The sequence below is a fragment of the Gigantopelta aegis genome, chromosome 3, assembly GCF_016097555.1.
Source record: "Gigantopelta aegis isolate Gae_Host chromosome 3, Gae_host_genome, whole genome shotgun sequence".
NCBI lineage: Eukaryota > Metazoa > Mollusca > Gastropoda > Neomphalida > Peltospiridae > Gigantopelta > Gigantopelta aegis.
This window is the reverse complement of record NC_054701.1, coordinates 80212153-80273948: the sequence shown is the minus strand read 5'-3', so window position 1 is coordinate 80273948 and position 61796 is coordinate 80212153. Positions and strand designations below refer to the sequence as shown.

The 61796-nt window shown below is 39.3% G+C and overlaps 1 protein-coding gene and 1 long non-coding RNA gene across 2 annotated transcripts; both read right to left on the bottom strand.

Moving 5' to 3' along the window:
- Positions 1–3529: 3529 nt before the first annotated feature.
- Positions 3530–44276, bottom strand: LOC121366156 (degenerin-like protein asic-1). Its single transcript, XM_041490717.1, has 12 exons — positions 44047–44276; positions 27076–27256; positions 26252–26300; positions 23860–24001; positions 19471–19577; positions 14090–14253; positions 12329–12397; positions 10973–11108; positions 8297–8372; positions 6672–6797; positions 4892–4967; positions 3530–3747 (listed from the first exon to the last, which is right to left on the bottom strand). Exons 1-12 carry the CDS (start codon positions 44220–44222, stop codon positions 3589–3591), a joined length of 1461 nt encoding a protein of 486 aa, XP_041346651.1. The 5' UTR covers positions 44223–44276; the 3' UTR covers positions 3530–3588.
- A 13236-nt stretch (positions 44277–57512) lies between these two features.
- On the bottom strand, positions 57513–61352 carry LOC121367328. Its single transcript, XR_005957365.1, has 3 exons — positions 61220–61352; positions 59682–59757; positions 57513–57627 (listed from the first exon to the last, which is right to left on the bottom strand). It is a non-coding gene; the product is annotated as an uncharacterized LOC121367328 (long non-coding RNA).
- Positions 61353–61796: the final 444 nt, after the last annotated feature.

Genomic DNA, 61796 nt, shown 5'->3' with positions numbered 1-61796 from the left:
GCTATGCCAGTTTGAAGGCACTGGGGTTCTTAATTAGTATTTTAATACATTTAAATATCAATTAGCCATAATTAAATAAAGAAAAGTTGCCGTTAAACGAATACGTATGTGTTTATTTGGATTACCGATCATTGCACAGCGTGTTCCACACATAAATACATTACAACTTGCATAATATTATATATATATACTACTCAAAAGAATTTAAGGGTCAGACGATATTTTCGACATTATTTTCTGAATGTCAGTTATATTAGCTAGACCATAATGTCACGCATGGTATTGTTCCATTTTGACGAAAGTGGGTCTAAGCAACCCATAAATGAATTAAAATCCACTGTCATTGACACTGTCGACTAATTCTAATGGCGAAAACATGCTTACATTTGCACATAAATTAGGGCGAAAGTGAAAGGTCTGCTAAGTGCCCATAACTTGCTTTTTCACAAAGCGCTTCATTTGCACGCTTTGCACGTGTATTCCATGTTCCCAATGCTGAATTTCCGTATAATTGGAGCTTGCGTTCGTGTACGGTGCACACTCCAAATTCGACAATGGTACGACTTCAACTGACTATCGAAGATCGAGGAAGGGCCATTGCTTGGCTTCAGGATGGCAATACGCAAAGAAATGTTGCTCTGAGACTTGGTGTCAGTCAGAGTGTCGTTGGCCGACTGCGGCAACGGTACCAAGCAACGAATTCTGTTCGAAATCGTCCACGTTCGGGAAGACCCCGAAGCACTACAAATAGAGAGGACCGCTACATCACCAATATGGCTCTACGTCAAGCACAACCACTGCACGCCGATTACGTGGCAATCTGCGGACTGCGACTGGAACTCGAGTGTCTGATCAAACCATACGCAATCGTCTGAGAGCCAATAATCTACGCTGCCGTCGCCAGGCTGTTCGACCACCACTCCTACCACGTCACAGAACGGCCAGACGTCACTGGTGCACGCTTCATCTGCGGTGGTAACGTGTTCAGTGGGGTCGAGTGATGTTCACTGATGAGTCCAGGTTTAGTTTCCAGTTCAACGACGGTCGGGTTCGTGTCTACAGACGTCCTGGGGAGCGCTTCGCTGACGTTAACGTTAGACAATGTCACCGGTTCGGTGGTGGCAGCGTCATGGTGTGGGGCGGCATCTCTATCCACCACAGGACCCCCCTCTATGTGGTGGATGGCAATCTGAATGGAATCCGCTATCTGAATGAGATTATCCGGCCGTTGGTTCTCCCAGGCCTTCAGCAGATTGACGGCGGGGCAGTTCTGCAGGATGACAATGCCAGACCCCACCGCGCCAGGGTGGTAACGGACTTTCTCAGACAACAAGGTATCGCCAGGATGGATTGGCCAGCATATTCGCCTGACTTGGCCCCAATAGAGCACGCCTGGGACGAATTAGGCAGGAGAGTTCGGGATAACCATGCCCCTCCGGCCAACCTTCATGATCTGGGTCAACTTCTTATGGCAGAGTGGCAGGCCATTCCCCAAGAGTTCTTCAGACGTCTGATCAACAGCATGAGGCAACGATATATCGAGTGTATTCGCGCCAGGGGTGGATTCACACACTATTAAACGAATGTTCTAATGTGTAAAATCCATGTTTGACAACCTTCAACTTTGACAGCATGTCATGTGACTTTCTTGTATACAGTGACGTTTATTTGTGTGTTTTTTGTAAATATGGAACAATAAATAAAAATGTTGATGTAGTTTACATCATCAATCTAATACACTCTGAAACTTATTTGGTTATAAATTTTTGACCCTTAAATTCTTTTGAGTATATATATATATATATATATATATATATATATATATATATAGTGAAACCCCTCTAAACCGGACACCCTCGGTACCAAGTGAAATGTCCGGTACTAAGAGGTATCCTGTGATAGGTTAAGTTCTGTCACAATTTTTTAAAAAGGACCGTGAAAAATGTCCGGTTTGGGGGAATTCCGGTTTATACAGGGTCCGGTTTTGATAGGTTTCACTATATATATATATATATATATATATATATATATATATATATATATATATATATACACACACACATTTAATTAATCAACAGTAATGATAAACGTGAATGTAAAATTAAATGATATAAAATAAATAAATAAGTTTTTACAAATTAAGTATGCATACTGTTTTGCATCACTATTTGAGTCTTGATTCCTTCTTATCACCGGAGATTAGACTGCTTGCAATTAGGCTTGACTATTGCACCCCACCACACCACATCCACGGACGCCCTGTGCTACTTCTGTGAGGAACTGGCACGAATTTGACTATTGCACCCCACCACACCACACCACACCCACGGACGCCCTGTGCTACTTCTGTGAGGAAATGGCACGGACTTGACTATTGCACCCCACCACACCACACCACATCCACGGACGCCCTGTGCTACTTATGTGAGGAAATGGCACGGACGTGACCACCCACCACATCACACCCCACCCACGGACGCCCTGTGTTACGTCTGTGAGGAAATGGCACGGACTTGACTACCTACCCACCCAAGCACACCACACCCCACCCCACCTACGGACGCCCTGTGCTACTTATGTGAGAAAATGGCACGAACTTGACTACCCACCCAACCACACCACAACCCACCCCACCCACGGACGCTCTGTGCTACTTATGTGAGGAAATGGCACGAACTTAACTACCCATCCAACCCCACCCCACCGCACCCCTCCCGGGACGCCCTGTGCTACTTATGTGAGGAAATGGCACGAACTTGACTACCCACCCCACCCCACCACACCCCACCACACCCCACCCACGGATGCCCTGTGCTACTTATGTGAGGAAATGGCACGGACTTGACTATTGCACCCCACCACACCACACCACACCCACGGACGCCCTGTGCTACGTCTGTGAGGAAATGACACGGACTTGACTACCCACCCACCCAACCACACCATACCCCACCCCACCCACGGACGCCCTGTGCTACTTATGTGAGAAAATGGCACGAACTTGACTACCCACCCAACCACACCACACCCCATCCCACCCACGGACGCTCTGTGCTACTTATGTGAGGAAATGGCACGGACTTGACTACCCACCCCACCCCACCCCACTCCACCCCGGGACGCCCTGTGCTACTTATGTGAGGAAATGGCACGAACTTGACTACCCACCCCACCCCACCACAAACCCCACCCCACCCCACCCACAGATGCCCTGTGCTATTTATGTGAGGAAATGGCACGGACTTGACTATTGCACCCCACCACACCACACCACACCCACGGACGCCCTGTGCTACTTATTTGAGGAAATGGCACGGACGTGACCACCCACCACATCACACCCCACCCCACCCACGGACGCTCTGTGCTACTTATGTGAGGAAATGGCACGAACTTGACTACCCACCCACCCACCCAATTACACCACACCCCACTCCACCCACGGACGCCCTGTGCTCCTTATGTGAGAAAATGGCACGAACTTGACTACCCACCCACCCCACCCAACCCACGGACACCGTTTCCTACGTCTGTGAGGAAATGCCACGAACTTGACTACCCAACCCACCCAACCCACACATGCCTTTGTTACTCGGGTGAGGAAAACGCAAGGACTTGCGTTTTCTTTCCTCTCAAACTGTTGTGAATGATTAGATAGAGAAGTTCAACAACTTCACAGACGGAGAAAACTGAAATCCCCAGCCAGAGTCCCAGCTGTCCTCCAATATCACTCAGCAGGTTTTCAAACTGAAACACACAAAATACTTGTAAATATCTTACCGAATGTTACTCGATTGACTAGTACATACATATACAGATAAAATCCTCTCTGGTCTCACAAATTGTCTCTTATGCCGTTGTAGGGACTCCAAGCTATGACACCAAATGACACCAAGTTCCTAGACCATCGCGATAACCATCCGGACAGCGAGACATTCTTGATGACGAATGCTTAGTTAACCGGCGATATACTTGGGGGCCAATAATCCACTCGGTCCAACCCACAATGTCCATGTACATGGTTTTGTGGCTAAACCTGGCACTGGTAAGTATGAATATCTATATAATGCATGCAGGGCTTGAACTTAACGACGGCACCGACGACAATTGCTGTCACTGAGATATAGATTGCTGTAGGTCGCGAGCATCACCGACGGTACAAAGAGTGATGTCGGTAAAGCTCCTCATTGATAGCAAAATGTTTACACCTGGTATACATTAGCTGTCAGTATATAACATTAGTACATCTAAAATATTTCTACATATACAAAAATAACCTTTTAGTCTTATTTATTTGCTGCAATGCCGTGGCAAGGCAATAAATTGCCGTCGGTGGGCCGTTTCACTCACGACAATTTTGTTTGTAACTTGCTGTGGGAGACAAATTCTTAAGTTCAAGCCCTGAGCATGTATGTCTGGTTTGACTAGTACGATTCCTTTTGGCCTAACAAATTGTCTCACATGAATCCTGAAATCGAACCTGTGTGAGTGAGTGAGTGAGTGAGTGAGTGTGTGTGTGCGCGCGCGTGTGTGTGTGTGTGTGTGTGTGTGTGTGTGTGTGATAGTGACAGTGTGTGTGTGTGTGTGTGTGCGTGTATGTATGTATGCATGCATGTATGTATGTATGCATACGCAGACGGTTATTGATATTTATTATATACGAACAATATTCACGACACGTAATATGTACACGCACGCACGCACACACGGACACACACACAGACACACACACACAGACACACACACACACATAGACACACACAGACACACACACAGACACACACACACAGACACACACACATACACACATACACACACAGACACACACAGACACACGCATACATGCACACACAGACACACAGACACACACGGACACACAAGCGCAACTTACTGGGTACGCCTCCTCTTCCTCGATCGTTTTTTCTTCAAGGTCAGAGAAATAGACTTTTAGGGAAAGAATATTCTTCCTGCAATCCAAGATGAAAATAGTGTTACCCTTTATATGAAAATCGAACTTTTAAAGACACAAAATAATATATACACCAACTGGTCACGTGTGTATATGCATATCATGCCCATAGGAACGATATTTGGCACAATCTCTATTGGGGGGTTCACAGCCTCTAGTGGGTGTGTGAGGGGGGAGGGGCACAAGTCATATGTTTACCTTTATTTATATAGAGGACAAAACAACGTACATTTTCGTCCTCAAGTGGGCAGGGGGGCCTGTTCCACACACACACATACACACACACACACACAGCTCAACGTCCGGACATAAACCTCAAACAGCTACTAAACCTTGCTTCTTTTCACCGTCAAATCGTCAACATCTCTTTAAGTTATTATGATTGTATTGAATTACGTGTGGGAGGGGTGTGCATAGGTGTGGGTGTGTCTGTCTGTGTGTGTGTGTGTGTGTGTGTGTGTGTGTGTGTGTGTGTGTATGTGTGTGTGTGTTAGTGTGTATGTATGTGTGTGTGTGTGTGTGTGAAACATTGTGTGTGTGAAAAAGTGGGTGTGTGTATGTGTGTGTGTTTGTGTGTGTTAGTTTATGAAATTGTCTTTATAGGCGTGTGTGTATGTGTGTGTGTGAAAAATTGTGTGTGAAAGAGAGAGAGTGTCTGTGTGTGTGTGTGTGTGTGTGTGTGTGTGTGTGTGTGTGTGTGTGTGTGAGAGTGTGTGTGTGTGTCTGTGTGTGAGAGAGAGAGAGAGAGAGAGAGAGAGAGAGAGAGAGAGAGAGAGAGAGAGAGTGTGTATGTGTGTGTGTGAGAGAGGGAGAGAGAGAGAGTGTGTGTGTGTGTGTGTGAAAGAGAGAGAGAGAGAGAGAGAGTGTGTGTATGTGTGTGAAAGAGAGAGAGATAGAGAGAGAGGGTGTGTGTGTGTGTGTGTGTGTGCGTGAAAGAGAGAGTGTGTGTGTGTGTGTGTGTGTGTGTGTGTGTGTGTGTGTGTGTGTGTGTGTGTGTGAAAGAGAGTATATATATGTGTGTGTGTATGTTATACTTTTTTATCTTTTGTTATTATGTTTTGGCAGTTTCATTTGTTTTCATCAATCAGTTGTTCATATTTCTTTTAGTGATATGTATGGTACGTGGGTACATTGTGTCACCTGAATTATAATAAACAGTATATTCAAAGCATGCTTTCAACTGACATCTGATAAACCCGACAAAACCGTTATCTAAAATCAAGACCTTATCTCTGCACATGGCAGAGTCCAATGGGCAATTGGCGAACTAGGGATTGATTCCATGAATCTCTATCTAGTGCCTCATCTATAGGAGGACAGCCACTCATGAGGAGATTCTATTCTGGGCAATATATCCTTCTTGCACCACCAAAAAGAGGACTGCCACTCCCAGACTAATTTACTAAACCAAAACCATGACAGGACAGAGCTCATAGGAATAAATGAAACTGTAATGGCATGCACTCATGAATCACTGTCAAAACAGTGACGGTATCAAGTGTTCACCAAGGTCGGCGCATTCACAGATATATGTTGAGGAAGATGCATACTTTGAATTTTAGTTTTAAATATGAAAGGTTGCATAGGTCCAACGATGTTTTAAGGTCATTACAGATCGCTACATCTACAAGCATTATATATTGCATAATGTTAATTAATGTGTTTTTAAGAAAATGTGATAAAAACAAAACGTCCACTTTACCTTGATTCCTCGACCGAGTATATCTTTCCCTGGTCGATCCACTGACTAAGTGTGTATCTAAGAGCTGGGTCGTAGTGGGTGGACGGGTACCGCGTCATCGATGTCTTCATTTCGTACGTGTGTTTCCTTAAAAACGAAACAATATCAACAACTATTTCTTACGCACCCATTAGCGAGAACAGTGTACAGTGGTATGCTTTGTATCATACGGCGATATCGCACATGTGTGATGATCAGTTTAAAAGCACCTGACTCCCTGCCTCACGTGGAAAACCCAGACACCAAAGCCATATTTTCGGACTAGAGAAATGAAAGAAAATACCAAAACTGATTGCTTTGAGACATATTGTTATAAGATGGTAAGGGACGCCTGAATTCGCGGTAAATTAAAAACTAACTATTGTCGTATACATACAGTTATACATGATGCAGCTTCCTAAACACAGTTTACGCTAATATGTTTGGAAAGGCATTAATATAGGCCAACGGCCTGTTTGCCAGTGCAGTTTATATGATAATAAATATTGTTTAACCCAAACGTCGTTGGTTAAAAGTGTTTATGCAACTCGCTATCGCTTGTTAAATAGGACAGTTTAGAAATAACTCATAATATAATGGTATCTAGCGAGCACTCATTTAGTATTCGTTATGTCACTGTTATGAGATCCATATGTTTTATGCTCTCAATGAGTCTATTTTCACGGGGGGGGGGGGAATATTCTTCTTGAACATTAAGAAATTTAACTGCACGTATATCAGTTAATATGTCCGAAAGATAACCAATATATTACCATAATTAGGGGTCGAAATTGGATTACATTTCTGCTGGATATTTGATTCGGTAAGCTACAAATTCTGCCAACTCGAATCAAAGCCTTCCGAACGAAACATTGTTGACTCAAACTACCGTGTCAGTATAGATGAAAAATAATAGTGGAACAACAGGCAAAAAAACCAAATACCAGCCCGTTGTGATGTTGATGACCAAAAACCAGTCGGGATGGCAATATTTCGACCCCTGAATAATATAGCCATAGTAAAAATAATAATCAGTGCACAGTCCGATAGTGTTTTCTCAGCGTGGATTGCCCCTCGCTCCAGGTAGCACTAAACCAATTAATTTCCGGCTGGGTCGAAGTTCGAGGTGCACCGAACTTTTGATAGAGAAGTTAACACCACAAGTCCTGTGATTGGCTATAAATGTGAGTGTGTTGGTTGTAAAAAAAATTAGTTTCATCTGGACTAAAAATTTATACAATTTTAATTCATCTAGTACTACTGTGTCAAGTAGCCTTGTGCTTGGAACATGTATGGGGTACATGTAAAAAACAAAAAGTACTCAAATTTTGTCCGAAACTAGGGGTGTTGTAAAAACATCTGGTTATACCGAAAATGAGCCATGAAAGGTACCATTTTCTGCAGTCATTACTTTGAGGTAAGGGTTGTAGTACTGATATTTATGGGTCATAGTTTGGTTGATATATTGCATATAGTGTTTTTAAACATAAACGTTAACATGGTCGCCTATGGGATTTTAATTGGTATAGTCCAACCTCCAACCCACTCACCGCCCCCGCTGTATACGTTCCGGATAATAAATACAAAAAGGTAAAACGATTTTGTACCTGCATGGATGTATGCAACCGCAAACAATAATTCCTTCTTGGTTTCGCTTGATAACCTCCTTTATGCAGCCAATATCTAAATGCGAATAAAGAAATGTAATTATGAACAAAGCTAGGAAAGAAAGAAGAAGAAAACTTAAAGTATAATAATGGTCTTTTACATATTTAGAAAATAACGGAATGGTCGTTTGATGACAACTCAGCCATGAGCACACGTTATTTTGTCAGTGTTTTAGACATTATAATTTCTCCTGCGATTTCTATTTCTTTAGACCATGTTATGTTAGGTTCCTTCGATTCAAACTTCAGAGTTGTCCATCATTAACCTGCCTTAATTTCAACAACGTGTACGGTTCACACCATCAATAATCTGACTCAACTTCATCAACACGTGCGGACCACACCATAAATAAAGTGTCTCAACTTCATCTACGGGTACAGTCCACACCATCTCTAACCTGTCTCAACATCATCAACTTGTGCAGTCTATACCATCACTAACCTACCTGTTTCAACGTTATTAACGTGTGCAGTCAACACCATGACTAACCTGTCTCATCTTCACCAATGTGTGCAGTCCATACCATCACTAATCCGTCTCAATGGCATCAACGTGTGTAGTCAACACCATCACTAACCTGTCTCAACTTCATCAACGTGTACAGCAGTCTTAACCATCACTAACCTGTCTCAACTTCATCAACGTGTGCAGACAACACCATCACTAACTTATCTCAACTTCATCAACGTGTACAGTCTTAACCATCACCAACCTGTCTCAACTTCATCAACGTGTGCAGTCAACACCATCACTAACTTGTCTCAACGCTATCAACGTGTGCAGTCAACACCATCACTAACTTGTCTCAACTTCATCAACTTGTCTCAACGCCATCAACGTGTACAGTCAACACCATCACTAACCTGTCTCAACTTCATCAACGTGTGCAGTCAACACCATCACTAACTTGTCTCAACGCCATCAACGTGTGCAGTCAACACCATCACTAACCTGTCTCAACTTCATCAACGTGTGCAATCAACACCCTCACTAACCTTCATCAACGGGTGCAATCAACACCCTCACTAACCTTCAGCAACGAGTGCAATCTGGGCTATCCACACCATCTAGCCAGAATTGTGCGTCGCTAAATAAAACATTCCTTCCTTCCTTTCTTCCTTCCTTCCTTCATGGCAGGATCATGCCGCGGTCGGCTCATTGATTCCAGCCATTCTTTCTCAGAGTCTACATGCATACGCGTTTAAATTATTAAAAAGAGAATATTCGGTCGTATTTGTATGTAAATTATAGTTACTGCTTGTCATTGTTAAAGGCATTTGGCCTAGGACAGCATTATTACCTGGAAATAAATCAATTTGCTTTCTTTCGAAAATATTATTTAAAAAATGTTTTATTTAACGACGCACTCAACACATTTTATTTACGGTTATATAGCATCAGACATAATTTATGGTTAAGGACCACATAGATATTGAGAGAGGAAACCCGCTGTCGCCACTTCATGGGCTACTCTTTTCGATTAGCAGCAAGGGATCTTTTATATGCACCATCCCACAGACAGAGTGGTGCATACCACGGCATTTGATATACCAGTCGTGGTGCACTGGCTGGAAGGAGAAATATTCCAATGGGCCCACCGACGGGGATCGATCACAACCCGACCGTGCATCGAGCGAGTCGAAAATATTATGTTCATCATAATTAATTTCTACTTGTTATCGATATTTTGATATACATGTATAATTAAATTACGGTTAAGATCGCCAGCGTATACTAAGCAGTTTTTCTACTAACTTTGCTTTGTATAACGACACCACTAGAGCACATTGGTGTATTAATCATCGGCTACTGCATGTCAAACATTTAGTAATTTTGACATATTGTCTTAAACATTTTTCCATTAGTAGCAAGGGACTTTTTGAATGCACCATCTCATAGACGGAATAGCACATGCTACGGCCTTTGACATGCCAGTCATGGTGCACTGACTGGAACGAGAAATAGCCCAATGGGCCCACCGACGGGGATCGATCCTAGACTGACAGCGCGTCAAGCGAGAGCTTTACCACAGGGTTACGTCTCGCCCCTTTCATTCTGAAAAAAGCTTGGCGAAACGGCTTTTCATAGTTAATGTTAGCTTGCGGGTCTTCTAACCTATTCTGTTCATATGTGGGAATAGGGATAGAGTGAGCTTCGTGCTAAAATTGACAAAAGGGTTGTTAAAAAAAGTTTAGAGCAGACTGATTAATTAATCATCGGCTATTGGATGTCAAACATTTGGTAATTCTGACTCATAGTCAACAGAGAGAGAGAGAGAAAGAAAGAGAGAGAGAGAGAGAGAGAGAGAGAGAGAGAGAGAGAGAGAGAGAGAGAGAGAGAGAGAGAGAGAGAGTGTGTGTGTGTGTGTGTGTGTTGTTTTTGGTTAACGACACCACTGGAGCACACTGATTTATTAATCACTATTATTGACTATTGGATGTCAAACATTTGGTATTTTGACATATAATCCGAGATAGGAAACCCAAACACACACACACACACACACACACGGGGGGGGGGTAGGGAGAGAGAGAGGGGGGAGACAAAGAGAGAGACAGACAGAGGGACAGAGAGAGGGGGAGTTACGTAAGTAATTTGAAAATAATTCGTCCTACGTTGTTTTTCGCATGGTTGGTTTGATTGACTTCCGCTATCTTCACCATTTGCCTCAAACGCCAGTTCCCAGCTGATCAGTCGGGAGCACTGGCACTTCCGCGTTATGGCCGATTCTAAACAATCTCTTTGGCAACCCTACGAGCAGAGGACGAGAAGAGAAAACCCGTCAACAAGAATCTACACAACCTGAACTACTGTAATCCGTGAAATAGGGGTCGGAAGGGGTTGGGGAGCGTCGGAAATTTCCCCTCTATCCAGGTATGAAAATTATGCATTGATCCCCCCCCCCTCCCCCGTCGTTGAATGGTAAATTAATATGTAAATGGCTCCTCTAGTTGCTGACATCTTCCGACGCCCATGCGTTAGTAAAAAATATAGTCGAACCTGTTTGAAAACAAATATCAAGTTTGTTTTGTTTAACGACTCTACGAGCGCACATTGATTTATACATCATCAATCATTTGGTAATTTTGACATATAGTCTTATAGAGGAAACCTGCTACATGTTTCCATGCAAGGGATATTTTATATGCACCATTTCACAGAGAAGATAGCACATACCACGGATGCACTAGTTGGAACGAGAAATAGCCCAATTGGCCCACCAACGTGGATCGATCCCAAACCGCCCGCGAACCAGGCGGGTGCTTTAACATTGGGCTACGTCTCGCTCCATTCTGTTTGAAAAAAAATTGTTTTGTTTAACGACACCACTAGAGCACATTGATTCATTAATCATCCATGGCTATTGGATGTCAAACATTTGGCAAATTTTACATATAGTCTTACAGAGGAAACCCGCTACATTTGTTTATTAGTAGCAATGGATCTTTTATATGCACTTCCCCACAGACAGGATAGCACACACCACGGCCTTTGTTATACAAGTCGTGGTGAACCTGCTTTTAATGCATTGTATATATCACCTTCACATAAATTCCCTAGCCTCAAAAGCAACAAGGACTCTTTTAGATTATTACTCCGTTGATCGCCAAGCAATGCCACCAGCTGTCAAAAACCATGATAATGGATGCAGTAGATTCGATTCCTGTCAATAGATATTCGTTTTTGTTTTGTTTTTTTAAACAGGACAGCACATACCACGGTATTTGACATACCAGTTGTTGGAACTGTTTGGGTCCCGAAAGACCTAATACAGGTTCGATTCTACGACCCAAGCTCTTCAGTCGAACGCTCTACCGACTGGGCTACATCCCGATCCGATTCGTGTTTTTATTTACATGAACGTCTGCTTCAGAAAGGGTAGTGTATATATACTACGGCCTTTGATATAGCAGTCTAAAATATTTCAAGTTCTGACGTGTAGATAAACCTAGATATAAACGATGCCTTACCAAAATATCGCTGAATGCATTTGTTTCATCGCATGTCCCGAATGGAGCTGGAAGATTCACTGTAACAACCTAAAAGGAAAAACAGAGAAATTGTTTACAAGGACTCTCTTGGGTGTATTATCATTCTTAAGAATCTGGGGGCGGGATGTAGCTCAGGGGTACAGCGCTCGGCTGATGCACGGTCGATCTAGGATTGATTCCTGTCGGTGGGCTATTTCTCGTTCCACCAGTGCTCCACAACTGGCGTAAACAAACGACGCGATGTTAAAATATAATAATAATAATAATAATAATAATAATAATAATTTTTAAAAAAAGATATTTAGAATATTACAATATATTATTTGGGTATGAACTATTTTGTTTTGGTTTATAAGTATTCCAGGCAACAAGGCAATTAATACGTGTGGACCTACTAAATCTATAGCCCGAATGACGAATGCCGCTCGGCAGAGTCTCTCGGCATTCTCCAGTCTAACCACATAAAGCCGACATCTTAAGACAGTAACCAGTTATTCTCTATGCATTTAATATGCAATTCTAAAAGTGACTATTAGTCTGGAAAATGGTACAATAGCAGGAAACTCATGACAGTCTCTTAAATGTTTTGTATATTATCAATAGCTACAGTTTGTTTTGTTTAACGACACCACTAGAGCACATCGATTTATTAATCATCGGCTGTTGGGTGTCAAACATTTTGACATTATTTTCTTAGAGAAGACATCCGCTACATTTTTCCATTAGTAACATTGCATGTTATATATGCATCAACCCACAGAGAGGATAACACATAACAAGGCCTTATTTATTTATTTATTTATTTATTTTATTTATTTATTTATTTATGTATGTTTTTTTTTTTTTTTCTTGTTTCTTTTCTTAAAAAAAAACATTTGCATCAAGTTAACTTTATTCAAAGTGGTTCTGCTTGAAGTTTTCATTAACAAAGTTATGAGATTGAGAGACGAAGCTGTAGCTTTAATGTTTCTAGCTTCAGACTATACAATGTCGGTGAAATATAATTTTATATCACTGTCGCTGGTTAGAAACATTTACAATCAGCTTGTTACAAAACAAATTTAATGGTATCATACTGCCATTTCTATAATAGTATAATAATGTATCATGTTTTCAGTTAAGTAAACATCACGAGAGTGACTGGTTGACTGACTGGCTGTCTGGCTGACTAACTGTCTGACCGACCGACCGACTGACTGGCTGGCTGGCTGGCTGACTGACTGTCTGACTGCCTTACTGTCTTACTGACGGACTGACTGATTGATTCTTATTATTGTTATGGCATGGGAAGTTCTATTCATGTACGCCTTTAACATTGTATTTCGTGCTGGGGTGTAGGGTCTCTACGAGTACTCGAGTACTCGGGCAAGGGTCGAGTCTAGCAAGACTAGAGTCCGTTCACAGGACTCGAGTACCCGTACAAGGTGGAATACAATGAGCAACTATAATACAATGGACAATGTAGGACAATAATTTCAGCAATAAATAATCAACGATGTAATTCACAAAATAACTATATGATCATGCGCAATCACTGAACATATCAACCGGTTTCTAAATGCAATACAACGGCATGATTTGGCATCAATGTTCAGCGCTGGAATTAACATACATAATGTTGTTTTAGTTTATTCCTTAATCTCATCATCATCTAGTGTAAGTGTTGGGTACTACTGGGGTGTCGTCATTCATTCTTTCATTCATCATCATTCATTCATTCCCTATCATGCAGTATCATACCGGTCGAACGCCAATAGAAGTTTCAAAGCCAGCAGGAATCGAATGGCCTTGTTCTAGCAAGTTGGCTGATGAATTTATCTCATGGATCCGAACTCGGATACCTGCTCCGGGCGTCAGGAAAGGGATGTACTCGTTTTGGTCGATGTTCAGTACTAAGCGGAAACCTGCAATGGCAATGTATATTCAGCATCAGGTGGAAAGTCAGTGATAATGCTATATTAAGTACCATGTATAGGTCAGGCGTAAACAAATGTATAATAAGTACTAGATGCTATATATATATATATATATATATATATATATATATATATATATATATATATATATTTATTTCGCCTTCATGTAAAATTCTTTAATCTCATTGGTTCTTTGCCGTTGGACAAATGCCTTATACCCCTGTGGGCGGAGCCAAGTTCTCTTATACCCCGTCTGTAATTTCCAACAGTTTCCAGCCACCCCAGTTAATGCTAAAGCAATAATTAGATTATAAATAGCATTGATAATCAATCAAGTATTAATATCTCTTTTAGACAATTTCGTATTACAAACATTTGAAGTTAAAAACTCGTTTATCGATGGAACTATTTTTCGTCACTGGCAAGTGGTTTCGTTCGCGTCCGCGTGGTACGGCTCCGTTAATAAATTGTTACCGGCCTCGGTGGCGCAGTGGTTAAGCCATCGGACTACAGGCTGGTAGATACAGGGTTCGCAGCCTGGTACCGGCTCCAACCCAGAGCGAGTTCTTATGGGTTCAATGGGTAGGTGTAAAGCCACTACACCCTCTTCTCTCTCACTAACGACTAACCAACTAACCCACTGTCCTGGACAGACAGCCCAGATAGCTGAGGTGTGTGCCCAGGACAGCGTGCTTGAACCTTAATTGGATATAAGCACGAAAATAAGTTGAAATGAAATGAAATGAAATAAATTGTTAACAATTATTGTCTGGCGTTATTTTGATTATTTGGCTATATGGTTTAACATGTCGGCAAGATATATTCCTTGTACAAGCATCTCTCGGGGGTGTATGGCTTTTTATGTACCCTCTGTGTGCTCTTGTAAACTTATAATATATATAAACTAGTGTCCAAAAGAAAGTATACACTGTGTTTGGGAAACCATGGAATGAAAACAAAAGCATGTAGAAAATCAATGTGTATATATTTCATTAGATGAGACTCTTGCCATCTAGTGTGAAAAATGTCAGATCATTCAAACATGGAAACAGCGCCTGACTGAGACCCACAAACTCGGGGGGGGGGGGGGGGGGGGCAGGTTGTGAAAATGCACAGTACGATAATTGTTCAACAAGTCTTCATAATCTGTAAAATGTCATTAAATTTTCAGCAAAATGTCATCAAATGTCGAATTAATAGTGTGTATGCCCACCATGCGCATTAATACACGCCATAACACGTCGACGCACTGATGACGTAAGACAACGAATGACGTTAGGTGTGATGCGTTGCCATTCCTGAAGGAGACATTGTTCCAGTTGTTGAGTGGTGATTGGTGCCACTGGCCGTCCTCTAACTTGCCGATCCAGGTAGTCCCATAAGTGCTCAATGGGATTCATGTCTGGAGAACATGCTGGCCACGGTAAAACATTGATGTTGGCGTTATTAAGAAAGTCGATGGTGAGCCTTGCCGTATGAGGTCTCGCATTGTCGTGCTGGTAGAAAATGTCATGTGGTTGTTGCTGCATAAATGGCTGCACAACGGGTCGCAAAATTTCATCCAGATATCTTTGAGCATTCAGGTTGCCGTGAATAATAACGAGCCTTGTTTTCAGATCACCGCAGATCCCTCCCCAAACCATGACGCTACCGCTTCCAAATGGGTGGACTTGTTTAACACAATTTGGCGCCACACGTTCACCTAATCGTCTGTATACTCGTGCCCTACCATTATTCCTGAACAGGCAGAACCTACTCTCATCCGTGAACATCACGCGTCGCCAGTTACGCACTTGTCAACGTCGATATCGCCTGGCCCATATCAGTCGGTTACGTCGGTGTTGAGGTGTCATGTGAACTCCGCAGTAGGGTCGACGTGCTCGAATACCGAAGTTTCTTAATCGGCGATACACTGTCTGTCGACAGATCCGATGTCCCAGTGCCGTCGCTGCCGTTGACGTCGCTGTCATGAAGCGGTCCCTCAGATGAATTGTCCGGATGTGATGATCCTCACCTGGCGTAGTGACTCGTGGTCTACCGCTCCTAGGCCTGTCTGCTGTGTGGCCGGTTTTTCGAAGACGTTGCATCAGTCTGCTGACCGTGACGCGGGTGCAGCCGAGCGTTCTTGCAATGGCGGTGTTTGTGGCTCCTTGCTGGGCCATTGCAATAGCTCTCTCCCTTTCAATACTGCTTAATCGTGGCAAAACTTTGGTGTGCTTTTGATTGCTGTGCTCGTGACCTGTCGGACAAGCTGTTTTATACCAGTAGTCTGCACGTGGATTTCGTGCTACATCACCCAAAGTCGTTTTTCCATTTAATGCGGTATTTGCGTACAGTGTCAATTTGTTTCGCGTTTTGTTCCCGGAAATAATGTGTTTGTACATGAGACATGTTTAAGTATTGTTTTATCAAATTTTTCTCATTTCGATGAAACTTATTAATATTTTTAGTGTGTATACTTTCTTTAGGACACTAGTTTATATATATATATATATATATATATGATTCGTCACAAGGATTTTGTTAATATGGGAAATATCAACCGAGTCTACGTTAATCGGTATTGGTCGAGGCTCTGCCGAGACTAATACCGATTAACTAGGTAAGCTAAAACAGAGTGAAAATATGACTTTTCACCGGATATCACTTTTATGGTTTCTGTAGATCTATATATTTCATTGCTATGTATATAATAAAAACCTGATGTTGCCCGAAATGACTGTCAGTAATTGATAAGTAGCGATGATGATGCTATCTTGAGTATCTGGTGTACAAAAAGTAAGACAATGCCACCTGTTTTGAATCAGGTATGAGAATACTGTACTCTGATTCAGTATTAGATCTGGGCCCGTGCTTAATAATCTCAATCTATAATGACGTCACACGCATATACTTTCTATGGCGTTGTCATGACATTTGTCTCTTATTAGAGTCTCAGTCCAGACACTAAATGTTTTATAAGCGCCATGCCAGGTGTGAAAATGTAATAATAAGTACTAGCTGTTATATAGAGGATTCGTCACGGGTGTTTTTAATAATAAGTACTAGCTGTTATATAGAGGATTCGTCACGAGTGTTTTTTAATATGGAAAATATCAACCGAGTGTTAGTTAATCGGTATTTGTCGAGACTCTGCCGAGACAAATACCGATTAACGACACGAGGTTCATATTTTACATATTAAAAATCACGTGTAGCGAATTCTATTTATCCTATAAAAGCTCTATTAAAATAGTTTTTGAGTTGATATTTACCGAACAATGGATCGTTAATCGCGAATTAATACGCTTCAATGAAAGACGTTCGATCAGTTGATTGGGCGACTCTCATAAGAAGTAGATTATGCTACAATATCGTTCTCTAATAATCAGAAATCAGTTCCGTCAATAAGTACCTTGTATTCAGAATTGTCCAGCACAGCTGGAATCGTTCCATAACCCTTTTTGTCAATAATGACAGTTTCTCCGATTACATAATCCATGTTTTTCGTAAAGAAATTACGAAGTAGTTCCGGTCTGATTACCTACAGACCGTGCAAATTTGCATATAACTTGCAAATTTGCATACCATTATTAACTAAATTATCACATGGGTTTATGACATGAATATCATGGGTAAGTTATAGGATAAATATAGATATGCATCGATGATGATGCCAAATTGAGATCAGGTATGGGACATATGTATTCTGATTCAGTACCAGGCCTGGTTCTTATAATCTTTTAGAGTCTAGACTCGAGACTCTAATAGAGTCTGAGACAGTAACGTAATGATAACGCCATACAGATCGTATGCATGTGACGTCATTAAAGATTGAATCTGGACTCTAAAAGTTTTATAAGCACGGGCCCAGGTATGAAAATGTTATATTAAATAACAGAAGGATACTTGTAATGGAAATACTATATTTAGACCAGGACATTTGTTTTTAATGTCAAGTACTAAACTTCTAATGCTGAAGCTATATTGATAGCCTTTGACCAGGAAAGAAATGTTAATGTCAAGTACTAAACTTCTAATGCTGAAGCCATATTGATAGCCTTTGACCAGGAAAGAAATGTTAATGTCAAGTACTAAACTTCTAATGCTGAAGCCATATTGATAGCGTTTGACCAGAAAAGAAATGTTAATGTCAAGTACTAAACTTCTAATGCTGAAGCTATATTGATAGCGTTTGACCAGAAAAGAAATGTTAATGTCAAGTACTAAACTTCTAATGCTGAAGCTATATTGATAGCCTTTGACCAGGAAAGAAATGTTAATGTCAAGTACTAAACTTCTAATGCTGAAGCTATATTGATAGCCTTTGACCAGAAAAGAAATGTTAATGTCAAGTACTAAACTTCTAATGCTGAAGCTATATTGACAGCCTTTGGCCAGAAAAGAAATGTTAATGTCAAGTACTAAACTTCTAATGCTGAAGCCATATTGATAGCCTTTGACCAGGAAAGAAATGTTAATGTCAAGTACTAAACTTCTAATGCTGAAGCTATATTGACAGCCTTTGGCCAGAAAAGAAATGTTAATGTCAAGTACTAAACTTCTAATGCTGAAGCTATATTGATAGCCTTTGACCAGGAAAGAAATGTTAATGTCAAGTACTAAACTTCTAATGCTGAAGCCATATTGATAGCCTTTGACCAGGAAAGAAATGTTAATGTCAAGTACTAAACTTCTAATGCTGAAGCCATATTGATAGCGTTTGACCAGAAAAGAAATGTTAATGTCAAGTACTAAACTTCTAATGCTGAAGCCATATTGATAGCCTTTGACCAGGAAAGAAATGTTAATGTCAAGTACTAAACTTCTAATGCTGAAGCTATATTGACAGCCTTTGGCCAGAAAAGAAATGTTAATGTCAAGTACTAAACTTCTAATGCTGAAGCCATATTGATAGCCTTTGACCAGGAAAGAAATGTTAATGTCAAGTACTAAACTTCTAATGCTGAAGCTATATTGACAGCCTTTGGCCAGAAAAGAAATGTTAATGTCAAGTACTAAACTTCTAATGCTGAAGCTATATTGATAGCCTTTGACCAGGAAAGAAATGTTAATGTCAAGTACTAAACTTCTAATTCTGAAGCTATATTGACAGCCTTTGACCAGGAAAGAAAATACCAAACAGTATCCAGTACCTGCTTTAGACTAAAGCTTAGTGTTACTTATTGGTACTTAATGGCAGTTAATGTTATTTAAAATACTTACCAAATAGGGGGCCAGCATTGTGAAACAAAACACCGTTTGGGAAGTTTGTAGCATTCGGGAACTGATAACATATCCCATAATCGAAGTTGGAAATCGTGGTGAAGTCACTATAAAATAAACACGTTATTTGAGTTGAAATGGGTTTAAAACGTAATCATATTATTTATATAAAGTTTATCTTTATTCATTGTGGAGTTACCTGTCATTTCACCGGTTCCCTTTTGACGAAAACAGACTATATCCCCGGGTCAGCGTTTCTAAGTACAGTAAAGTACTGATATAACGAACCGCAAGGAACCTTGATAGTTAGTTAGTTTGTTATAGCAGTAGTTCGTGTACACATTTGCATAAGTTGGTTATTAATGTATAGGGAGATAAAATGGGACTTTACGATCAGCTCGTTCAATGCAGTAGTTCGTTCTAAGCATGTTCGTTATAAGTGTACTTTAGTGGAATAATAACAATATAAATGAATGATTTCGTTTGCTTAATCATGACTCACTACTATTTTTTAATTCATGGACAACACTACTCTGTAAGGTTAAACACAATACTATTTATCACCCCGCAACATACAAGCATGGACAACCTTTCAAGGAATTTATTAAATTTCTAAGAATTTTGAAAATGAAATCACCGAGTGAAACAGTGATTGAGCGAAATTACTTGTTTTCTTACACACCCGTTGGTGAGACCACCATGCGCTATTTTTATAACACATGGATGTTTACACATGAACGTGTGTTAACAATTTCAAGACATATGTCTGCCTGCTCATAGGTGATGATCAGGTCACTACTGCCATACATCCAATGAAAAACTACACGATGGAAATCGATTATATTGTGACGTATAGTTAACCTAACAATCATGGGTCTGTAACGCGTAAGTTAGCTACAACTGCAACGGCTGTCTATAACGTTTAGTCGAAAAAGATGTTAAAATTTGCTTAAAACCTGGTTTTTGAGAATATGTAAGAAACAGAATAATGCATTCGTGTCCGTTAGATACTATTTATCTCCAATCTAATTAAAATTAGCTCCACTATTACATGTGGATCTAACAGCAGCCTGTTGGAGCTCATGTTCAGTTGACCTTTCATTCGACTAATCAAAACCTTACTTGCAGAATCATGCTAGTGACGTGAAAAGAATTTGAAAACATTCGGAATTATGCCGAGGGTATACGAAATAATTCGGGAGAATTACGAAGTATGCCGGGAATTAATTTCAATATAAAATTTTATATAAAATTCGTTTCAAGACGAAAAAAGAAATCGTGATGGTATAGCCATAAAATCTGTTTCTACTAGTATACAATCCAGAGTTTATTACTGCACTTTTCCCCCTGTTTTTTCAATGTTGAAATAGACCAACAAGTTTGCCTATTGCATAAATAGTCTCACCCGATATTTTTAGAATTTGTATGCTCCCGAATAACGCTATAAAAGGCGAAGTGTAATTGGTCGATATTTAAATTGTTATTTATAGATGAAATGTCACCTGCACATGGGAGTCTACGCAATGCTGTTAGATCTACTGGTAGACCAGTAGATCTAATTCTAATCAGATTGCATTTATCTCATAACTCGAATTCACTCGTTAGATACATTTTAAAACAACTCGTTGTGAAATAAATGGTATCTAATCATGTTTTATTCTCTATGTAACATATTATATATTTATTTTATTTTGCATCTTCATTCTATCTGCATCGTGAAATGCCAATGGGTATTAAACTGTTCGATACTAATAATTGTTGGCGTCTATTGTCCGCCCGTGACGTCACACACATAATCAATACTAATTATGGCATTCGTCTTCACCGAGTTGCAAAGCTATTTCATTATACTTGTTCTGTTTTGCATGCATGTTATGTTGTTGTATATGTCAGTTATTTTAAAATTCCCTAAGGCCATTGGTTGTCGTACAAATAATGTATGTCTTTACTGATCGGCATACAAAATACTAGCAATGAGTCAGATCATCATAGTGTTTAGCTCTCAAAGACAAGAGGACAACGACGAAGACACTGGGTTCACAGAGATGAATATTTTAAAAGTCGCAGACGCTAGTTTCAACCCGTGACAATGGACACTAAGACGTCTGGTAATCTACAAAGCTTTAACACATTTGCATAAAGTTACAATTAAGTGGAACAAAAGTCTGTGAAGCTGAAATGGGGCAATGCACTTAAATAAAACTATCTGCGTTTCTAAAACTATGGAAAATGCACTTTGTTGTATTACAAACACCAGAATGATAAGAAAGACTTCGCATGTACGAAAATGGATAATCTAAACAATAAAGTCATGTCTGATTTCAATTATCAAAAACGATTCATATAGTTTTTAAAATACGTCGTAGTGTTTAAGAGCTATAGTCTGTCACTAAAAGCAATACACCGTAAGTTTCAACCAGATATACCGGACAATCGTTTGAACCAGATATACCGGACAATCGTTTGAACCAGATATACCGGACAATCGTTTAAACCAGATATACCGGACAATCGTTTAACCAGATATACCGAACAATCGTTTCAACCAGATATACCGTACAATCGTTTCAATCAGATACACCGGACAATCGTTTCAACCAGATATACCGTACAATCGTTTCAATCAGATACACCGGACAATCGTTTCAACCAGATATACCGGACAATCGTTTCAACCAGATACACCGGACAATCGTTTAAACCAGATATACCGTACAATCGTTTCAATCAGATACACCGGACAATCGTTTCAATCAGATATACCGTACAATCGTTTCTATCAGATACACCGGACAATCGTTTCAATCAGATACACCGGACAATCGTTTCAACCAGATATACCGTACAATCGTTTCAATCAGATACACCGGACAATCGTTTCAACCAGATACACCGGACAATTGTTTAAACCAGATATACCGGACAATCGTTTAAACCAGATATACCGGACAGTCGTTTCAGAGGTGTATGAAACGTCAAGGCTTGGACAGTATTTGTCAGAATGTGCGTACTGTGAAGCCCATACTACGAATATTATCTGATCTAACGCAGATTCATTCGAGTCCCTTGCAGTACATCTGAATGACAAAACTATATTTCCATATCAAAATCGTATCTTTGCACAAGGCAGAGTCGAAAGGACGGTAGAAAAAGTATGGATTACTTCCATGATCCACTATCAGGTGTTTCTGCTTAGATGAACCGCTACCCTCCTAGGATATATGTGATAGGGTGTTTCATCCCTCTCGCAAAGCCCGTAAGAGGACTGCCACTCCCAAGAAAACCTAAATTTGTACAGGATAGAGTTCAGTGGACTATATACAGCTGTGATGGCATGCATTAATACAGACAAAAGTCTCCTTAGCAACTCCATCGCGTTAGACAATGCCTTGTTAGCTTAATTAATATGAAACTAAGATCAATCCCAATGGGTGGCCTAATAGGCTATTTCTCGTTCTAACCAGTGCACCACGACTGCTATATTATAGGCCGTGGCATGTGCTATCATGTCTGTCGGATGGTGCATGTAAAATATCCCTTACTACTAATGGAAAAATGTAGCGGGTTTCCCTTCTGAGACTACATGTCAAAAATACCAAATGTTTCACATCTAATAGCAGATAGTTAAAAATCAACGTGCTCTAGTGGTGTCGTTAAACAAAACAAACTTTAACTTTAATTAATATGAGTATAACAAGCATAGGCAGGGATGCACGAAAATAAAATTAACGACACCATTAGAGCACACTGATTAATTAATCACCGACTATTGGATGTCAGACATTTGGTAATTATGACTCATAGTCATCGGAGGAAACCCGCTACATGATTTCTAATGCAGCAAGGGATATTTTACATGCACTTTCCCCACAGACTGGAAAGCACATACCACGGCCTTTGACCAGTTGTTGTGCACTGGTTGGAACGAGAAAAAAACCTATCAGTTGAATGGATCCACCGAGGTGGTTCGATCCTGCGACGCAAGTACCTCAAGCGAGCACCCAAACGACTGCCCCTGATGCACGAGATACGCTAGAATGATGTTTGAAACACTGTTAAAACTAGGGGCGGGACGTAGCCCAGTGGTAAAGCGCTCGCTTGATGCGCGGTCGGTCTAGGATCGATCCCCGTCGGTGGGCCCATTAGGCTATTTCTCGTCACAGACAGTGCACCATGACTGGTATATCAAAGGCCGTGGTATATGTTATCCTGTCTGTGGGATGGTGCATATAAAAGATCCCTTTCTACTAATGGAAAAATATAGCGGGTTTCCTCTCTATGGCTGTGTCAAAATGACCATATGTTTGACATCCAATACCAGATGATTTAATAAATCAATGTGCTCTAGTGGTGTCGTTAAACAAAACAAAAACTGTTAAAACTACGTACTCGGCACTGCATGGCTTTCCAGCAAACGAGCAGCTGACGAGGAGGCTTTCTAGTTTTTGAGAGTAAGACTTGACGATTTTTTCTCCCGCAGCGTTCAGTTGCATCAGGAAATCAGCCGAGTATTCTTCAAGAATTTGTTCCACTTATGAAAAACAAAATGTATACACATGTATAACGGTTTTAAACATGTTCGTTAATTTCCTTACAACAATAACTCCCTGTCTTCGAGGGCGGGACGTAGCCCAGTGGTAAAGAGCTCGCTTGCTGCGCGGTCGGTTTGGGATCGATCCCCATCGGTGGTGGACTCTTTTGGGCTATTTCTCGTTCCAACCAGTGCACCACGACTGGTATATCAAAGGCCGTGGTATGTGCTATCCTGTCTGTTGGATAGTACATATAAAAGATTCCTTGCTACTAATGGAAAAATTGAGCGGGTTTCCTTTCTAAGACTATATGTCATAATTACCAAATGTTTGACATCCAGCAGCCGATGATTAATAAGTAAATATGCTCTAGTGGTGTCGTTAAACAAAACAAACTTTAACTTTTCCGGCCTGGGGAACGTGATTTTCTAACAATCTAAGTCGTATCCAAGTTTTGTTAAGAACAACGGAGTTTTGTATGGCATATAATATAAAGATGTTGTTATGTACAGTAAATATATGTACAAATAATGACGAAACATATATGTTTATATCAATTAAAGTTCAATCGTGATGTCCTGAGAAAGCAAATGTCACTTACAATATTCAGTGAGAGGTGCAACGTTTAAATACCATGTATTATGTATATATAACAATCTTCCCCAGATACATCCAGTCGATAATGCGTTTTTTTACACTCCCGTTGGTGAGGACACTATGTGTTATTTATGATTACACATACTTGGTAACACACGTACGTGTGTTAACAATTTCAAGACATTCGACTAGCTGCCCCTAGGTGATGACCAGATCACCAATGTCATACGTCCAATAAATAAAAACAGTGCGATGGAAATCGATTACATTTTGACGTATATTTACCTGACAATTATGTGTCTGTGACGCGTAAGTCAGCTACAAATGCAACGGCTGTAAATAACTTTTAATCAAAAAAGATGTTAAAACTTGCTTAAATTTTTCTTTGCGGATATGTGAGAAATAGAATAATGCATTCGTGTCCATTAGATACCATTTATCTCACAACTCGTTTAAAAACGTATCAAACTCGCTTTCGCTCGTTAGATACCTTTTAAAACAACTCGTTGTGAGCTAAATAGAGGATTCGTTACGAGTATTTTTTTAATATGGGAAAATATCAACCGAGTCTATGCTAATCGGTATTTGTCCAGGCTCTGCATATTAAAAACACGAGTAGCGAATTCTATTTATCCTATAACACTTCTAAAATAACATTTTAATAAAGTCGCCGCCATCGGTAATATGACGTCATCACGATTTGCACAAATTAGTTTAACGCCACGCATTTTAACTAAATCTTTGAAAACGTTGCGCTCGGGTACACAGGTCTTGTTGGCTTCTAAGCAAATGACCCATCCACAGCAACACATCACTTAGAGACCTTGCAAATTTGCATACCATTATTAACCGGGTTAATACACTAAACATTATCACATGGGTTTATGACATGGATATCATGGGTAAGTTATAGGATAAATGGTATCTAACGGTCACTCATGTATTATTCTCTGTGTATTAATTTTCTATTCACAGCATTTTTCGAACTCTTCGAAATAGAGTGGGGGAGAGTGCGCACCCCCTAGATCTGAGTCTGCATTTAAATGTATATAAATGCGTACTTTAATTTGTGTTTACATAATATATGTATATTAAATTAGTATGTTTATGTAATATGCCATTTGTATAATATTTCAAAAATCTCATAAATAAATGCAAATTTTGCGAATATATATTCATCCATGTTTTCGCTTAAGGTGCTTGCGTCGAAAAATCAAACCACCTCGGTGAATCAATTCAGCTGATTGGGCTTTTCTCGTTCCAATCAGTGCACCACAACTGGACAAAGGACGTTATATGTGCTTTCCTGTTTGTGAGAAAGTGCATATAAAAGATCCCTTGCTGCATAAAATAAAAATGTAGCGGGTTTCTTCTGATGATTACGAGTCAGAATTGCCAAATGTTTGACATCTAATAGCCGATGATTAATTAATCAATGTGCTCCAGTTGTATCGTTAAACAAAACAAACTTTTTTCATCCAGGTTTAGACTTGAATGGTGGTGCTGTAGGGACACTAACCCAGTACGTACCAACCTTAACGTCGATGGCTCAACCAATACGCCACCGATGCTGTCAGAAGATAGTATTCGGGTCACGTCTTTGGGTTACGGAAAACAATGTAATGTTTAAGTTCGGCGTACACATCACTAACCTGTGGTGTTTGCCGGCTCTGGGTACGTCGGATCAGGCGGTTCGTTCGTCTGTAAAACAAAAACAAAAATTAAAAGTTGCTAACATGTTCACAGTCGTATCCCTGTTGTCATGTTTCTTTGAGGAGAATTTTGTGTTTGTGTCCATTTCAGGTTAAAAGCATGCTGTCTTGGGCACACACATCAACTATTTTTTATTTTTTTATTTTTTATTTTTTAATTATTATTATTATTATTATTATTATTATTATTATTGTTCTATTCTTCTTATTATTATATCCGCAATTGGTGAAATATAATAATTATACAAATCGCCTAATATGCCGTTCATGAAAGGTGTATATGTCTGTCCCTGAAAAGGTGTGTATGAATGTGTGAAAATGTAAGTGATAGATACATATTATTATGCGTTATAATATTACAAGTAATGATTTCAGTGGCCCAGCCCCGACAATACTAAATTGTTCTTGGGCAGTACTTTATAAAAACACCCCAAAATAAAATAAATCAAACAAACTTTAAGACGCCACTTGTATGTGACACATGTCACTGCCTGACGCAGATCGGACTTACCCCATCTTAACTGAATGACTTTAAAGACATACTTACCTCGTCATAACTGAATGACTTTAAAGAAATACTTACCCAGTCATAACTGAATGACTTTAAAGACATACGTACCCCATCATAACTGAATGAGTTTAAAGACATACTTACCCCGTCATAACTGAATCACTTTAAACAAAAACTTACCCAGTCATAACTGAATGAGTGTAAAGACATACTTACCCCGTCATAAGGGAATGTGTTTAAAAGACATACTTACCCCGTCATACGGGAATGCGTCTAAAGACATGTTCATCTTTTTTGCAAGGTTCCCCACCAGTTCGATTAGGGCAGGGTCTGTCTTCACCTTGGAGTATCGGACAGGGTTGAGGTTACATATGGTGACGGAGGGGAACAGCAGAGGTTTGTTCACAACGGTTGTCTTCGCGGTTGCAGGTCTCCTGGAAATACAAAAAAGTGACTGTCACAAACTAGAACAGGTGTATGTGTGTGTGTGTGTGTGTGTATGTGGTTTCGTGTTCGTGTGTGTATGTGTGTGTGTAGGTGTGTGGGTATGTGTGTGTGTGTGTCTGTGTGTGTGTGTTTGTGTGTGTGTGAGTGTGTAAGTGTGTAAGTGCGTGTGTGTTTGTGTATTTGTTTGTGTAAGTGTGTATGTGTGACTTTGTGTGTGGCTGTACGTTTCTCTCTCTCTCTCTCTCTCTCTCTCTCTCTCTCTCTCTCTCTCTCTCTCTCTCTCTCTCTCTCTCTCTCTCTCTCTCTCTCTCTCTCTCCCCCTATGTGTGTGTGTTGTATGTTTGTGTGTGTGTATGTTTGTATATGTGTGTATGTGTGTGTCTGTATATAATGTCTGTGTGCGTCTGTTAGTCCAGTCAATTTAAGCATTGACCCAGGACAAAATTGCAAAAGAATTTATTTTGGTTTTAACAATTAACGACGTTCTCCCTTAAACTCATATCAAAAATGTAAGTAGGGGTACATTGTTTATTCTTTAAATAAAAGTTGGGATAAACAGCTTTCTGGAACAAGTCTAGAACAGTGCGCCATATAAGAAAAAGGAGCAAACTCGTGATATTGACCGTCACCTGCCACGTCATGTTTTGACAGAACGATGATCGTCACTAATTAAATATGCAGAATATGGTGAGTATATACAAAACAAACTCAGTTATAACAGTGATATATAATTAAAATATACATGTAACAAATATATGTACATGTACGTATATAAATGAAAATAAATCAATATCCAGCTTACGTTGTCTGATGTTTTCTGCCATTGCTTACGTCAATGTGTATACGGTACTTTCTACGTGTTGTTTTTCGTGTTTATTTACTTTATAGGACAAGTATTTTTCAACAACATATGTTCATACCATGGCAGAGTAAGGTTAAGCCATCAACATATAGTTCACACATTGTAAAAGAAACATAATGTCAGTCCCGAGACCGCTAGGTATTTTACGTTAAAAAAAGTGCCAAAATGGTTCAGATATTAAATTAGTTGTTTCAGTTTTTTGTTATGTGTTCTGTTCTTCAAGAATACGGTACCCCATATTCATGGCTAGTAATATATAATTAAAAGTAATTTTTAATGGTGAACGTCATCAACTTGACTGCTGTCTGAAAATCTGTGTCAAACACGATCTTTATGATATTAGGCGATCCACGAAAACACCAAACACCAATTATTTTAATAATAGCTCAAATCCACAACTAAATATTTGATTAAAACGACTTTGACCTTGCATAGGTATTCGATTTAAAGTGACAAAAACGTGTTGGGGTTTTTTTGTTGGGTTTTTTAATTATCAATGTTAACTTAATATTATTCACATTGTCTAAAGTATCAAATTGTTAAAGGGACATTCCTGAGTTTCCTGCAATTTTTAAGATGCTATTGACTAACAGAGACTTTGTAACGATTGTAATTACATATCAAATATATTTGTTTCTGCATAATATATTAGTGGATGTATATTAAACGTGTTTCTGATCGTTCTAATATTTGTACTAGGTTAAATTTCGTTTTATTTCCTAAAATAATTTTACAAATATTAATAATACAAATATTAAGACGACCAGAAAAACATTGAATATACAGACACTGATATTCTAAACAAGAAAATGTATTTAATCGTAGAAATATTTTATTAGTCTGAAACATCTTACAATGTAGCAAACTCAGGAATGTCCCTTTAAAATGCTACCAATATATATATATATATATATATATATATATATATATATATATATATATATATATACAGTCAAACCTGCCTTCGCGGCCACCTCCATATGGCGGCCACCTGTCCATGGCGGCCACCCTGAGGTCCCCCAATGAATTTTACTATATATTTTACCTCTATATGGCAACCACCTGCTCAACGCGGCCAGCGGCCACACTTTTGTCATAAAAAAGCGAAAATGAACCTGCTATCGCGGCCACAATTGTTTTTAGTGCAAGTTATAAAGAAATGTCGGCAATCGTAAAAAAAAAAAAAAAATGTTTTTGTTGATATAACCAATTGGCTTGATAAACAGCGGTCCTTTAAAGGTCGTCGGTCGCTTAGCTGTGTTCGTTAATTAACAAGTGTTTTTAATCTGGATTAACGGTGCGATGTACTAGTCATCGGCGGTGGTCATTAAACGCAGTTGATAAGAGGGTATCTAGCCTATAACAACTGGAGTTAAACGTGTCAACTCTAGAAGGAATTAAATACTGCTGCAGTTTATTTCTGATATTTATTTTCAAAATGACACCTAAACCCAGTAAGCCGATCGCGTTAGCGTTTTTGCACATGTATATGGCTCCTTAATAGTTCTATTGCAACATACGTGTAATTGTTTTTAAAAATTCGGACTTATATATGACCTGCATACGGCGGCCACCTCTCTATGGCGGCCACTTTTGTCATGTCCCACGAGTGGCCGCCATAGACAGGTTCGACTGTATATATATATATATGTTACAGTCAATGTGTAAAACCAGGCAATCTGTAGAATGCCTGAAAATTTCAGGCAATCTGTAAAGTAACTGATTCACTCAGGCAATCTGTATATTGCCTAAATATTTCAGGCAATATACACATTGCCTGACTTTTCAAGGTAATTTCTAGACGCATTGCCTGAAATGAAAGATCCACCATTCATTGACAGCAATTGTTGTAAAGGTAAGCACACCTAGTGACAAAATGCAAGATTAGTCAAAATTATGTAATTTATTTCAAATAAAAGTCTCCACAAAGACATTCTCCAAAAACAAAACACTGACATCAAAGAAATTAAGATTTAAAATATTACTTTTAATCTCACACTGTCTTAATCTGTTAATTCTATACTTTGAAAGAATAATAGTTTTTTCAATGGATTAGAAGCCCGGTGAACATACGTTCATGATAACTTTTGATGTTAACCTGTCTTAATCTATTAATTCTATAGTTTGAACGAATAATAGTAACGGTTAATTACCTTAAAATGGATTGTTTTTTTTAATGGATTAGAAGCCCGTTGAACATGCATTCATGGTCACTTTTGATGTTAACCTGCAGATCAACCAGGATACGTTTCCGCACCTTCGGCCGGCCAGACGCAAACTTTCTTGAACCTTGCCTCCTTTCTATTAAGTAAAGCATACTGCCATGCCACTCTCCTGAGGAGCACCATGAGTGGATGGCACAGCGGTTTGACCGACTGGGGGCGTGTTGGGTGGAGATGGGGGGGGGGGGGGAGGGGTTATACCACCGGAAGCTAGGGGTTAGGACGCTTAAGCGTAGGCGGTTTCGGCCGTAGGGTGAGTTAGGTATGTCCGGGGAGCTGCCAGGGTAAAGGTGTTTCTCCATAAATACAGTATGGATAAGTTATATACTATAAGTGACATGTGTACCGACATTGAGATGGGACTCAGACATGCATTGAAAGACGAGTCATTGGGTGGAGGTCAGGGTTACGCCAAATATAATTGTGCTATTAGTGGCAAACGATGCTCATGAAACCGCTGCAAGTGCTACAAGGCAGGTGTAAAGTGCAATAGCAGAGGCCACTCCAGTCTGACCTGTCTAAATAAATAAATGTGTAGAAGTGCTAGTTTGTAAATGTTTTAATGATGTATGTGATGTATGTTTTAATGCATTTATTTAAAAATCCGTAGCAAGGATATTCAAATTGTTTTAATGATGTGCATCTATGTATGTTTTAACGTATTTATCTCAAATCCATAGCAAAAATATTCAAATTGTTTTAATGATGTATGTGATGTATGTTTTAATGTATTTATCTTAAATCTGTAGCAAAAATATTCAAATTGTTTTAATGATTTGCATCTATGTATGTTTTAATGTATTTATCTCAAATCTGTAGCAAAAATATTCAAATTGTTTTAATGATGTGCATCTATGTATGTTTTAATGATGTGTAGCATCTAATGTTTTAATGTTTTAATGTATGTTTTAATGTATTTATCTCAAATCTGTAGCAAAAATATTCAAATTGTTTTAATGATGTGCATCTATGTATGTTTTAATGTATTTATCTCAAATCTGTAGCAAAAATATTCTAATTGTTTTAATGATGTATGTGATTTATGTTTTAATGTATTTATCTCAAATCTGTAGCAAAAATATTCAAATTGTTTTAATGATGTGCATCTTGAAATTAATTATCAATTATGTGTTTGGTTTAGATTTTTACTTGTTTTAATGTCTTTATCTCAAATCCGTAGCGAATTAAATAATATTGCATTTTGTCACTAGCTGTGTTTACCTTTATAACAATTGCTGTCATTGAATGGTGGATCTTTCATTTCAGGCAATGTGTCTAGAAATTACCTTGAAAAGTCAGGCAATGTGTATATTGCCTGAAATATTTAGGCAATATACAGATTGCCTGAGTGAATCAGTTACTTTACAGATTGCCTGAAATTTTCAGGCATTCTACAGATTGCCTGGTTTTACACATTGACTGTAATATATATATATATATATATATATATATATATATATATATATATATATAATGCAGATAATAAAGGTAAAACAATTATAATACATATTAGGTGAGCCAAAAGGTTTTTAAAAATATTATTCATTGTTTTTATTTAGTACATTGAAAAAATGTATGTACTATTACATGTTATATTAAAAATATTATCTTGCCAATTATATACATTTAAGAGTCTTAAATGTAAATGTACAGTTTATTTCAATATGAACCAACTAGCCAATGGTAAGATCTGGCACTTAAGTGCATTTATTGTGCAATATGAATCTTGTAAGGGTTGTTTCTCTTAAATCTCTCCCTCCCTGTCACAGATATGGGTTAACAGGTCTGATTATTAGTATTGTTGGATGTAAGTAGGGTCGGTGGATTTTTAATCATGGCTATTGAATTTTGAAAATGACTGATCCCATGGCTAGTGGATTTGTTGAAATTTCTACAAGTGCTGAGTTTTGTGTAAAAATATACTGAATGAGATGACTCCATATTGATAAATAAACAGATTCCATAGAGTTGTCTCAGTAAAATTCAATAATTTTTATTTCTACAACATTTTGATAGACGTCTGTTAAGACCAATACATTCATAATAGTATAAGAAGATATTCTTCTTCTTTTTCAAATTTAAGCATGGAAGGGGAAGACTGTGTCACGTGTGAAGAACCGATCAACAATGGGCAAATAATTTCTGTACTTCCAGCAAAGGGTAGCAACACGATCAATAGAAAGAAAGAAAGAAATGTTTTATTTAACGACGCACTCAACACATTTTATTTACGGCTATATGGCGTCAGACATATGGTTAAGGACCACACAGATTTTGAGAGGAAACCCGCTGTCGCCACTACATGGGCTACTTTTTCCGATTAGCAGCAAGGGATCTTTTATTTGCGCTTCCCACAGGCAGGATAGCACAAACCATGGCCTTTGTTGTACCAGTTATGGATCACTGGTCGGTGCAAGTGGTTTACACCTACCCATTGAGCCTTGCGGAGCACTCACTCAGGGTTTGGAGTTGGTATCTGGATTAAAAATCCCATGCCTCGATTGGGATCCGAATCCAGTACCTACCAGCCTGTAGACCGATGACCTTACCACTATCAATAGAATCAGTGCCTTACGACATTATAGCATTTTCACAACTGCAGGGCAACTTGTACACCAATCGTGTCGACATCAGTGCTGTAACAAGAATGTTTTAAATGGTGTTGAATAAAACTTGTGAAACCCTATCCATTACTACTCGTACACTTCGCTCTGGAGAGCCCGACTTTGCTTTAGCTGAACATTGTCTGTTTTGTGGTCTTTCTACTAAGATATCAGGGAAGAAACGAGGTTACGATGTTTCTCATGTTAGAACTTCAGGTTTCCAGTCTGAAATACAAAACGTATGCATCGAATGCAACGATAACTGGTCAGAAAAGGTTAATGGCAGAATTGAATTCCCTCAGGATTTGCATGCCTCTGATCCCTTTGGCATTTCAGTCTCCAATCAAGGCTAATACATATCATGCTGGTTGACCCAGAGATCGACGCAGAGAAGAAGCTTTTAGAAAGGTTACTCAATATCTCAAAGAAAATGATGATGAATAAATACCAATAAGGGGCCTTGTGCAAACGATGGAATGATTTGGGTGCATAGATGTCTATGGAACCAAATACACGACAGCCAGTGCACCACCACTGGTACATCAAAGGCTGTGGTATATGTTATCCTGTCTATGGGATGGTGCATATAAAATATCCCTTGCTGCTAATCGAAAAGAATAGCCCATGAAGTGGCGACAGCGGGTTTCCTCTCTCTATGTCTGTGTGGTCCTTAACCATATGTCTGACGCTATATAACCGTAAATAAAATGTGTTGAGTGCGTCGTTAAATAAAACATTTCCTTCCTTCCTTCCAAATACATGAAGAAAACAATCAAGGAACATTTTGGTGATAATATTATTATTATTACAAGTTCATATGTTAAGGATAATGTAGTGGCATTTAGAAGAACAGCATCAGATTTTCTGAAATAATTTTCTGAAACCCCTAAGCTCACAGATTCTGAAGCTGAAAAACTTGAGAGCAGTAGAAAACCTCATCAAGAATGACATTAAATCTATCGATTCTAATAAAGACATATATCCAACATCAGGAGAATTGGCTTCTGAGAAAAAGAACCTGTCATTTGTGCCTTAATCTTTGCGCTTACTTCTCCAAACAATTTGCACTGGAAAAGATACTGATATTAAGATTGCATCAGTAGGCCAAGGCATTGTTCAAACTGCTCGACCAAGAGGAATCTTAGCACCTCTTCATCTTGGTTTAGCCATGCAAATGCATCACCACTTTGCATAAATGTTTCTCATAGATTCATTGCATAGCCATGGATTTTGTTCCTCATATTCTGAGATCAAACGATTTGAAATGTGTGCAGCGAGATCCCATGGTACTAACATACAAGGTGTAGAACAAGTAGTTTGTATCCAATATGTAGCTGAAAATACAGACCACAACACCAACACTCTGGATGGGTTAAACACATTCCACGGCATGGGGACCATAGCAGCTGTTAATCCAGAAATCAAATGTCAGAAACCAGTTCCTTACAACCAGTAACAATGTGATTGACACGGGAAGGATAAAAGTGCATTAATTTTCTTTAAAGCCTCTACGAGCAGTATGTTGCCTCTGAATTATTCTAAAATAAAGAACCTCAACTGTGATGCCCCAATTAGAAATTTGGATGTATTGTGGAAGATTGTATGGCTTCTCCGATCCCCAAGGCCGGGGTGGTCAGGTATGATTCAGACAGTCACACAAGGCTCTTATCCAGGACAATCATCCATCACGTACTTACCTATGGTAGATATTAGTGCCATTGACATGACCTGTATTTACTCAACACTAAACTTTGTTTGCGCTGAGGCCAGACGTCATAAGGTGCAGCCTATCGTCACTTTTGATCAGCTATTATGGTGGGAGGAGGCTCAGATAATTATCGCCAATGAATCACCAAAGAGCAATCTCCACTCCATTGTGCTTTGCCTAGGCGGATTTCATACACAAATGAGTTTTCTCGGCAGCATGGGACACATCATGATAGGGTCAGGGCTTCAAGAACTTGAAACAGTGTATGCTCCTAACAATGTGACTCACATGATAAGTGAAAAGGTGCTAGCAAGAGAAGTTAGAGGCCACTTTCTTGTTGATGCAGCGCTCAATGCCTTACTAGTATCCAAAGCATTCCAACTTGAAATACCCATGGTAGCAGATCATCAGACAGAACACGAGGAAAGCTTAGAGGCAAGAGCTGAGATGAACAGCAAGAGTCACAATTAGTTCAGAGCAGTACCAATAGTCAGAACACTCATACGAACGATCTAAACTGTAATGAATCGTTACAAGACAAATCAGGAGAATACCAAATCGATAAGGACTTGGACACAGCCATAGATCTGTATGACCAACTCATGAGTGGAAAGATTTCAGCAAACATGTTGTGCTATTATTTGAAAGACTGACGAAAAAGCTAACAGAAGTAAAGACCTCTATGACATCTTCCCGCACTGCATGTCTATGGAAAGAAAGAAATGTTTTATTTAACGACTCACTCAATACATTTTATTTACGGTTATATGGCGTCAGACATATGATTAAGGACCACAAAGATATTGAGAGAGAAAACCTGCTGTCGCCACTTCATGGGCTACTCCTTCCGATTAGCAGCAAGGGATTTTTATTTGCGCTTCCCACAGGCAGGATAGCACAAACCATGGCCTTTGTTGAACCAGTTATGGATCACTGGTCAGTGCAAGTGGTTTACACCTACCCATTGAGCCTTGCGGAGCACTCACTCAGGGTTTGGAGTCTGTATATGGATTAGAAATCCCATGCCTCGACTGGGATCCGAACCCATGACCGATGGCCTAACCACGACGCCACCGAGGCCGGTGCATGTCTATGGATGCAATACATGGACATGGTTGATTTATTTCGTCAGTTCATTAAAAAAGAGAGAGAGCAGGGGATTGGTTCCTTCACTTGAAGTCTTTGACACAGATAGCCTCAGATCACAGTTATCTTCCCATTTGGTTGTCCAAAATTCGGAAATTTGTCCGCGCAAGTAGTCTGCTGTTTTACTGTGATTATTTCATGGCAACTATTTCACTGAAGTGACAGGGGAGAGCATGTAGTTTGTAAACATGTGTAACTTGTTGATATTGAAGACTTGTTTGTGGTAATTCCGGCCCATGCAAAAGTAGTGCTTTTTTGTGTACAATGGGTGTACTCCGGCTAGGTTTAGAGGGTGTGTTTGTTTAAACCAATATGCTGGGAGAAAGATCTGGAGAACAGGGTTGTCCTTTTCAGGGTATGTGTCCCCCAGGCAGGCAAAGGTACATACCAAAATCCATAGGCCTGCTGATATTAATAAAAATGTTATAGCCACTAAGGCTATATAGAAACATATAGCGAAATTAATTGTGGTCTGTGGCCAGATGCTACCATATCTATCAGCTGCTGGACACAACCTGTATGCTAAATCTGTGTATATCTGCCTGCAGCACATGTTTCAGCTGAAAACAAACAAACCTGATGTTTTTGCTCAGTTCGCATCAGGCTACCATGTCATTCGACGAAGAGGCCGTTACTGGGCTGGGTTATCCTCAGATTTAGTTATTGAACAGACATTGATGAGAAATATGAAGATAACCGGAGGACTAACACGAGTCCGAGGAATGGGAGAGACTCAGCGTACGCAGTGGTTGCTGTCTATGCCCGCTTGTATTGATGTAAACAGCGCCATGCAGGAGTTTACTGATACAGATCTTGTCGCAGGTGATCAACACAAAGACATGGCAGATGCCAGGCAAAAACGAGAAGACAAAGACACCAAGCAACGTTTGGGGTTCATACAAGATTGAAACCCATTTAGTCCTGATGTAACTCTTCGCAACATTGTCTCAGGTATTACTGCTGATAATACTGTGAATGCTGATGATGCCAAGGAAGTTGGAAATTAAATTCTGAAATCAATGGCTTGTTGTAATGCCCTGGATTATACTTTCAGAAGAAAACATCCGGTTGTCACTATGTGTCAAACGTTAGCTGCTAGTGTTGATGGTGAACAAATCCATGTGGATCCTCAGTTGCTCTTCCAACGTTTAGCGATAGCTGCACGTGGTGTTACTGAAAATGTTGCTAACATCTTCAAATGTGAACTTTGTACTCTCCCATCTTCTATGTTTGAAGCATCTGGGCTTCTTAGACAGGCTAATAAACCTGCTGTTGCAGAAGCAATCTGGACACTTGTAAAGGATACTGACATGTTGGGCCAGCCAGTAGAAGAACCATGTTATGTACTTGATGGTGATTCACTTCTTCACCGGATTCCGTGGTCAAGAAATGCAACATTCAATGATATCTGTGGAATATGCGTGCACTATGTTCAGAGAAAATATTCAAGAACAACCATTGTTTTTGATGACAGATGCAAGCACAAAGGATGTTACACATCAAAGACGTTCTGGTGGTGTAGCTGGTGCTCACGTTAACTTTGTTGGTGACATGCCTCTCAAGTCAAAGAAAGAAGTGTTCCTGGCTAACTCAACAAAAAACAAGCAGAGATTTATTAATTTACTGAGCAAGAAATTGCAGGATACTGGTTGTGAAACACTTCATGCTGAAGGTGACGCGGATCTCCTCGTTGTCCTAACAGCAGTCAAATGTACTACTGTGATTGGAGAAGATACAGATCTACTTATCCTACTGTGCTTCCATGCCAAGCCAACTACATTTGGTCTTTTTCTCAAGTCAGAAGTACAGAAAACAACAACAAAACAGAGACTTTGGAATATCTCTAAGCTACAACAAGCTTTAGGTCCACAAATATGCTCGCTTCTGCCATTTATTCATGCTGTTGCAGGTTGTGACATGACATCACGTCTCTTTGGGATTGGGAAAGGAGTGGCTCTGAAGAAAGTGAGAAGTGACATTAATTTCAGAAAACAAGCTGAAGTATTCTCCCATGATGTGTCAAAAGAAAAAATCATCGCAGCAGGTGGGATGCCAAGTGGAGGCTTAGATGCCCTGCGGTACCGCCGGTTTTGTGAAAAAGTGTCGACTAGTTCTTCTTTTGTACAGGTCCATACACGTCCATCAACATCAGGTGCAACACGATACCACAGTGCCCGTGTGTATCTTCAAGTCAGACAGTGAGTGGGAACAGCTATCACATTAGACCCAGAAGATTGGGGCTGGGTACAAATTCAGGGTAAGCTGGGGCCTTGAACAACTGATCTTACACCAGCACCAGATGATTTGCTCAGAGTGATACGGTGCAACTGTAAAACAGACTGTGACACCAAAAGGTGTACTTGTAAGAAGCATGACATGGAATGTTCTTTTGACTGTGGATAGTGTAAAGGTGACAGCTGCACTAATGCATCAAGACTTTCTGATGACTAAGCTGAAAATGTCAATGATGATATGTAACTTGGTATGGTATATTGAATGTGTGATTGATATTATTTCATCTATGAATAGCATAATGAACAATCATGATCATACGCATATTACAGGCTTTGGGTACACGAAATATGCTTTCAGCGGGAATTAGTCATTCCAAGAATCTGATAATAATGTTTTCGGTATAATATGTATCATGAATTCATTTCTTGATTGTTATGTACATGTAATATGTATTTGTTGCATTAACTCATGCTGTCATTACAACCAAAATAATTTCTTTTGCAATATGAGGTTTTTGTGGGTAAATGGCACACCCATGACTTGCAAAATGCCCTTTTGACTCTGCCTTGTGATACAATTTGGACTACGTGATACCATTTTGTCGTTCAGATTATGAGAAAAGGGAGGTATGTTTGTGCTTAAAATAGAATTCCCTTCAGGATATTAATAAAAAAAATACTTAAAATTAGACAACTCTATCAATTAATATATTGAAAATGGAATTTTGTAGTAAAAAGTGGCGGCCATCTTGTAAAATAGCCGACATCTTAAAATTTCAAGTCGCCCATCAATTTAGTTTGAAAAGTGGTCTAGTGAGAATGTTAATGTCAAGTTTCATGTGTATATCACTATTTCAAAGATATTATTTGTTAATCCATCAATTCAAAAGCCAATGCTGGACTTCATATTGAAAGTCCCACTATTCAAAGTCAATTTTAAGAATGTTCCCCTACTTCGATCTTTCTACATTTTTTATGTTATTCTGCAATCTCTCCTATAATCATAACAATCAAAATCATTTCTTTTGCAATTTTATTCAAGTTTGGCTATTTTTTCAGTAAATTGACTGGACTATGTATGTTTGCCAGTTTGTGTGTATGTGTGTCTGTGTATGTATATGTATGCCCGTCTGTGTATTTGTGCGTGTATGTATGTGTACGGTGTTTTCTAATAGACCTAGAACACATTGTATACACATACATTGAAATTCTAAACAAGAACATGTCTATGCAATAAAATTAATTACGTGTCAGTTTCTTTAACTTCTGAAGGTGTGAACATTTTCCCAGTTTACCCTCATCTCAGAGCGTTTAATACCCCAGGATCTGTAGCTGGTAACTGGCGGTTTTGTGTGGGACAGAATAAACCCTGAGATCAATGTCATTAATGTACCAAAGTCATTCAGTCTGAACTCTGTATCTGTAAACAATATCTTCTCTTAATTAATTATAGTTTAAGTATGTTTTCACTTATATTCAATAGAAATGTGTACAAAATAACATGTTGTCTTTCGTGGAACATTATAGTCATAAATGATTAAAATCACACTCAACCTGTGTGTCCTTAGAGTATGAAAGCAAAATATTTGGTACCTATGGTATTAACAATGTAAGAATGTTCTTTGTGATATGCTATCTAAACTATACATGTGTATAGAGAATGAAGGCGTAAAAATACCAAATGAAATGAGTGTCCTCCCCAAGGTAAAGTCTGTGCCAAACGGATCAATAATCAATAATTATCTTTAATTAATTCTTAACGTCTACAGCGTAAACAAAATAATAATTATGAGGTTGTCATCCAACGCCTGGAATTTTTAAGCATCTTTGTGAAACATTGTTCAACTAAAATATTATTATTTCAACATAGTTTATTTACTTTATAAAGTGTTGGTAATCTGTCAACAATAGACACCGGCTGTAAACCTCATTTAAAACTAACCATTGTTATTTTGAATGTTTTAACATTATATTTTGTTTTTGTATGTGTGTGACGTCATTAGTTTGTTTCTTTATTTTGTTTAACGACACCACTAGAGCACATTGATGTATTAATCATCGGCTATTGGTTATCAACCATTTTGTAATTTGGACATATAGTCTTAGAGAGGAAGCCCGCAAATTTTTTCCATTAGTAGCAAGGGATCCTTTATATGCACAGACAAGATAGCACATAACACGGCCTTTGATATACCAGTCGTGGTGCACTGGCTGGAATGAGAAATAACCCAATTGGCCCACCGACGGGGATCGATCCAAAATTGACTGTGCATCAAGATACGTCCCGCCCCGTGACGTCATTAGATATTGAGTTTAGACTCTAACAGTTTAATAACCACGGACTTTATTCCTCCCCACATAAAACATTTAAGTGCCCCTCCAGCTATTTGTTTCGCAATTTTCATTTCACGAATGTCAAATTTTTACACAAGTGCCCTTTTCAGGAAGATGGTCCATGTGCCCTTTTCAGGAAGATGGTCCATGTGCCCTTTTCAGAGAGATGGTCCATGTGCCCTTTTCAGGGAGATGGTCCGTGTGCCCTTTTCAGGGAGATGGTCCATGTGCCCTTTTCAGAGAGATGGTCCAAGTGCCCTTTTCAGAGAGATGGTCCATGTGCCCTTTTCAGAGAGATGGTCCATGTGCCATTTTGAGGGAGATGGTCCATGTGCCCTTTTCAGGGAGATGGTCCATGTGCCCTTTTCAGGGAGATGGTTCATGTGCCCTTTTCAGGGATATGGTCTATGTGCCCTTTTCAGGGAGATGGTCTATGTGCCCTTTTCAGAGAGATGGTCCATGTGCCCTTTTCAAGGGGATAGTCCATGTGCCCTTTTTCCCTTGGTCCCTTCCATAAACTATTGCTTGGAACCGCCCTTGCTTTGTAACAGTAGGAGAACACTTTAACCTTAGTCAACAGATTCCCTACCGGCCTCGGTGGTGTCGTGGTTAAGCCATCAAACATAAGGCTGGTAGGTACTGGGTTCGCATCCCGGTACCGACTCCCACCCAGAGCTAGTTTTAGTCACTCAGTGGGTAGGTGTAAGACCACTACACCCTCTTCTCTCTCACTAACAAATAACAACTAGCCTACTGTTCTGGACAGAGAGCCAAGATAGCTGAGGTGTGTGCCCAGGACAGCGTGCTTGATATTTTATATGCATCATCCCACAGACAGCATAACACATACCACGGCCTTTGATAAACCAGTTGTAGTGCACTTGGTGGAGCGAGAAATAGCCCAATGGGCCCACCGACGGGGATCGATCCCAAACCGACCGTGCACCAAGCAAATGATTTACCACTGGACTACGTTTTTTGTTTGTTATTTTTGTTCTGGGTTTTTTTTTTTTGGGGGGGGGGGGGGGGGTGGGGGGGGGTGTTGTTGTTTTTTGAGGGGATGCAACCCATCTCGTCTCTACATATACAGATTGTGCACCTTAACGGCCTAAACGAGGCCACACACGAGGATATATAGATCGGACTTTAAACTTTTAGACCATCGTTCAAAATGTTTTTATCTTTCTCTCATTTATTTTTGGGCTGTCCTTCTAAAATGCTTCAAATTATATAAATATTCGGCTGAGAAGTCAATTCCTTTTTATTTTTGGCTTGTTAACTTTTCTTTTAGTTAAATTCTGGGCTGAATTCAGCCAGACAGAACTGAAAAACGTCCGCTAGACTGGTTATGTGCTTCACGATTAACCAAATGGCAACGCCGAGAACCAATTAAATAGTTCGCGACAATTATCAAAACGTTCGCTGGCTGAATTTAGGGTTGTTAATTTGTTCACTAAATGCTATTTCCAAAATTCTGCCTATTTCCAACTGTACATCCTTCACCCACTGTTCCGGACCCAGTCAGTGTCAAAGTCAGACATTGTGCCCGGGGTAGACGTGCTTGAACCTTAATTGGATATATAGACACGTTAATGTATTATTCTCATCCTCAATAGAATTCACGTTCTGTGTTGCAAACTATTTCCGATATTAAACGTCATGTGGGACGGATGTTTTTTTTTGTTGTTTTTTTTTGTTTTTTTGTCGTGATTTTTTTTTTTTTTTTAGGGAGATGGGGGTTCAGTATTGTTAATTGTTTGTTGATGTTTGTTTGTTTGTTGTTGTTGTTGTTTGTTGATGTTTATTTGTTCGTTGTCTGTTTGTTTTTGTTGTATGTTTGTTTGTTGCTGTTTGTTTTTGTTGTTTATTTCTTTTTCTTATTTCTTTTATTTGCTTGGACTTTTTTTTTTTCTTTTTTTTTTTTTTGGGGGGGGGGGGGGTGTTTGTTTTATTTTTGTTGTGCGTTTCGTTCTTCTTCTCTCTCAATCTCTCTCTCTCTCTCTCTCTCTCTCTCTCTCTCTCTCTCTCTCTCTCTCTCTCTCTCTCTCTCTCTCTCTCTCTCTCTCTCTCTCTCTCTCTCTCTCTCTCTCTCTCTCTCTCTCTTTCTCTCTCTCCCTTGACTAAGTGTCCAAGTAACAATATGTTAGAGGAATGAGATCTAGCTTAGTCGGTAGAGCGCTTGCCCGAGGTGCTTGAATCTTAGTATCGAATTACCTCTTTGGACCCATCACCTGACTGGGTTTCCTCACTATCCCAACCACGACTGGTATAATATGTGCTGTCCTGTCTGTGGGAAAGTGCATATAGCTGGTTTTATATGAAGTCTGTGTCAGAATTACCAACTGTTTGAAATCCAATAGCCGATGATTAATAAAACAGCATGCTCTAGTGGCGTTGTTAAACAATACAAACAATAATAATAATAATAATAGTAGTAGTAGTAGTAATAGTAGTAGTAGTAGTAGTAGTAGTAGTAGTAGTAGTAGTAGTAGTAGTAGTAGTAGTAGTAGTAGTAATAATAATTAAATACGATTAACAAGTTTCATAAATGATGATCAGTGCAACACAAAACAATATGTCCACAGTTTGAACGATAGAATGTGTACATTCCATTGCGCGTCACTATTTTTCTGTACAATTACTGGTCTCAAATTTCGATATCCTATCCTGTTTTCGGTCTGGTAGAAAGATACTCGTACGTCACGCAACATTACGCCGCTTTATAAAGAGTACATTGATTGAAACATTTTATTGGGGTTTTTTAAAGAATAAATGGATTAGGCACAAGTTTAACATCTTACTAGGCCTTCTCCATAATACATACATGTCAAGACAGTGATATATATTTGCAATTTAAATATGAACAGAAATAAATATTATTGAAAGAAAGAAAGAAATAAATAATAAAGGAAACAGAGAAATAGTACATAAAGGTCTTTATACTGATACAAGAGTAAATAAAGTTATTTATACTGATGCGAGTAAATACGTGTCTTTATACTGATACAAGAGTAAATACAGGTCTTTATAATGATACAAGAGTAACTACAGGTCTTTATACTGATACAAGAGTAAATACAGGTCTTTATACTGATACAAGAGTAAATACAGGTCTTTATACTGATACAAGAGTAAATACAGGTCTTTATACTGATACAAGAGTAAATGAAGGTCTTTATACTGATACAAGAGTAAATACAGGTCTTTATACTGATACAAGAGTAAATGAAGGTCTTTATACTGATACAAGAGTAAATACAGGTCTTTATACTGATACAAGAGTAAATACAGGTCTTTATACTGATACAAGAGTAAATACAGGTCTTTATACTGATACAAGAGTAAATACAGGTTTTTATACTGATATAAGAGTAACTACAGGTCTTTATACGAGTAAATACTTTATACTGATACATCATTGGTAAATGTTTTATATTGAAATATTTTTTTATACTGATATATGAGTAAGTAACGGTAACAAGACATCATGGTAGTTTTTGAAATAAGAATTAAATAAACAGAAATTTTCAAGTGTATTTGATGGTTTCTTTCACAAATCCCAAGACGTTTGATGTAATATTGTAATATGGAAAATCAAACACGAACTATCCTCTCTGTATTGTAATGTGCTATATCTACTGTATTGCACTGTGCTATACTATACTTACCGCAGATAGTTGACCACTAATCGTGAAACCTGATACACTATCATGGAGGAGGCGCCAAGAAACAACACCAGCCAGATAAGTTTGATGAACCATCCTTTGGAGGTCACAAGCTTATTAACTCCATGCGCCGATGTGTTCTCTGCAAACTCTTTTAAAGTAGTTTTAATTACTGGCATCGTCTAGAATTCACTGTGTACGAAACAAATGATATATACCAGTATATTTGTAAGACGCCAACTAGTTTCACTTCAGGTGAGAAAGAAGCAAATGCTAAAATGTGTGCCACTCCTATGCAGGTATGTTTGTAGTCAACATTTGAATATTAATGACGTTAATTAAAGAACGTTCCATGATTCGCTGTACATGCACTGTGTGGATGAACGCAATTCTCCGAATCGTCATCTTTTGTTAGTGTCAAACAACACAAAGATTGATTGAGCACACAACTTAAAGCTTTACTTTTTTGTATCTGCTGCCACACAGTTTATTGCCTCGGCTGTTAATTGAAAAGAGTTAATTATTGTTATAATATACTAAGACCAAAACAAAAGTATAGCAATTAGGTACTACTGCTTTGCAGTTGCATAGCCGATGTGGGGTCCACGGGGCCATACCTGCTCCCTCCCTCCGTCAAACATTTAGAAAATACCTGTATTAAATTTTATAAAATTATACATACATATATACATACACACACACACACACACACACGCACACACACACACACATACACACACACACACACACACACACACACATACACACATGCATATATACATAAGCGGGATCGACCGCGTGGATTGTAGGCCCCATGCATGTGGTTGAGTTAAACAGCATCCTTTGTTATGGATGTCTGTATAGCTCAGAACGCATCGCGGTTAGTCTACAATTTGCGGGCGATTCGGTGCAACAGGCTCGAGTCCCAGCAACGGCATGGGACAATTTGTGAGGCCAGAATGGATTTAATTATCCCCTGCGACAGTGCCTTAATATATATGTATGTAGCGGTCAACCTCGACATACATACAATATATAAGATATTCATACATCAATACATACATATATACGTACATACATACACGAATACAGTCATAGTTTGGGTTGGCCATCCCAGTATGGTCCCCTCCTCCCATTATCACATCCTGGCTACATCAGTGCTGCAATGTAAGCCACAGTCAATGACGTAACAGTTATGCATTTCATTTTGTAATGAACATCTCCTGTTGCTTACACTCACGATTGATGTATTGATCAATTAAATGCAGTGTTCGATTTCAAAGTCATGAATTATCTTGTATTTAAGCGCCTTTATTAAATTGTTAAACTTGGTTTTTTTTGTGTTATTCAAAGAGGTCAAACATCATGGCGATTCAGTTGGATATATATATTTTGGAAGGTCTTGCACGAATAGCACATCAAATGTTGTGGTTATTTTGTTTCGTTTAACAACACCACTAGAGCACATTGATTTATTAATTATCGGCTATTAGATGTCAAGTAAATGTTGTGGTATGCAGTGTCCTGTCTATGGGGAAATGCATATAAACGACTCCGTTCTGCTTTATCGACAGGCAGCCAGTGCACCACGACTGGTATATCAAAAGCCGTGATATGTCATCTCCTGTCTCTAGGATGGCGCATATAAAAGATCCCTTACTATTAATGGAAAAAATGTAGCGGGTTTCCTCCTTAAATTACCAAATGGTTGACATCCAATAGCCCATGATTAATAAATTAATGTGCTCTAATGGTGTTGTTAAACAAACGAAACTTTAAATAAAAGAACTAAACCTTTTTATCGGTAGGAGTAGCCTACATAAAGGAAGAGAGTTTTTCTATCTTTCCCTGTCGGCCAAACTTCGAAATAACCGTGTTAGACACCAAAAAGTTTAATATATATTATTTTGCTTATGACGAACTATTTCCTAAACCGGATTGTATTAAGCTGCTACAGCAAGGAACAACACAACACGACCAATGGCGGTGTGGTGTCTTACAGGGAGCATTCGACTTCTTTTCTTCTTACCGGCCTCGGTGGCGTCGTGGCAGGCCATCGGTCTACAGGCTGGTAGGTACTGGGTTCGGATCCCAGTCGAGGCATGGGATTTTTAATCCAGATACCGACTCCAAACCCTGAGTGAGTGTTCCGCAAGGCTCAATGGGTAGGTGTAAACCACTTGCACCGACCAGTGATCCATAACTGGTTCAACAAAGGCCATGGTTTGTGCTATCCTGCCTGTGGGAAGCGCAAATCAAAGATCCCTTGCTGCCAATCGGAAGAGTAGCCCATGTAGTGGCGACAACGGGTTTCCTCTCAAAATATGTGTGGTCCTTAACCATATGTCTGACGCCATATAACCGTAAATAAAATGTGTTGAGTGCGTCGTTAAATAAAACACTTCTTTCTTTCTTTCTTTTCTTCTTTTTTTCTTTCTTCTTTTTTTTACGGTTATATGACGTTGGACATATGGTTAAGGACCACACGTATAATGAAAGAGGAAACCCGCTGCCGATTAGCAGCACGGGATCTTTTACATGCAGAATCCCACAGTCATGCCAGTACATACCACGGCCTTTGTTACACCAATGGGCGTATTATATATATATAGTCAACAAAAAGACATACTCAGGTGCGAATCCAAGGTGGGGGGAGTCACAGGGATCCCGTGACACTCGTTTACCGAAAGCTAAGGATCACAACCCTGCTGTGACTCCTAAATATTGTTCATTCATGTTGCACAGTAGCTACATAATGCAATATTGCACAGTAGCTACATAATGCAATATTGCATTAAAACAAATGCTATCCGTTATTCAAAGCTTCATAAATTGAGCAAACACATAAATTAGGTATCCCCTAAAAATTATGCCAAATTTACTTCTTTTTTTCTTGTATATTTTTTTAACAAATCATAGACTCTCGCCGATATAAAAAAAATATGGTCTATTCTAAATGGTTAGTTAAATAATATATATGTGTGCGTGTGCGTGTGCGTGTGTGCGTGCGTGTGTGTGTGTGTGTGTGTATGTGTGTGTGTGTGTGTGTATGTGTGTACCCCGAGATTGCAGTTTTAAGATAGAGTTGCATAATCAAACAAATATTTGTTTCTTGTGAAATGTAACGATTTTACCTTGAATTAAATACCACTATTCCACCCAAAAATAAACATACATCCAAAACAATTTACTATTATATTTTTTATCCGATAAGGATGATCAACAGGTTTATTACATTTTGAATTTGATAAAGAACTAGCTGTAATTGTAGTGCACAAATATGTTTTGCATCATTAATGTACATAGTTGTGCGTTATTGTTATTCCCTGTCAGGCGCGGATCCAGTGGCAGTGTGCTGGAGGTGCGCATTTCAATTGTATTTCGACATTTTCCGTTAAGTTACGAACATTGCCAAAGCCGTTACCATAAAAATGTCAACATTCCTTTCCGCTACTCTCGGCAAAATAAGTTCAAAATTAACATGTAGCTCCGCCTTTTTCTTTCGATGAATCGTTCCAAAAGGTGCAAAAATTACTTCGAGATATAGCGTAATACTTTCTTTCTTGACTTAATCCTACGGGATAGGTCCTATTCAAAATTCCATAGTACGAAAATTGCCCCTGCTCGCTATCGATCCCGGTTGAGCTGTTGGTGATCTCTTGCACTTGCCAGCACGGGCGATCGCTTCTCCCACTCACTCCAACCCTTTTCCCGTCCTGGACGGAGGAGCCGGCCGAGGCCGGCACCTGCGCCCATGACAGGCGTGGGCTACAACAGCTTGTTCTGAATGTGCACGTAAAACCTTACTATGACCTGACCTAACCTGACCGTTGACGTCACGTCAACAATGCTATGACTTATTAATATGCATATTGATGTCAAAGCGATACTACGCACATTCCTCTGAATATAGTTTAGTTTTACAAATGTGTGAAAAGATTACTGTTTGACATTTATAATCATATTTACCGGCCTCGATGGCGTCGTGATTAGGCCATCGGTCTACAGGCTGGTAGGTACTGGGTTCGGATCGCAGTCGAGGCATGGGATTTTTAATCCAGATACCGACTCCAAACCCTGAGTGAGTGCTCCGCAAGGCTCAATGGGTAGGTGTAAACCACTTGCACCGACCAGTGATCCATAACTGGTTCAACAAAGGCCATGGTTTGTGCTATCCTGCCTGTGGGAAGCGCAAATAAAAGATCCCTTGCTGCTAATCGGAAAGAGTAGCCCATGTAGTGGCGGTAGCGGGTTTCCTCTCAAAATCTGTGTGGTCCTTAACCATATGTCTGACGCCATATAACCGTAAATAAAATGTGTTGAGTGCGTCGTTAAATAAAACATTTCTTTCTTTTATAATCATATTCATATTAAATGTGCATAAATATAAAATACGTTTGCATCTTGGATCTAACACTACCTAATGATGACATTTAACTACTGTGCTGTATTGAAAATGTCAATAGAGGTATGTGATTGACTGTTTGTTGTTGAGGGTTTTTTTATTGTTTCTTTATCAGGGCCGATAAAGTTGGAGGTGGGTTGCGTGTGTATACATATACGGTGGGTTACGTAGGCAAAGGCGTAGCCAGTAATTTATATTGTTGGGGCGCGGGGAACCAACATTGGGAGCAGGAACACACATGAGATGTTGGAGAAAGAAAAGAGAGAGGGGTAATTGGCGGACATTTCCCCCATACACCGCCCCCCCCCCCCCCCCCCCTTTCCCCGCCCTTTCCCAGCTTGCCAATACATATTAATGAAGAATACAACAAAAGTTCGGTAGGTTAATTCAGTTTGTTGCATCAATTTAAGCACAAGAACTTCTCCCGAAGGACTGCAAGCGTGGATTCAAGAGGAGGGTGTGGGAGGGACACCCACCCCCAATCTCCATCCGAAATTCGAAGTGTCCCAAAACATCTATTAGTTTTTCGCGGAGAACATGTTTACAATGTTGTTCAGCTTAATATTTCTGTGGATGGTTGCTATACATATGACGTACTTTTGAATATTGAAGATACCCCGTTTAAGCGTTGGGCCGACTACCTTGAAAAATCCTGCATTGGTGCCTGCCAGTTAAGACAATATTTATTTGCTTCACACCCTCTTTGTGACCATTGCTCGATTTCACGCTGGATCCGCTACTGACTACAGGAGAAATTCCCGCGACCTACCTTGTGGACACTAACCGGCCTCGGACGTGTCGTGGTTAAACCATCGGACATAAGGCTGGTAGGTACAGGGTTCGCAGCCCGGTACCGGCTGCCAACCAGAGCAAGTTTTAACGACTTAATGGATAAGTATAAGGCCACTACACCCTCTTCTCTCTCACTAACCAGTAACAAATAATAACTAACCCACTGTTCTGGACAGACAGCCCAGATAGCTGCGGTGTGTGCCTAGGACAGCGAATTTGAACCTCAATTGGATATAAGCACGAAAAATAAGCTGAAAAGCTAAAAAAAATAAAATAAAAAGATCTCCATGTTGGTGACTTAGACGCCATATTTCTTATCAACGTAGGTTGTACGAACAAAGGAAGGAAAGAAGGAAGGAAATGTTTTATTTAACGATGCACTCAACACATTTTATTTAAGGTTATATGGCGTCAGACAGGTTAAGGACCACACAGATTTATAGTGAGGAAACCCGCTGTCGCCACTTCATGGGCTACTCTTTTCGATGGGCAGCAAGGGGTCTTTTATATGCACCATCCCACAGACAGGATAATACATACCACGGCCTTTGTTACACCAGATGTGGAGCACTGGTTGGAACGAGAAATAGCCCAATGGGGCCATCGGTTATTGGATGTCAAACATTTGGTAATTCTGGCATATAGTCTTAAAGAAGAAACCCTTTACCTTTTTTACATTAATAGGAAGAGATCTTTTATATGCACCTCCCATAGACAGGTTAGCACATACCACGGCCTTTGACGACTTAATGTATCAGTCCAGACGACACATTGGGTTGAAAGTTCCTGTGGTAGGTTTTGTTTACATCGTATGTTCTTCAAATATTTTGAATGATGTTAAGTTTGTGCACTTTTATTTTTTATTTAATGCATGACTAAATTTTAAAGATAACAAATAACACAAGTATACACAAAATGATTTATAAAATTTAATATACAAGCATTGACAAGCATTTTTAACCTAAATCCGGTTAACTGTAAATAAATTGCAAATAAATGGAACACCCGTAATCTACAGTGGTGTACAAAACGTTAAAAAAAAGTAATTAAAGGGACATTCCCGAGTTTGCTGCAATTTTTTTAATGTTATCGACTAACAGAGACTTTTTTAACGATTGTAATTAGATAAAATATTAGTGGCTGTATATTAAACGTGTTTCTGGTTTTCTAATATTTGCACTAGGTTAAATTTCATTTTATTTCCTAAAACTTTATTTTTTCCGTACGAAATTATTTGAAAACAGTATTTAGTTTGGGCTTCCTACAAATATTAAGACGACCAGAAACACATTGAATATACAGACACGGATATTCTAAACAAGAAAATGTATTTAATATGTAAGTTTAATTGTAGAAATATGTTATTAGTCGGAAACATCTTACAATGCAGCAAACTCAGGAATGTCCCTTTAACATTCCGCACACAATACCGCATGCATTTTCCAACGTCAAGGCAAAATACTCCTTTCATATCAACGCACTGTGTGACCATTCTTGTAGTAGCGATAAATTAGAATTTATTTTCGCAAATAGTACGCACTGCCAACGCAACGCTCATATGGTGACCCTAGCCTTGTGGGTAGGGGAGTCACATTTGAAGTGTCCTTTATAAAAAATAATAATAATACTCATCATCCACCAATTTTGTATTGCCCTGAAAACGTGTCTATGGATATCTTTATTTTTAAAAATGCCCCTCACATATTACAATCCCTTTGTGAGTTCGGCCCAATTGGCTTCGGCAACCTGCCCTTTTTGACAATTGTGTGCCCTTACCTCCTTTACAAGATCCTGAATCCACCCTTGCAGATCTGTTGACCTCGACGCCTGCGACTTTGTTCCATTGAAACAAATATTGTTTGGACTGCGTTGATCTGTGTTCGCCTGCGTCAGTCGCTACCTGCTCATTCGCGGATCCAGAAAATCCATTTGCGGGGTGTGGCAATCACACGAGGCAGAATGCCAATGGAACATTGGGGGAGGTTTGGAGAGGGATCGTAAAAAAATAAATATATATATATAATGAAATTATAACTCACAAAATTTAGGGGGCCCTTCGCGTAATCTGTTTTCTCACCTGCCCTTTTCAATTGGTAATTGATTATTACCTAATCTCAATTTTGTAATTGATAATGATAATCGTCTTGGTAGCATAAAGTAGATACTTCTCTCAAATAATATAATATTTAATAATGCTTTAAAAGATAGACTGGGGAATCAGATACCAAAATGTGCCAGGTTTGTTTTTAAGAAAAGAAATTGTTTAGACAGTCTTTGTTTGATAATAGATTTAAGCCTGTTTTAATAGTAACAGGTTACGTTAACCGTAATAATTTAGTCCTAGATCCCATAATGAAGTTTTAATATTTTAATCAGTCGTAGTCATGGTCTTTTTCAGTCAGATAAGAGTAAATTATACATGATTTCTAAAATGTTATGCTCTTTACCAGACAAAAGAGCTAGCAACATATAATGAGGTGTACTTTTTTTAACATTCAATATATATTTTTTAAATTCCTGTGAACTTTTTCTAGCATGTCTGTATTCAGGGCTTCTAGATTATGGTATCCCCACTCCCGTCGATATTCAATGTTGGGCCAGTAAATAACTACAACTGCCATGCCCGACGGCTAGTGAATTTAGTTTTTTGTAAAATGTTGCAGTCAAGTCTATTTTGTAAATATGAATATATTGACCCCATTCCAAGCCCTAATGTTTTGTGTTTTAAAGCTCTATCTCCCTCTTTGGGTGACATATCTGATTATTACTATTATTTAGTAAAATTGTATTAACTTAAAGTAGGGTTAGTGAATTTGTAATCTTGGCTAGTAAATTGTTTAAATTACTGATCCCATGGCTAGTGGATTTTCAAAAAATTCTAGAAGCCCTGCTATATTACTAAAACCACATATTTCTGAATTATAAGTAAAAATATTGTTTGATAAAAAACGTAACAATTTGCAATCCAGATGTAAATTCATTTGTCTCATTTTAAAGTAAATACATTGTTCTTTTTGCCCGATTAACTAGCAGTGAGAACATTTCCTGATTTGTTTAAATACAATACCTAAATATGTATAATGATCAACTATCTCCACATTGGCGTAGCTCAGAGGTTCAGCGCTAGCTTGATGAGCGGTCGGTCTGGGGTCGATCCCCGTCGGTGGGCCCATTGGGCTATTTCTCGTTCCAGCCAGTGCACCACGACTGGTATATCAAAGGCTGTGGGATGGTGCATACAAAAGATCCCTTGCTGCTAATCAAAAAGAGTAGCCCATGAAGTGCCGACAGCGGGTTTCCTTTCAGTATCTGTGTGGTTCTTAACCATATGTCCGACGTCATATAACCGTAAATAAAATGTGTTGAGTGCGTCGTTATAGAAAACCTTTCCTTCCTTCCTATCTCTCCACAATATTATTATTTATTTTAATATTTACATTATACCTCTTAGATCGAAACACTACAAGTTTAGTTTTATCAACATTCACTTTAAGTTTCCATAATATATACTATATATATTTCATAATAATCCCTTGGAGAGTAGTCTATGTGGCGGTATTTGGGCTTCCTCTCTTTTACTCAGACCAGCATTATAACAATGAAAACAATTACTATATACACTAGTGCGGAACAGTGATGGACAGACTTACTTAAACTCCTCTAAACCGGACACTCTAGGGACCAAGTAAAAAATCCGGTTTATATGAAGTATCCGGCTTAGAGAGGTTCTCTTCTGTAGAGATATTTAAAAAGGGGCCGAAAAAACGTCCTGTTTTGATGGAATTCCGGTTCACAGATGATTCGTAAAACGGGGCCCAGTAATGATAAACGTGAATATAAAATTAAGTGATAGAAAATCAATAATTCTTGTCAAATGTAGTATGTAAATCAGTTTGTCTCACTATTCGAGCCTTGAATCTTTTGACTAAAACCGACGTCACCATGTGTCCACGTGACTTTTCATTCGACCAATCAAAACACCGCTGGCTTACATCTACCAGCAGCTTAATGAATTTGAAATAACTCTTATACAGAATAATACCGGCTTTGATGGTGTCGTGGTTAAGCCATCGGATATGTATACGGCTGGTAGGTACAGGCTTCGCAGCTCAGGTACTGGCTCCCACCTAGAGCGAGTTTTAACGGCTAAATTGGTAGGTGTAAGACCACTACACCCTCTTCTTCTCTCTCACTAAAACTAACTACTAACAACTAACCAACTGTCCTGGACAGACAGCTCAGATAGCTGACGTGTGTTCCCAGGACAGCATGCTTGAATCTTAATTGGATATAAGCACTAAAATAATTTGAAATGAAAAACATAAATGAATACAGAATAAAGTTCACCTAAAGGCGAAATACAATCGGGTCTTAGCACCGGAGACCAGACTTGTACTACTGCTGTTAAGAAAAAATAACGAACGAACTCAAGAACGTGACTGGTTTCCCTACTATCCTTTGCCAACAAGGCAAGAAAATGTTTAACGACACCCCAGCACGACAAATTCATCGGTAATCGGTTTGTCAAACTAATGTAAATGCACAAATGAAGTGAACATCAATATACAAATTCAAGAGTTAAATCAAAACACAGTGTAACGAACTGTGCAAAAAAAATACAAATATCACAGATAGGTAAAATTGAAGTTTAGAATAAAATTCAGTATCACGAAGAAATTTCAATAAATGTTCAGGATGGAATAGAAAGGAATCCATCACATCTCTTCCGCCAAATATATCTTTCGTAGTTTGCTTAAGATGACTGCACTCCACCAAAATGTCCCATACCGCCAGAGTACACTGAGGTGGAGGATCCTTCTTCGGAATAAATATGTGATGTACAGCCAGAGTACACCGACAGTGTTCATACTGAGGTAGAGGATCCTTCTTCAGAATAAATATGTGACGTACCGCAATAATACACTAACAGAGCTCACACTGAGGTGGAGGATCCTTCTTCACAATAAATATGTGACGTACCGCAATAATACACCAACAGAGCTCACACTGAGGTGGAGGATCCTTCTTCACAATAAATATGTGACGTACCGCAATAATACACTAACAGAGCTCACACTGAGGTGGAGGATCCTTCTTCACAATAAATATGTGACGTACCGCAATAATACACTAACAGAGCTCACACTGAGGTGGAGGATCCTTCTTCAGAATAAATGAATGAGTCGAGTAGGTATGACCAATGCGAGAACAGCACAAGCATATTTCACCCTTTAGGAGGACTGTCATTCTTCTAGGACCGGCTTGACAGAATGACGCTTTGTTCTCAACCGCACCGTTCCTTTCGTCTTGCCAAGTTGGTAAAATCTATTGGTTAATGCTGTGTTTAAACTCAGGGTAAAGTACACCAACTCTGGCGTGAGGCAAATCCAAAGCAAACATGTGAGAAAAAGGCACTGAGTTGGCTGCCCTATCACCAACCCCATCCCAACCCATAAGTACGTGCTACTGTTGTGAGAACAAAAGGCACGGACTTGGTTGCCCCATATTCGACCCCCACACACATGCATAGGCTTCGTTGACCCACCCCACCCCACCAACGTAGGCCTGTGTTACTTGGGTGAGGAAAACGCAAAGACTTGCGTTTTCTTTCCTCTCAAATTGTTGTGAATGATTAGATAGAAAAGTTCAACAACTTCACAGACGGAAAGAACTGAAATCCCCAGCCAGAGTCCCAGCTGTCCTCCAATATCACTCAGCAGGTTTTCAAACTGAAACACACAAAATACTTGTAAATATCTTTCCGAATGTTACTTGCAAAAATAAGTAAATATGGCATAATAACACATCAAATCTAAGACCCGCCTATGTGTATGATAGCTCTAACACATCTCATAGCACGGGCAACTCCATGTGTGTGTGTGTTTACTGCATGGTGGAGGTCTAATAACACATCAAATGTAAGACCCGCCTATGTGTATGATAACTCTTAACAAAACTTGTAGCACGGCCAGCATCATATTTGGATGTGTTTACTGCATGGTGAAAGTCTAATAAAACATTAAACCAAAGACCAGCCTGTATGTATGATAACTCTAACACAACTCGTAGCACGGGCAACATCATGTTTGGATGTGTTTACTGCATGGTGGATGTCTAATAACACATCAAATCATTGTAAGACTATTGTAATATATTATTTCATGTTAATACTTCATTGGTTGTTGCTTAACATTTTCTGACAAGAACATGTACCCACACATATGCACGCATATATAGCATACAGGCCCTCTTTTAGTTAAAGTTAAAGTTTGTTTGGTTTCACGACACCACTAGAGCACATTGATTTATTAATTATCGGCTATTGGATATCAAACATTTGGTAATTCTGACATGTAGTCTTAGAGAGAAAACCCACCACATGTTTCCGTTAGTAGCAAGGAATCTTTGATATACCCGTCAGGATGTAATGGCTGGAAGGAGAAATAGCCCAATGGTCCCACCGACGGGGATTGATCCCAGACCGATCTCGCATCCGGCGAGCGCTTTATCCCTAGCCCTTTTATAGTGAATCGGACATAAAAATATACACACATAATATATATGAAACACGTACAATACTCGTAATACAGGCAAGGATTTTATACGCGCACACACCCGCACGCACGCACGCACGGATATTGATGTGTAATTAATACACACGAGCTCAACTTACTGGATAAGCTTCCTCATCAATGACTGTTTTTTCTTCAAGGTCAGAGAAGTAGATATTTAGAGAAAGAATATTCTTCCTGCAATCCAAAAATAAAAACAGTGTTACCTTTTATAAGAAAATATTACTTTTAATGACAAAATATAACACATAAACCGACTGGCAATGTGTACGTACGGGTCCTGTGAAAGTGCATATAAAAGATCTCTTGCTGCGGGTTTCCTCTGGGGAGAGGGTGGGACGTAGCCCAGCTTGATGCGCGATCGGTCTGGGATCGAGCCCTGTCGGTGGACCCATTGGGCTATTTCTCGCTCCAGCCAGTGCATCACGACTGGTATATCAAAGGCCGTGGTATGTGCTATCCTTTCTGTGGGATGGTGCATACGAAAGAACCCTTGCTGCTAATCGAAAAGAGTAGCCCATGAAGTGGCGACAGCGGGTTTCCTCTCTCAATATATGTGTGGTCCTTAACCATATGTCCGACGCCATATAAGCGTAAATAAAATGTGTTGAGTGCGTCGTTAAATAAAACATTTCCTTCCTTACTTCCTCTGGTGACAACGAGTCGGAATTACCAAATGTTTGACATCCAATAGTCGATGATTAATTAATCAATGTTCTCTAGTGGTGTCATTAAACAAAACAATCTTTTAACTATCCAAACATGGTTCGGACATGGTTATCCTACGTCCAGTCTCTGGCAAGGCCGTCAGTTTTGGCATGTTTTCTGCGAGTGGGTGATGAGTCGGTAACGAGTGAGTGGTTATTCTGTAACCTGCTTAAAATAAACAGGATGTGCATATGACATGGTTTTAATCCACAATTAAGAAGAGAATTCACAGCTGAATGTAGATGCAGGGACGTAAAACTTTGTTTTGTTTAACGACACCACTGGAGCACATTGATTATCTATAGTTCCACCTGGCAGTGTATGTGTACGTTCTAATTAAAAAGTTTAAAGTTCGTTTTGTTTAACGGCACCACTAAAGCACACCGGCTATAGAAGGAAGGAAGTAAATGTTTTATTTAATGACGCACTCATCACATTTTATTTACGGTTATATGACGTCAGACATATGGTTGAGAACCATACAGATATTGAGAGAGGAAACCCACTGTCGCCACTTCATGAGCTACCCATTTCGATTAGCAGCAAGGGATCTTTTATATGCACCATCCCACCGACGGGGATCGATCCGACACCGACCGCGCATCGAGCGAGCGCTTTACCACTGGGCTACGTCCCTCCACTATCGGTTATTGGAAACCCGTTACACGTTTTCATTAGTAGCAAGGGATCTTTTCATGCACCATCCCACAGACAGGATAGCACATACCACGGCCTTTGATATACCAGTTGTGGTGCACTGGCTAGAATGAGAAATAGCTCAATGGGGCCACCGACGGGGATCGATCCTAGACCAACTGCGTATCAGGCGAATGTTTTACCACTAGGCTACGTGCCGCCCACGTTCTGATTAAGGTCACTGAAAAGCGCTACAAATCAGAAAGAATGTTGTATAAAGTTAATTAAGGAAGCACCTGTTTATGGAATAGTAGTAAAATGACAAAAACAAAACGTCCACTTTACCTTGATACCTCGACCGAGTAGATTTGTCCCTGGTCGATCCACTGACTAAGCATGTATCTGAGAGCCGGGTCGTAGTGGGTGGATGGGTACCGCGTCATCGACGTCTTCATGTCGTACGTGTGTTTCCTTTAAAAGAAAAAAACAAACAGTATTAACAACTATTTCTTATGCTAGGGTCAGACTACCAATTGCCAGCACAAAGTTGGCCAACTTTCTTTTATCACGACTTCTACAACTTACAACTGGATTTTCATCGTATACGACGCCTACGACCGATTAGTTGTTAATCTGAGCGCACCAGTCGTAAGTAGGAAGTTGGAGCAATTTACAACTCAATCGTTGAGTTGGCCGACATCGTCGTGACAATTGACAGTCTGACCCTAGCATTACACACATATTGGAGAGATCCTTTGGGTTTTTTGGTTGGGTTTTTTTTTTTGGGGGGGGGTTAAGGGTGTTTTTTGAGGGGGGTTTTGTGTGGGGTTTTTTGTTTGTTTTTTTTGTGGGTTTTTTTTTTTTTTTGGGGGGGAGGGGGGTCTTATGACAATACAGCAAGTGTGAGAAATTAATTTTAAAACATTTTGGCCATGGGGATGACCAGGATACCAAATCCACACTGGTCAGCGAAATTATGTTCAGTGACGGACGGATCGTGTCCCAATGGTAAAGCACTCGCGTGATACGCGGTTCGTCTGGGATCGATCCCCGTCGATGAGCCAATAGGGCTATTTATCGATCCAGCCATGGCACCACGATTTGTATATTAAAGGCTGTGGTATGTGTTATCCTGTCTGTGGGATGGTGCATATAAAAGTTCCTTTCATACTAATGGAAAAATGTAGCGGGTTTGCTATCTAAGACTATATGTCAAAGTTATCAAATGTTTGACATCCAATAACCGATGATTAATAAATCAGTGTGTTTTAGTGGTGTCGTTAAACAAAACAAACTTTAACTTTTACTTAGCATATATACACATGTACATACATGTGTAAGTATATGGTAGTGTCACAGAAAAGATTAATTTTATATCTTTTATCATGTTAGAGGGGGTTTATATCATAAATGTCCCCAGTGTTTTGTCATATCTGGCAGAGCATGAGCATACTGGGTAAACTGTGAAAACGTTGTGTCATAACTTTTATGAGCTGTATTTTGAGTTTCTTCAGTGGGAAAGTAAGCTGCAGGTAAAAAGCATGCAGGCTGTGGGAAAGGTAAACGCCACCTGTCTGTTCATAGGTGCATTTGCCAAGAAGGTTTTCAGCAGGCAAGTTGGCTGGGAAAACGGCTCTCAGGAGCCTTTAGGTTTGAGCGTGAGCCAGAACCATAAGAAGTATGTGAGCGACGAGAGCTATGTTAGTTATGTGAGCTATAACTGGGTTTGAGAGATGACACAGACGAAACCAGAAGAACTGTCGGAGAGCCATCTGCAAGAGATGTCTATAGACTAGTGTGGTGGTGGACTGTTGTTACGATGTCTGCAAGAGATGTCAACAGTCAACCAACCAAGATGTGCTAGTGTCTGGTCGTCATCAAGATACTGACAGAGTATTCGCAATGACAGTGAATTTCAGATGAGGTTATACTGATACAAACTGAACTGGTTTAAAATGATTATTGTACTAAGGCTCGGATATTGACTAGAAGCTAGTTGGCTCAAACTAGCAAACCATGGACACCAGAATACAATGTTTTTGTGGGTTTAATTTAAGGTTTAGATAGTGTTATGCTGGAGTGATACCATCATTTTGTATATTCATGTTTTGTATATAAATTTGTTAAAATGTTTTTTGTTATTTGACTTGTTTCTTGGACAATATGTCTTACTGATAGTCAATATCTCGTCCATCTGTGACAGGTAGTATGTACAACACATTGTAACATAAATGTGTCTAATGACAACTCATATATAGTATTCTCTATGTCATGGCTATCAGATATATATTATATGTTAAATATGAGACTAATTATTATTATTAAAACAACAACAACAATAATAATAATAACATTAACAACAACCAAAATAAAAATTAAACTTAAAAAATAGCATATTCAGGGCACAGTAAGCTAGCTCTTTCTCCAGCTAAATAAAATAAAGCACCCTGACGTCACTCCCTCGCCACCCCAGCTTGTTACGTTCCTGGGAGTACCCTATACAGAAAGGTAAAACGAGTTTCTACCTGCATGGATGTTTGCAATCACAAGAAATGTCTCCTTCTTGTTTCTGTTTGATGACCTCCTTTATGCACTTGATGTCTAAAGGGGAATACACAAATATAATATACGTTTTGTGAACAGTGCTATGCAAGGAAGAACAATGAAAATACCACACCTTTACTGTTACGGATAGTGATAAGTCACCACTGAGTGTTGTTGGTGACGTCACAACAATTTGCTTCCCGCTCTTTACGATTATACATGTAATACATAATTGCGTGAGAATGCCGCCTTCTTTAAGTCACTAACCGTGCCGATCTTTGAAACCAGCTAAACGATTGGTACTAGTACTGTTACCGGATTATATTAACGGGCCGAATTTACGAAGCCTGTTTTTTTTTTTAAACGCAGCCTTTTAAACAGTGTAAATGAATGTTGTTACACGCGTGTAAATTCGTCCCCGTATTCTTATCCGTAACATTAATGGTGTGGTTGCGAAAAATCTCTAATAATATAACAATGTAGGAATATTTCAAAATGGGAACAGTTTAAACATTTGTTGCATTCACTGCAATGTGCTCCCTATATTTCGGTTGGACCCTGTGACCTTCATGGGGTTACGGCATTTCTCTCAGTTCTTTACATTATGTCCATAACAAAGATGAACATAGAGTACAGAACCCAGATGGTGACACTCCGGTCATGTGTATACATCAGTGTCACATTGTGTGTGTGTGTGTGTGTGTGTGTGTGTGTGTGTGTGTGTGTGTGTGTGTGTGTGTGTGTGTGTGTGTGTGTGTGTTTAAGACTTTCCAATAAACTCTCTCCTGGACCATATTAATTTTGTTTCCTCCATCACTAACCTTCCTGAAAATTATCAACGGGTGTTGGCAGCGTTTTCCACATCGTCACGCTGACATAATCACTAACTCAAATCATTATCATAAGCTGTCCACACCATCACTAACGTGTATCAAAATCATTTACGGGTGCAGACTAAGCTGTCCACGCCATCACTAATGCTTGTGATAGCTAACGTTGGTTGAGTGCCCTCTAGTTCTTTTCTGTTTATATGTGTGAAAAGGGCTATAGCGCGCTTAGTGTTAAAACATGTCAATTTCAAAATTTCCGACGACAAACGAACCTCTAAGTACTGTGTCTACAATGCACATCGTCTCTTAAATCTGATGCCAAAGACCTTTAGCTTGATGAGTTTGGAATCCATTCATTATGAGGGGATAGGTAATATTATAGATTTTTAATATCATAATATTAAATTGAGAGAGAGAGAGAGAGAGAGAGAGAGAGAGAGAGAGAGAGAGAGAGAGAGAGAGAGAGAGAGAGAGAGAGAGAGAGAGAGAGAGAGAGAGTTAGGTAGTGAGTGAGGAAGTGCGAAATAGAGTGTGTAATAGAGTGAGAGATGAGAAAGAAAGACCCAGAATATGTCTGTGTATGTGCGTGTGTGTGCGTGTGTGTGCGTGTGTGCATGTGTGTGTGTCAGAGAGATAAAGACAGACCAACAGAGAGATGAGTTACGAAATTCAAATATGATTCTTCTTACGTCGTTTTTCGCACGGTAGGTTAGAACTACTTGCATCTTCTTCACCGTACGAGTCCCAGATCGCCTGACGGGAACACTCGCAGTCTTTCTGTATGGCCAGTTCAAAACACACTCTTTGGCAACCCTACGAGCAAAGGAAGAAAAGAGGAAACCTGTCAGCAAGAATCCACACAATAGAGTAACCCATGACATAGTGGTCGAAAGCGGTGGGGGAACGAGGGGGGGGGGTATGGCATTACGCCTGCTCTCAACTTTTAACAATTGTACGTTGCTTCCGCACCCACGCCCACCCATAGTTGAATATTTTTCTCTAGCTTGTTTTAGCTTCGTGCGGCACCATGCCTTAACAGTCTAGCGCCAATTTACCTCAGTCAGTACCATTTTGCCCTAAGATTAAACAAGACTTTTTTCAATAATTAATAATTATTTTAGAATTGCCTTTATAAAACCTTTTTTATTATTTATTAATAAAATATTCCTGTTACATATTTTACCTTTCATTTATTAAAGGTAACACATTACTTACATTTATTTTAATTCAATAAATTTTTGTCTTCAAGGGGAAAAAGATGCCCTG

Coding starts and splice junctions, on each gene's coding strand:
- LOC121366156 (XM_041490717.1), bottom strand. CDS start 44,222: ATGCCAGTAATTAAAACTACTTTAAAAGAGTTTGCAGAGAACACATCG. Junction 27,257..44,046: donor TTAGTGGTCAACTATCTGCG/GTAAGTATAGTA, acceptor TTGTATTTCCAG/GAGACCTGCAACCGCGAAGA. Junction 12,398..14,089: donor CTTCTATTGGCGTTCGACCG/GTATGATACTGC, acceptor TTTTCCTTTTAG/GTTGTTACAGTGAATCTTCC.